This window comes from Lactuca serriola, chromosome 1, assembly GCF_051521515.1.
Source record: "Lactuca serriola cultivar US96UC23 chromosome 1, Lser_US96UC23_V15, whole genome shotgun sequence".
Lineage (NCBI taxonomy): Eukaryota > Viridiplantae > Streptophyta > Magnoliopsida > Asterales > Asteraceae > Lactuca > Lactuca serriola.
The window spans coordinates 105,193,181-105,265,269 of record NC_136408.1 but is presented as its reverse complement, the minus strand read 5'-3'; the positions used below and the strand labels follow the sequence as shown (position 1 = coordinate 105,265,269).

General features: G+C 35.6%; 3 protein-coding genes and 1 pseudogene across 4 annotated transcripts; all 4 read right to left on the bottom strand.

The window, feature by feature from the left end:
* Positions 1-7,135: 7,135 nt before the first annotated feature.
* On the bottom strand, positions 7,136-8,955 carry LOC145070384 (F-box/FBD/LRR-repeat protein At1g13570-like). Its single transcript, XM_079017321.1, has 2 exons — positions 8,844-8,955; positions 7,136-8,175 (listed from the first exon to the last, which is right to left on the bottom strand). Exons 1-2 carry the CDS (start codon positions 8,848-8,850, stop codon positions 7,280-7,282), a joined length of 903 nt encoding a protein of 300 aa, XP_078873447.1. The 5' UTR covers positions 8,851-8,955; the 3' UTR covers positions 7,136-7,279.
* An 18,443-nt stretch (positions 8,956-27,398) lies between these two features.
* On the bottom strand, positions 27,399-29,625 carry LOC145059892 (F-box/FBD/LRR-repeat protein At1g13570-like). Its single transcript, XM_079007658.1, has 4 exons — positions 29,622-29,625; positions 28,055-28,890; positions 27,788-27,955; positions 27,399-27,692 (listed from the first exon to the last, which is right to left on the bottom strand). Exons 1-4 carry the CDS (start codon positions 29,623-29,625, stop codon positions 27,399-27,401), a joined length of 1,302 nt encoding a protein of 433 aa, XP_078863784.1.
* Positions 29,626-32,020: 2,395 nt separating this feature from the next.
* LOC145059885 (F-box/FBD/LRR-repeat protein At1g13570-like) lies at positions 32,021-34,136 on the bottom strand (annotated as a pseudogene).
* Positions 34,137-43,105: 8,969 nt separating this feature from the next.
* On the bottom strand, positions 43,106-56,502 carry EMB2746 (RNA-metabolising metallo-beta-lactamase family protein). 2 transcript variants are annotated; one of them, XM_079034306.1, is made up of 18 exons: positions 56,299-56,502; positions 54,929-55,099; positions 54,308-54,539; positions 54,096-54,219; positions 53,918-53,974; positions 52,752-52,943; positions 52,582-52,659; positions 51,337-51,519; positions 50,398-50,478; positions 50,179-50,244; positions 49,276-49,368; positions 48,239-48,364; positions 48,037-48,150; positions 47,208-47,303; positions 47,028-47,125; positions 45,182-45,627; positions 44,047-44,420; positions 43,106-43,410 (listed from the first exon to the last, which is right to left on the bottom strand). In XM_079034306.1, exons 2-18 carry the CDS (start codon positions 55,041-55,043, stop codon positions 43,306-43,308), a joined length of 2,580 nt encoding a protein of 859 aa, XP_078890432.1. In that variant the 5' UTR covers positions 55,044-55,099; positions 56,299-56,502; the 3' UTR covers positions 43,106-43,305. The 2 variants fall into 2 exon arrangements, with proteins under 2 accessions (XP_078890432.1, XP_078890438.1); XM_079034312.1 differs by having other exon boundaries at positions 54,929-55,087.
* Between the last annotated feature and the right edge of the window lie 15,587 nt (positions 56,503-72,089).

Below are 72,089 nucleotides of genomic sequence, written 5' to 3'. Positions count from 1 at the left end.
ACTATTTGTGAAACTCATTATAAAGTGCTATATTTTATTTTTCACAGATGATTTTCCGTATCATTATTGTTAAAAGCATGAACGTTAGAACTTTAAAAACGTCCTTGATAACACTCCCCCTAGATACAAGAGTGAAGGACTAATAACATTAAATTTAGAACTTTAGACACGTCCTTGATAACACTCCCCCTAGATACAAGAGTGAAGGACCAATAAAACAGAATTTCCCATTTTATTATATTTTAATTCATTAATCTTAAGATTGGAGACACGTCCTTGTGACACTCCCCCTAGTTACGAGAGTGTAGGACTACCCCTGTAACCAGAATCTCTTGGAGGGAGAACGTGACTTGAGTGTATATTGTATGATTATGGAACTCGCAATTTAGATTATGAAAACTTTTCTACTTACTTATTAGTTTTATATACGTGTTAAAATTAATGTACTTCCCAAGGATAACCAGGCTTTTAGAATGCTTATCTTAACACTACAAGTATGGTAGATACTAGTACACTACATTCCGAACCGATAACCAACCACCAACTTTTAAGGAAAATAAGGATTTTTCCTAGGATAACATAACTGTTCTTAACCAAACTGTGTAACAAACAGATAACTAAACTTTACTTATAAGAAAATATGGGATTTTCTTGAATAACAACTTTTTCAGAAAACTAAAGGAAACTTGTTCATTTTCAAAAACAAGTCGCTTATGAACTCACCAGCTTTATGCTGATATTTTTAAAACTGCTTGTATTCTCAAGTCAACATTAGACAAGTATCCCACGTTCTTTGGCAGAAGACGGAGCATATAGAAGTCACGTCTTTACTTTTGTTCAAACTAATGTATCTATAAGACATGTATTACTTTGCTTTTAAACAAATGTAATTATTCCTATGTAATGTAATGTTTTGTGTTTACTACGCTTACTATGTACATTGGTTGTGATACTTTACATGACGTCCTTCGCCCCGGAACGTTTCCGCCATCGATTTTGGGGTGTGACATAATGGGCCTAATGAACCCTAATTGATCAAAGGACCTAGCTTTTGGGCCTATTGGGCTAAGATAGGGTTGGAAACCTTAATTAGGGTTTGGAAAACCCTAACATTTGATTTATGGGCCTTGTACTTATTGGGACCCACATGTGAGCCATTGGAATTGTGAATTGCACTCAATCCCACCATAAGACTTATTTAGTAGAGTGAGGGACTTAATGGATTAAGCCCTTAATGGGTTAAGTGAGAAATACTTAACCCTAATTGTCATTTTATGTGAAACCCTAATTTCACTTGGGCTTTGTGTTGGGCCTTTCCATTGGGCTCTGGTGATTGGACTATTAATGGGCTTTCCAAGAATAAGTAAATGGTCTAAATAATTATATGGGTTTTAAGATAAATCCATGTGAGAGTCTTGGGCCCAATTTGGAAAATTCGAAATTGGGCCATTGGCGGGCCATAATTAGGCCTTTCTGTTTACGTGATATTGGGCCATGGGAATACCAAGAGTTTGGACTAGAATAAACAAATGGGCCTTAAGGAAAGACCATGTAGAGGTCTGGGCCGATTTAGAAAATTGGACCATATGTTGGGCTTTGGCCCATTTCTTGACTTTTGGGCCTTTGGAGTGTGAGTTGGACTTTGGGCTTGGAACCCAATTATTAATTGGGTATTGTTTAATGATGACAGTTCAGGAATCTATCAACCAGCAACTGGAGTTTTATCTGTGGGACTTCAGCAGTGCCAGGTGAGTTATCCTCACTATACTAAGGGGTCTAAGGCACCAAGGCCGGCCGATTCAATTGATATCCTCGTAGTTGTTATGATAAGTATTTGTTAGATATGCATTCTAGTTGGATATGCTAGTTTGGTAGGCCTGTAGGACTACCTGTGATATTATTGATTATTGGTATGTGAATTTATCTGTTACATCTCGACATCTAGATGTGAGCTGTGGGCCTGGTAGGCAATCTAGACTCACACTGTGGGCCCAGGGGTATTCTAGTCTCTAAAGTTATGGACCCGTTACGTGCTGTGACAATAGTCAATTTCGGGTCAAGTCAAAGTCAAACATAGTCAACAAGTCAAACCGGACGACTCAATTAGCCCTTACGTATTAGGGTTTACGTTGTGTATTTACTAAACAATCTGCTATTTTAATGAGAAAACATCATTTGAAAAATCTGTGTGATTGAATTTTTCCTAAGCCTTAAATGCGGTAAACAATGAACCAAATCGATAAAACACTAATGCACACTCATCGGGAGTGTGTAAGACACTAAAACATCGTTTGATGGGGTTTACGGACCTTGCATTGCGAAGCCGGACACTCAAAAAGGCCACAAATGAAACCTCTCTCAATCGTTTTCACTCTATCTCTTTCTATTTTGAAATCTCTCCTAAATCTCTCTCAGTGGTTTCCGTAACTTTTTGAAGTCATTCGGGTCATTCTGACCCTTAACCGGGTCAAAAATCGCTTAAAACGAAGTTAGAACAGGTAAAATACCCTAAAAGACCCGAAACCCTCTATATAGGGCCGAAGCCTCTTAGGGCCGAAGGTCCTCTTAGGGACCGAAACCAAGAGGACCGAACCAAAGCTGCTGAACCGAAACCAAGAGGACCGAACACCAAGCTGCTGAACCGAGAGTCCTCTCGGGCCCGAACCTCGCACAAGACCGAACTCGAAGGTCCTCTCGGGACCGAACCTCCGCTTCGCTTCAGGCTGCTTTCGCTCCATTTCGCCTTCGCTCCATCTTCCCTTTCGGACCGAACCTGCACTTCGCTTCTTGCTGCTTTCGCTTCATTTCGCTTTCGCGCCTAGCCTCAGGAGGACCGAACCTCGGCCAGGACCGAGAGGCCTCGCTAAAAAACTAAGTTTTTCCCGGTTTTCGACTACGACTTCATTTTAGCTTCGTTTTCATCGTTTTAATGCGGGATTTTCACCCAAAACTTTATTTTAACATATAAGGCCCCCTAATTAATGATTAATCACGTTTTTGGGGATAAAATCCTATCCAAGAAGAGTGGGTGAAGTACAAAGGTTGAGTGTTGACTTTTCTTTTTATTATGACACAAGCAACCACCATACCCACTCCATGACTAACCCACACTCCTCCCCACCATACCTTGTCACTTCCTTGTCCTTTTTACCTCTCTCACAAGTTATTCCCACGTTTTTAGAGCTGGACATTCATTCTCTCTCCTCATTCTCACTCACTTGCTTTCATTTCACCAAAAATTAAACACTTTTCTCTCTCAATCCTCTCACCAAGATTTCGAGATTCAAGGGCCTTCTTCTAAGTTTTCTCCCACTTTTGGTAAGTATATTCATCCTCCACATAATTATTTCACTTCCTCTTACTCCAAATCATAGATTTCATACACAAATTCCATCACATTAGTGTTAGATCTTCAAACCTTCAAGGCATCTTCTTAGTGTTCTTGAGTGGAATACTAAATTTCTCCATCATCCATCCACTTAAATCACTCAAGGTGAGTTCATACCCCTACATTTTCATATTTACTTAAGTTTTAAGGGGGGTAATACAAGTTAAAACACCAAGAACACAACTAAATGTTTCTAACAACGTTCATCAAAAAAGTTGGACTCCATTCACGGACTGTTTTGGTCAACTAAAACATTTTAGTTTTCAAAAATGTACGAGGTGCAAGTAGTTCAAGTTCTTAGCTTTAAAATGGCTACTTGCACATCTCCATACGATTTACGGTGATTTTTACAAAACTGTCAATCACTTCAAGAACCAATCTGGACCAGTCTGTGTTTATGAACGTTTTCACCTAAGTTGGAGTTCACTAAAAATCATTGGAAAATTTATGAACAAAATAGACTCATTTTACAAACTCCCAGACTTTACGAATTCTGATTTGGATCTATTATGAATTTTCTATAAATTTGCTAAAACAGTAATGGAATCTGTTAACAACAGAAAAATACTAACAATTTCATTTCACCTTGTAACATGTCGAGCAAGGTGTACATCTTTATGTGAATATATGTTATTGCAAATAAATGAAACTTTTTCTTGATATATAGACATAAATCAGTTAATAAATGGATTTTGATACATATATAAGAGATACAAATTGTATAATCAAAGTACATCCATATCACACAAACACTCGAATAAACTATGTTAAATATAGTTTACGTACATTACCACTACTACCCTTGTTTTTATAAACTATAATAGGTATAGTTTATGATACATTACACAACACACTCATACAAAAAGGGTACATTTATACAAAAAGGGATTTTCATCACATTACATGTAAGTTCGTTAATGACTTTGTGAGACATTCGCTTCACATTTACCAATAAGTCCTGCATTGCCAGAGTCTCCTGGAAGGAGAGCGTGATAGTTGTATATAGATCTATATTGGGTTTGACAAACCCACACATTAACTGCATGCAACAGTTAGAACGGCAGGTCTGGGGTGACAAATGTCATAAACATTTCTGACGCTTGAAGAACGTCGTTTCAGACCAACAAGGTCATAGCATGGTTATAATGAACTCACAGAAAGTATTAACATACATAAGAATTTACGGGAATTTCATTGAATCCAAATGCGTTTATGTCGATTTAATACTTACATCATTTTCTATAAGTAAGAAAGGTTACTTATACATTTCGGTTTTCGGATATAAGACTACATTACACATTTTAAGGAAAATATCGGATTTTTCTGAAACAAACATGACATTTACAAAAGAAAGACTTTTATCAAGTTGAAAACAAAAGCTTATGAACTCACCAACCTTTTTGTTGACACTTTTTCAAACAACTTGTATTCTCAGGAAATCACTAAACAGGTATCAAAGTGCATTTTGAGGATGGGACGTTAAGACGTCAACATTTCATGTTTTGTTAACATATTGTAATTGATTTGAAAACATGTAACTCATACAATGATGTAACTCTTTCAATTATATATATGTTGGTTGTATTTGCTTAAATTACTATTGCAATTGTGGTTATGATATTATACATGAAGTCCTCCACCCCCGGACGTTTCCGCCATCCTTGGTTTGGGGGTGTGACACGTGCTGTTAGTTGTACATGTGTTATTGGATTGTATGTGTATCGGTATTTTGGGGGTAACTCATTAAGCTTTGTGCTTACGGTTTCAGTTTATCGTTTCAGGTGTTTCAGATGACTTGGCAAGGCGAAAATGTGACCGTACACATCCTCATGTCTTGGACTTATGGTTTCTGGGATACTCTCATATTAAACTATTTTGAAAACATGTTGTAATAACTAATGGCTTTTGGATGTTTAAAAAAGTTTTAAATTGGCTTGATTTTTATGGGTGTTACAAATATCTACCCATTTAAATAAAAATGTTGGGTTGGGTTGATATCTTCAACCCAATTAATAAATGGGTTGAACATGTCGACCCATTGCCAGCTCTAGGTGGTAAATAGTCATATAAGGCGATATACCTTGAAAACTCAAACAATTATAACATTGTATTTTTTTCCATATTAAAACATTATATTTTGAAAATCATCTAAACTATTACAATGCTCATTGAAGGTGGAGATTAGGACGAGAACGGAGACACTAGAAGGCAAATCCAATAAACATGTTCGTGTTTAATAACAACAAAGAATGGTGATCAGTGTTTGACAAGAATCTTTCAACTTTGAGTTTAACCATAATGATAATTGTCTTCAGTATTAACTAATAGGAATTGTGGAATACCTAATACAATCTATATTGAGTGAAATACAAATTACTTCCATACAAAGTCCGTAGAGCATATGCTACTTAACATAAGGATTAACAAAACTTCTTGTCAAAATAACGACTTTCCAGTATTTTTATACACACTACTGTAGCTTCTAATCTAAATAAACAGAACTAAACTTTACTATTTCTATTTCAACAGATGTAATTTGACACAAACACACAAACACAGCTTCAGCTTCCCTTTGTTCTTCAACATAGCGACTGTTTGCTATGGTCACTGCAGATCCGCATAACAGAAATCCCAGATCATCAGTTTCTTCTTCATGAACACAACTATTCACAAGTATATTAAAACTCACCACAAGAAATAAAAAATCAAGTAACAATTAGACGAATCTTTTGAATTAAATCATAAGATACCAGGGCGTTACAAATTCCTGGTTTCCTAATGGTTGAAATCTATAGTCCAAGGGGCTCTTGTTACTTACTATAACTTTCAATATGGTGGTCCTTTTTTTATTTAATCTTATGTTTAAACAAATATAAGCAACAAACTTTGTTGGATTGTAATAGGTGTTTGTTTTATTTCAAGGACTTAAAAAGTAAAAACATGAAAAACCAAGGACCAAGGATCTTTGTGAAAATAAGGGTAGGAAAGCAATAGGATAAATAAGAGGGTGTTTAAACTTTAATGGAGAGAAGATTCTTACATGATTATGCTTCCGGATCAAAGAAAAACAATTTTGCTTTTGTTGATGCTCGAGGGAACTGCATAACCTCTTTAGCAATGTCATATCTTTTTTGAACATCAGAAGCTCTACTTGGTTTAATGGTAAACTTCTGGAGAGAAAGGGAATGAGCAAGAAGAAGCTTTATAAAAAGTAGTTCCGGTTTTGATCCTTTTAAACATGTCATCTCAACAATTTTCAACTGATCCAATGTAGAGTCCAAGCAGTTTGGGGATTCTAAATGATCAGAAGCTGGTCCCACATCTACTCGGGGATCCTGAAACAACATAAAAATGCAACCACAGTTTAGCTCCCAACTCTTGTATTATACATACTTTTAACACTTTTCACTTTACCATATCAAAGTGCCTAACAAACAGTTTTTCAAGATTAGGTGAGTTTCGAAGAAAACAAAGAACAGCATGAAGTTGATTCAAATCACCAAGTTCAATATCCAGCAACCACAGATGCTTTAAACTACTAATCGCACCTGGAAGCAATTTTGGAATCTTTTCTGCAATCAAAAACTGTGAGATGAAAGTAAGATTTTAACTTAGGGAAAATAGCACAAAAGAAACTATGTTTTCACTTTCTTTTTCTTTTTTTTTTTTTTGATTTTGAAAGTGCATTGTTTTTTGTTTTAAATCGAACATCACATTTTCCAATTTTATTCAATGGCACAAAAGACACTATGTTTTCACGTTTTTCGATTTCGACACTGCATTTTCATTTTCGTTTTTCGATTTTTTGACGATTTTGAGATCACATTTTCTAACCCAACATGGCAAACCTGGTACCCCGGGTGCCTCTTGTGCCATTTCTCATTAACTTACTCAATAAACTCCAGTTAAGGAAGAGCGAAGGTTAAGCATAAAAGGTTTTCCTTTATATCGTACCTTAAGAAAATAACTGTTGATATAAAAGTATTCAACTTTGGACAAGTTACTCAACATTGTGGCCAAATTCATTTCTTCAACACGTACAAAATCTTCTATGGGTTTCTCAAATGCAATCGAAACCAAAAGAAGGCACGGACTATCCAATAACCGGAGCAACATGGCATCATGACAAGCATAGACAATCAATTCATGCAGTCTTGTAGCCTTAATGTTGAAATTGTAGACATTCGTGCATTTAAGCAGGGACAACTTCTTAAGTTGTGGTAGGTTGAACTTAGTTCCACACAAGCGAGCCCCAAAATCAATATCCTCCAGACGAAGTTTTTCAAGATTGAGAAATCCTTCAAACTCAAGTGGTGGCTTAAAGCAACACTTGTGTAGTTCTAACTTTGTCAATTCTAGACAACAAAACAAATAAGAAGGAAGTTCATAACGGCGATTCGAATTGTTAAGGAGGAGTTCATTGACACCGTTTCTTGATAAGAATAGCACCCATTGATCAACTTCTTCAAAGTTATCAAGAAACATATTTGGTACATGGATATGAAACTTCAAGATAGGACCCTTGTGAAAGAACAAGACTTTGTTTACAATCCTTATAAACCCATTATGACCAAAAGCTCCATTTTTTGCAAATTTTTTGGAGAATTGCTGATCAAAAACCAGTTCTTTCATTGTGGTCCATCTGTACCTCCAATTTTTTGATAAAATGCTTGTCCTTACAGCCTCTTCAAGCGGGACCCGCTCTAAGATTGAGTCTATCAAGTGTTCAGGCAAGTTACTGATCCTATCTTCTTTAGCACAAGTTACAATCCCAGCTCTATAATTCTCTGTCATTAGATTCAGAAAAGAAAAAATTGGGATTATGTTATTTCAAAGAAATGGAAGGCAACAAAAAATTCAACAACTTCACATTTCTAATACTCATCTTAAATTTTCTTTTTAGGTGTGGTAACATAATTCATGATATAGAAGCTGTATTGTTTGCAATTCTTATGATTTAATGGTTGTACGAGTGTCCAACCTAGAGCAATATCAGCTATTTGCCAATCCAAAAGGAATATAGTAATGGAATATGCCAAACAAGCTGACCTCGGACACCTGTGTGTGAAAAAGTGTGACTCATGGCACAAAACCATACAGGGGTTAACCACTCTATCGGTTTATTGCATTTGACAGGGATACAATTTCTATAGTTGCATCAATGGCTTCCCCTGGCAAAACCCAACTTAAAACAACTTACATCACCACATAATATACCCTTCATACTTGCAAAAATTAGATTATAGCCTTCAGATTCAAACTAATGTAACAAATATTCGGAAAATCGGTTTCCTGATTACTGTTTTCCAGTGGATACGTGATGATTGACAACGACTACCCAAAACAGGGTTTACATTTCCTAATGGAATGAGCAAGAGAAATCCTAAACGAAATCTCTTTCGCACAGGACTTTCGATGAATTAAAAACATGTAAGTTTATGAAGTAGAAACTTACCCATCATACCAATGGAGAAAATGTCGAAGTATTGGCGTCTTAGGGTTTACATTTCTGGTTTGGCTTGGGTATCATATTTAAGACCAGAGGGTGCGTGTCCCCTCATTTTTTCCGCGTCACCTTTTCTCGGGCTTTCCTTTCCCTTTCATCAAAAGTAGGGGTATTCAAAAATACCGATATCCGAAATTATCCGAAATTTCGGATATCCGCAGTTACGGATATCCAGTATTTCAGATTCGGATACGGATAGTCATATTCTGAATTTTCGATAACCGATATCCGAAATATTTAATTTTACAATTATTTTTTTTATCTCAAAAAGGAATATTCGGGAAGAGTTGGGCATTTGTGTATTTGTTTATTAACTTTAATCGGACATGTAACACTGCTAATTACGTTTTTTTTTTTTTTTTTTTTTTTTGAATTTTTGGGTGCTAAGTTTATTTTATGTTTTTTCCAGTGAAATGTATCTATAATTCCATGTCATGTTTCTGCCAAGTTGAGTACATTAGATTTTAATGATAAACACATGAATATTCACAAATGTAATTAAATAGTCTCAACCTTTTAACCTTTAAAAGTATCTAATGCAATGAAGTAATGTTACTCTGTCTATCTTTAAATGTGTAAAACATACTGATTATATATTTTTTGTTTGATTTGTTTAACCGTTTTGTGCTAACGTAAATAGATATCATAAGCAATAAATTAATATATTTCACTTCCTGAGTTAATTAGTATGATCAAGAGAAATTCTTTTTTTATTTACGAACCTTAAATGAACTAAATGAAGTGAAAAATATTTGATTTATAGCTACAAAGTAACTGAAACATGTTTCATTTTGTAATCCAAGATATTTTTGAAGGGTCAACATTTTCGGATATCCGATTTAATATCCAAATCCGTATCCGAAATTTCGGATATCTGGATTTCGGATATCTGAAATTTCGGATACAGATTCGGATGTAAATAAGTACTATCTGAAATTTCCGGATATCCGAAATTTTGGATATCCGGTTTTGAACACCCTAATCAAAAGGCCTTTCCCTCATCAAAAGAGAGTGCGGAAACTTCTTTTACATTTTTTTTCTTTTTTAATAAAATTAATTAATTTTGATGTTTAATAATTTTTTAAATGAATAATAAACATAAAATTTAAATAAAAATAAAAACCAATTCATTAATTAAAAATAACATTAAAAGATACATTAAAATAAGCAATATTAAAAATTAAAAAAAATAAAAAATAATAAAATAATAAAAAAAAATAAAAAACAACAACTAGTAAAAGACAAATATTAAAAAACCACAACTTAAAAAACAGAACTAATATCCAAATTTTAAAAAAGCCAAAATTCGTCACTCGGAATCAACGTCCTCGACATCGACCTCATCGTTCTAATCTACGTCATTCTCGTCATCGGAATCGTCGCTCTCGACGAACATATCTGAATCATCATCTAATTCGTCAAACAAATCATTGTGACAATACTTTGTCGGGGTGAATATAAACATGTAAACGTCGTCAAATCGGATGATGAAGATGATGACATTGTGTGTTAGTGTTTTTTGGAAAGAATATGAAGAAATGGGTTAAAAATAATGTTGGGGTTGGGTGGTATTTATAGTGGGGGAAAAGAAAAAAGTATATATATATATATATATATATATATATATATATATATATATATATATATATATATATATATATATATATATATTTAAAAGACTCTTAAAAATGCTACTTGTCATTATTTTAAGCCCTCAATCTGCCTAGTGTCATTTTCTACGTCCTCACTTTTATTTTTTCCCACTCCAAGATATTCCTTAGAATCGGTTTTTATTTTTTGTTTACTATTTACTACTAGGGAAAATAACATATATGCCCTATTATGTTTCTAGGGTTTACCTATTTAGCCAACTAACTTATTTTGTGGCTTTATAAGGGAATGAATTATCTGTTACCTACAAATATAATCTCTTTCACATATTGTAGTCGGTTTACATTGCCACATAAGCGTAGCCTAACACGTAAGCGACGATATGGCAAGAATTCAAAGCGTCCCAACAACCGAAACGACGTCGTATTGAATGTGAATCGTAGGGAGCACGCTTCGACTATTCAAGCGCCTCCAAATAAATTGAAGACTTTGTTGCCCTAAAATGGCACATCTGCAAACTTCATTACCCCAATCTCGTCTTTGACTTCACTCCAAAATTGGAAAATGCCTTCGCTCGAACCTGCAGAACACAGTTGGTCTCCAAATCTACCGTCGTCACATGGAGGAGAATCATTTCAATGGTGTAACCAACGAAGACATGGCCATAAATCTACCACAAACCCAGTTGGAGTTGTCTTTCATACGGGAGGACTTCCAAGGCCAGTTGTGTGAGCTCCAACAGGGTGTTAATCGAGACTTGGATGCCATGAACCGTGAGGACGATGACGTTCGCGCTGGTCAGCTGGATATCTCTAATACCGTTGTTGATCTTAAGAATCATTTCGTTTCTCTGCAAGGCTTGTATGTGAAGATGGTCTTGGAGCACAACAAACGTAATAAAGTGAAGTATTTTCTTGGGATTGTTGGTGTTGCTACTGTGGGTGTGTTCATGTACATGTTGTTTAACTAAAAAAAAGTTGTATAGGTCAAAACATTTATGTCTTCGGTTTGTGTTTTGGTGCGTTATTTAAGTTTTTTAATGTCGATATTAGTAATAGATTTTGTGTCTGGTGATGCTTGTTGCTAGTGCTGGTAATTGTTTGTGCTGCTGGGGCATAGAGGTGGTGGTGGTGTTGCCTAGGCTGGTGATAGTCATCGTTTTTTAAGAAGTTTTTTTGACAATGATCTTTGTAATAGGTTATGGAATAAGAAAAAATGATGTAAACAAACTCATGGCTAAAATGTTGGTTTATATATTATTATTAAAAAAAACTTTCTTACACATGTTTCTGTATCTGTGCATGAATGAATGAAACATTTGGGGATTATATATGTTTCGGTAACTTGTTCCCAATCATGTGGAAATTCATCGCTGGGATGGACCACAAGCTATATGAGACATTTCATCGAACATGTTATGGGCGTCAATGAAGACAACCTTAGAACCTGCAGGGAAATTGGTTCTTAGGTTGTTAATTATGGTTGTCAATGAACCAAAATGTACACATACACACACATACAGAGAGAGAAAAATATAGGGAGACGGAGTAACAGGGGTGTTTTACCACTTTTGAGCTGTGAGAGAGAGAGAGAGAGAGAGAGAGAGAGAGAGAAGTAGCGGTGTCTAAAATTCCATTTTCAATATTCTGAGATATAAGATGGAAAATTTTACGATATCATATAAGAATATTTTAACTATTTTTTGTTCTGTTTCAACAAGAAGTTTTTCATGGGTTGCTATCTCAATTAAATTGAAAGTTATCATACATCCAAACACAAAATAAGAGCAAAAATTAACCACGATAGGTGACTATCTTAACATCTTTCTTTGGAAATACGAAAGTTAGGTATTAGAATTCAAGTTTAACATGAAGATCAATGTTTAAAATCTTGGCAACAAAAGGGAAAGCGAAAAAGCAGAGTGCCTCAGATCTAGAAAATGGGAGAACCTGAATCGATCAACCAAATAGGTGGTGGTGCATGGTTGTCGGAGATATGGTGGGGTTATTTCAGCGATAAAGAAGTAGTGTGCAGGGGTGGATGTTGTTGCAGACCATGAGGGCATCATAAGAGGGAGAAATGAGACGTGGGTGGAGTGCGACGAATTAGAGGGATTCAAAGCGGATAAGACTTTGGAGTTAGGTCTACAAAATTTTGATAATGGAGATCGTTAAAAATTGGGGATGGGAGGGAATAAGATTCGGAGAAGGGGGAACCTATTTTAAAAAAATTGAAATTTTTATAAATTGGAGGGAAGAGGAAATCCTGATTTTTTTAGAATAAATCAAATAAATTCAAATTTTTTAATTGATAAATACTATTGTTATTTTTATATTTTTATTAGTATTTTGAAAATTAATGTTATTTATTAACTTTATAATATTTTATTTTGTTACAAAAAATTAATCCATACCAACTCTATGGTTGAATAACTATGAAATTTGAATTTGTTGTCAGTTCCATAAAAACATAGCTATGAAATTTGATTTTATAGCCAATTTCGAAGTTAGATAGCTACATATTTTGATTGTGTAGCCAATTTTGGATAAATATGAAATTTAACTTTGTAGCTAAGTCTGTAGCTGGATAGCTACGAAATTTAATTTTGTAGTCATTTCCGTATTTATTCCAAATTTCATTTTGTATCAAATTTCATAGTAAATTAGCTACGGAATTTGATTTCGTACCACCCACCCTACCTTACCATATCCCAAATTCCAGTATCCATGCACTTTTACCCACACCCACCCTACCTACGTATACATCCACCACTACATTAGGTTAGTTAAAAGTATTCATTAAAAATATAAAATAGTGATATCTATCATGGACTGAAATTCAGTCTTAGGAAAGTTTCCCATCCAGAGGACAAATTGGTGCAGTAGTATCAATGACTGAAATTCAGTCCCTAATAAGTTCTATACACAATCAAAACCGACAGAAGTCTACCAAGGACTGAAATTCAGTCCCATATACCTTTCTCTCCAAAATCGAAGTTAGCATTAGACTATTCGAAACTGAAATTCAGTCCCCAATGCGTTTCAAACCAAACGTAGATCAAGGCAAACATATTAGGGACTGGATTTTAGTCTCGAATAAGTTTTGTCAGTCTCTAATGATTCACATAATAAAATCAGTCCTAGATAGTATTTGAGACTAATTCATCAGTCTTAGATACATGGTATCCAAGACTGATTAATCAATCACTGACATTTTAGTCACAGAAGCCTCTTTTTCTTGTAGTGATTGGGACTTAATTTGAAGAGATTTTGGAGGCTTAGGGGTTGAATGGTAACATAAGGACTTCAATTGAAAACAATTTGTAGAAGGACGAGCTGCTTGGTAAATTACGGATCTGATTGTAAGGAATTTTAGAAGGTGGGGTTTAAATGGTAAATTATGGGCTAAGATTGAAAGAAAAAGGGAAGTGAGGGACTATTATTCTCATTATGGCAAAACATTTAAAATGGAGGCGGGTATATAATCCTCCCGAAACCCTAACCCTAGGAGGATGAAACAGTTGTCACCTCCCCCTTATGTCTCCCTCACCGGCCGCCACCCTACCCCCCTTGCTTCTCCGACCACCGAGCCATCGTTGTGCCACTCCACAGAAGACGTGAACCACCATTACCCTCCAGCCACAGCCTTGGTGAGGCGATCGCCACCACAATCGCATATTCTCTCCACCATCGCCCGTTTCTGTTGAAGACGATGTCGTCGGTGGTTCGTGTGTGTCCCATCTATGCGTTTGTCGACTTGTTGATGGGTAGAAGATCAAGAGGAGCCTTCGCCACCATAGTGAGGTGGTGTCTATCATCGCAAAATCACCGCCACTGCCGCCTCTCTGTGGTTCTTCCGTCACTAAACGCCACCTGAAGGGTAGATGTGTTCCTTTTCCGGGCAAAAGAAGTGTGTGGGTGGGTTTCCTGTTGTAGTGTGTGGTTTTTTTGGCCGGAAAATCAAGAAAAAGGCCACTACCACCACCGTAAGGTGGTGGCTGCCACTCTCTACCACCGTCGGCCACCACAAGGGTGGTTGTGTGTGTGTGTGTGTTTAGCTTAGTATGTGTGTGTTATCGGGATTTTGCTTTGTATGTTGTAATCTGTAACAGAATAATAATAAGAAAACTCAAAACCACCACCGTGAGGTGGAGGCTGCCGCCACCAACCGTCGCGTTGGGTGGCGATGTGCTTTTTCTTGCATGTAGTTGCTTATTGGATACTTGGACAAAAATGGACTAGAAACCCTAACCACCACCGTGAGGTGGTGGCCGCCGCCGTGAGCCGTCGTTGACCACCACTACCCGAGGTGGTAGTGGGTGGTGTCCGACTAGCAAAACCCTAACGGGCCTAGTGAAACTCTGATGGGCCTAATAAACCCAAATTGATCAAAAGACCAAGCTATTGGGCCTATTGGGCTATGATTTGGTTGGAAACCCTAATTAGGGTTTAGAAAACCCTAATACTGGATATATGGGTTTTGGACTGTCGGGACATGCATTTTGGATGACTGGATTGGGATTGTGTATTAAGCCCGGCCACACTACATGATTGACCCAATAGATTGATGGACTTAATGGATTAAGTCCTTAATGGGTTAAGTGAGAAACACTTAACCCTAATCATCATTTTATGTGAAACCCTTAATTTCACTTGGGCTTTGTGTTGGGCCTTTCTATTGGGATTTGGTGTTTGGGCCAATAATCGGCCATCCAAGAACAATCATATGGACTAAGAATATAGGAGTGGGCTTTAGGTTAAAGGCCTATATGTGTGTTTGGGCCCAATTTGGAAAATTGGGCCATAGTTGGGCCATAATTTGTCCTTCATGATTATAAGATATTGGGCCATTAGAAATGCCAAATGTTTGGACTGGACTAAATGGTTGGGCATTAGAATAAGACCATGTAAAGGTTTGGGCCCAATTTGGAAAATTGGGCCATATGTTGGGCCTTGATTCATAGTTTAACTTTTGGGCCTTTGGATTGGGCTTTGACTTGAATCAAGCTAAGATAAGGGTAAAGCAATCTTTACCCCAAGCATGGACTTATGATTTTTGTATTGGAACCCAATTATTAATTGGGTGTTGTTTAGATATTGAGAGTTAGGGAAGCTGTCATCCAGCAGCCAAAGTTTCATCTGTGGGACTTCAACAGATTGAGGTGAGTTACCTTCCAGTAGAAGTGGGTCTAAGGCCACAATGTCGGCCCACTAGTAGAGTTGTTTGATAGATGATTGTCTTTCTGATAATCATCTAGGTTTGCTACTACCTGATATGTTTATGTGCTAGCATGATATGATGTTATGTAATAGTAGGTAGTAGGGGCCTAGGGGGAATAGTCCCCGAGTACGGTGGTAAGGACCAAGGGGTAGGTCGGGCACCCTAGATATGCCTGACAGTATGTTTTTGTTATGTTGTTATGTGGTAGTGGTAAAGGTGAAATAGTCCCCGTAGCCAGTTGAGATAGACCGGAGGGTTGGTCAAACACCCCAGAATTGCTTTACATGGATAGGTCAGGCACCCCAGAATTGTCTGGCAGGGTAGGTCAAGCACCCCAGAATTGCTTGACATGGGTAGGTCGGGCACCCCAGAATTGCCTAGCAGCGTAGGTCGGGTACCCCATAATTGCCTAGCAGTATGTTTGTTATATGGTATGTGGTATGATGTGGGAACTCACTAAGCTTCGTGCTTACGGTTTATAGTTTTGGTTTCAGGTATTCATTTTCAAGAGAAAGGATTCAGCTTGATCGTAGCGCATCACACTATGTTTTCTGCACATCAGATCTTTGGGATTACACTCTGATATTATTTTATGATAACACGTTTGATTATTGACACTTTGGTTTGACATGAGATGTTTTTGTGGATATTTTTATGGTTTATGAATTGTTAAACTAAAAACGAAATTTTTGGCATTGAATTTTGGGATGTTACAAGTTGGTATCAGAGCCTTGGTTTGAGGGATTTGGGCACACTATCGGGTGTGTCTGAACTCAAACTAAGGGCTTGGTATGAAAATTTTCAAAAGTAAAATCTTTTTATAAAAAGAGTTTGAAAAGGATTTGAAAAGGGAAAAGAATTTGAAAAGAACAAGGTGTGTGATGCGTGCAATCAACCGAACTCAAGTAAGTTTTCCCCAAGATACTCATTGTTATGTTATGATATGATATGATTATGAGAACTGTATGCTAGGTTAAGGCTAAGGATCTAGGAAGGATGCCTTACATGCCTATTGTATGTGTATGAGGACTGAATGCTAGATTAGGGCTAAGGATCTAGGAGGATGCCTTATATGCCTGTTGTATGTGCTTGATGAGATGCATGATAGTACTGATAACTCAGTGATAGGATAGACTATTTAGGTTATGCCTTAGTGTATGAGCCTTAGAATTTCATGCCAGTATAGATTCCTGATAAGAGGATAGAATGATTTAATCGGAATATGTTAGTTAGACTTTCCATTGTCTGAATGTTGTTTGCTTTGTGCTTTGTGGGACTCTTAGTAATGTGAGCTAGGTATTATGTGAATATGCTAAGTCACATGTGGCACAGGCTGGATAATCTCAGAGTGATAAATTTGAGCCTATTGCACATCTCTCATTTGAGTCTAACCATTCTAGGGATGAGTCTTTTACTCGAAGGATTATCTGATCTCTATTGCATGTGGCTATATTTATATGGTAGCTAGTTGACATTACTAGGAATCTTTCAGGAGATGAGGACTGGGTGGGTTTGGGAACCTAGGAAAGCCTAGGATATGTTTCAGTGGGTTAGTAGTGAGGATTAGTGAGACTGGGGTGTATCGGTTTGAAGAAGTGACTTGGAGGATTCAGGAGGATTGATGAGGAAAGTATGGATAGGTGTGGAAGGTAGTATTGGGCCCATACTACTGAAAGCACAGGATCAATACTCGAATCGATGAGAGTCTTGGAGAATCTAAGAAGCTTCGGGTAGGAGTTTGTGACTCGGTTTGGAGATAGACAATGTTCCAGCTGTTGCAGCTCAGACATTGGCAAGTGAACTAGTGAGCGTGACAGGGTATCAGACCCTGAAGCATATGACTTCCAAGAGTTTGCAGATGTGAGATTGATTTGGAGTCGTTGGGAAGAGAGGGTCGTGCTAGGTGTGTATAGTAGAGGGTCCCAGGAGGATACCCAAGACTTCTAATCATCGGGTGAAACGCCAGCAGGCCGGATTTAGTGCAGCACGTACGGGAAAGTACACAAGGGAGTTTGACATTCCAAGGGTTTAGGCTGCTACAAGTGTAGCGGGGTTGGTCATTTTAGCAGAAGGAGTTAGGCCCTGCAGTTTCAGACATGAGAAGTCAGAACTCTAGCAGGCGATGTTGTGGGTATGTAACCTAGCCTTCTTGCAGTTTTACCTGCACATTGTTGTGGGAATTGTGTTATGGTTTGGGATATTATAGCTGGATGAGTAAGTGTATCCATGTTTTGTTTCTTTTCTCCTGGTGTATTAGATCATCAAATATTGTCATATGCCAATTGCAGACTGTGAATTACTAGTGTTTAGTGTAAGATTGCTTCCCTTTTGTTGGTTCGGGGCGTTCAATGTTCTCTCGGTTCATAGTACAGATTTGTTGCGGGGCAGTTAGGGACTCATCTGAAGCCCAAAGCATGTGAATCCTTAGAGTCCTTCAGGAAAGAGGGTCCTATTGTTAGTTCCTGTCATCAAGGAGGAAGTAAAGGAGCAAAAAAGGCGCCTGCTCTAGCTATTTTGCAAATCTCTGATGGTCGAGATATCTCAGGATGAAGTGATCAGGAATCCTCCAGATGACCGCGAGTGTGTACTATCTGCTACTTTCAGGTGGATGTTGGGAAATTGTACCACATTGGAATTTTGACTAAGTTTGGATAAGGTAGATCTCGGGTCGGTTCTCTGCTATTTTCTAGGTTATCAAGGATCATATGTGCCATCCTGCATGCTGAAAAGTCCTTGATAAACCCACAGAGGGACGCATCTTGCGGAGTGGGTTCCGCATGTACCGTTATCATTCTGGATCTTTTTCGAGATCCATTCAGGAGTATTATTCAGAGGATATTAGGTCAGTATTAGAACGATAGTTTTCCAGTGAAGTCAAAGTTCAGTGGTTCTATCATTGTTCGGGTATGGTCAACATTTTTCTATGGAAGAACCTTGGAGTTCAAGGCACTACCGTTGGTAGGACAGGAGCGGTAGCATGAAGATGGTAGTGTCAATTGCGGGTGTTGGATGCATAAGTGGTTGGCCATTGGATGTTCAAGATAATTGTATTTTGCATATGTTGTGTTCGGTTAGAGTTCAGTGGTGCTGCAAGATTGGAAGTGGAAATGAGGATTCGTCAGCCAGAGTGAAGATTAAGGCCTTCATTAGGCAGCATGGGAGATGGATTGAAGTGTCGGACTGGACCAGATTTCAAGAGTACTCTTCAAGTCTTCAAAGAATGGTTAATCTTGAGGTTTGACTGGTAATTGATCGTTAGCATTGGTAAGCACAGGTTGCCACCAGTGGATTATTAGGAAGCAAGAAGGACTAGGAATCCTTCAATTCTAACGTGTCATGAAGACTTAGCTGAAGCTAAATGGGGTAGAATCGGTCAGGTACTTAGCAGTCGTAATAGGTGTGAAACTAGGATGAATTTCACATCCTCGTTAGGAAGGAGGGCGGCTGAGTGGCTGTCTAGGTTGAGGATTGGGTGAGTTGGGAGTATAGAAAATGTTCCAACTTTTGGTTTGTGTTTTCCTTGGCAACAGATAGCATGATTCGGGAACCAGGTTATAGCTTCAGTTAGGACTTAAGTTCAATTGACTATTAGGTCGAGTGCGTGCTCGAACCGGTTTAGGAAGTGTTTTAAGTCTGTGGGTGTAGTCATAGCATTCACGAGGTTGTCAGATAGTGATAGAAATGTTGTAAGTTTGCGGGTGTAGCCGTAGCATTCACAAGGTGTCCAGATAGTGTTGGAAGTGTTGTAAGTCTGTGGGTGTAGCCATAACATTCGCCAAGTTGTCAGATAGTGTTAGAGTGTTGTAAGCCTGCGAGGGTTGACATAGCTTTCACTAGGTTGACAGGTAGTAGGGTAGTGATGTTAGTTCACGAGGAGAACAATAGTACCCACCAGTTTGGGTGCAGCAGTGAGGATATGGAAATCCATAGATTGGATTTTGGAATTAGCCAGATGGATTAGATCTGGTGGAGCCAGTGATAAGACTGTAGGGACGCAAATAAAGTTATGAGATCAAGGAAGCATTGGACTGCTTAAGGTCATTTGTGATATAAGGCTACCATTGGTCAGGTAGCAATCACTTTTAGCCTTGGATTTCGCTGACGTCAGGATTCGACGCACTTTCGTAACCGCGAAACGTGAAAGGTGATGTGAATCCCAATCGAACCTTTTCGTAAGGTCTATCCTTCATGCCACTTAGCCAACTTGACAAAATCCTGATGATCCAAAGTATCGGAAACCCAACTTTCCCTCTTCCTGAAGCGAACCCCTTTTGTGCTGACATGCTATTTGTCCCAAAAATATCATACCAAATTGATCCACTAAAACACGAACACACAAGCCTGGCTCAATCAGCCTCGGGCTGGAATACCAAACATATCAGGTCAAAGCAATCATAGGGTCCGGTCATCCTTAGGACGGAATACCCTAGATTGGAATACCTCTATGAACATAACTTGAGTCTACTCATAACTTGAGATCTAAGGATCTATCCTTGCATCTCATCCACCATCCTCAAATTCGTCACAACCGAGTGCAACTCCCCCGAATCTTCAACAATACATCCCAAGGAGGGTTCAGATCTGAAGTTGCAACTTCAGATCCAACTCATACTCAACAATAGCTTCATAACCAAGACAAAAAGCCCTAAAATTCATCCAAAGAGATCTAGAAAGAAATGAGGCCAAGATCATGAATTGATACCTCAAATGAAGCTAACTAAGATATATTTTGTAGATCCACACGTGTTCCTTGCTGCTAGCTACTTGACCATCAAGCTCCCTTCACAAGTTCCACCTTCCAAAGCTCGAAAACACACTCAAATGAAGCTCTCACATGAAATAGGGTTTGTTGGACTCTCTAGAGGCTGTAAGGGACCAAGGGAGGCTAATGATTCCTTAAATAGGGTGCAAAACCTAGGAAATTAGGGTTTCACCCTCCAGCTCCAACTCGTCGAGTCACTCTTCCGACTCGGCGAGCTGGTCACTTAAACACGTGGCCCCAAACCCGCTACTACTCGACGAGTCAGGGCATCCAACTCGTCGAGTAGACCTTGAAACTTGAAAGTTAAAGCCATAATATTAATACCTGATAATCGAGGCGTTACAAAGGGCCATGGAAATATTCAATGTTTCTGTAATGGAAGATTTTTTGAAGTCCACAATTGCTACATTTCACACCACAAAGATCATCGTGGCGGATTTTTCCATGTTCCAGTTCATTGGTTCCATCCCTGACTCGATGTACAGATGTGTTTCGGGTGCAAGAAAAATCATTACTGAATACAAGAAGTTACATGTTTCGGGTCCAAGAGTCAGTACTATTGAGATGCAGAAATATTTGGATGATGCAGACAAACCCAAGAAAGGAGGCAAGCAGGGAGATACGAAGAAAACTGTTCAAGAAGGCCCTTCATCTCAAGCTGCCACCCCAAATAAGCGAAGGTCAAAGGGTGGAGCTCCTTCGACTCCAAAGAGGCAAAAGCTTAAGAAGATGTCTTTAAAGCCGAAAGCTCCTTCAACGAGCGATTCTGACTATGTGCCTTCAGATAAACAACCAGAACCCGAGTCAAGCGAAAGTGAAAACTCTCAATCTGAGGGCTCGCTCCAAGGTGATTCACCTCCACCATCACCAAAGCATCAGGTACATGCTACTGAAAATATTCCTTCTCCACCTCCTTCTGCTACTCACTCTACCATACCTATTTCAATCGCTCCATGCCCTCCTCCAACTTCATCTCAACCATCCACTTCTATACCATTACCACCACCACTTGTCACCAAAACCACCACAACAACCACAACTCCTACAAACGAACCACCAGTTCATGTCAATGCACCTGATGCGGGGGCACAAACTTCTGGTTTTGAAATCCCTATTACTTCCAAACCACTCTCACCTACTCAATTTGCCGAGTCTGACACCATTCTTAGTGGCGACGACATTAAGTTTTACACATTCCATTACAGCCCCTTCTTCGTTCAATCTGACAGTGACGATGATGCTCCTATCACGAAGAGGCATCTCAAGGCCTTAAATGAGAATATTGATAACATGATCACCTCTTCGTCCTCCTCTCCAAATACTGCCTACACCGAAACTGCAATCAAAGCCTTGATGGCCACATTTGTTAAGGAACATGACTCCTCGATTGCAAAGGCGACCAAAGCCATTGATGCCTCCACTTCTTCCTGTCAACAAGCAACCACAACTATTGAAGAGTCCACAAAGTCATGCAAACAAGCGACCGAAAATGTCGAAAAACTAATTTCAAATGCTCAGGTATTATTGGATTCTCTTCAGGCCGTTGCCGAAAAGAATGCCAACATGGTGGATGCCACTATTGAGAAGCTCACCACCTCACTCTAGGCTGAAAAGGAAAATTTTAAAAATGTCCGAAAGAGCATTCAAGCTGACAACACAGAGCTCCAGTCCTCCATCAACTCTCGACTTGACAAGCTCCAGGCTGACTTAGCCTTGGAAAGCAAGGTTATGGATGACCTGACCCTTCGCACCACTCAGCTCAAGACCAAGACCTTAAAGCTCAACCAGGCGAACAAAGAAATTGATGAAATCAAGTCTGAGAAGGCGGTTATGAAAACATGTGTAGATGATATCAGTGCCCTCCTCACCAATCTCCTGGAACCTCATGATTCGGTTTTACCAATCAGTTTCCGTCGACACTTAGCAGAGAAACTCCACCCAACACTTGAAATCTTAAATCGTCTAGAGGGTGTTTTAGAGGCGGATGTTCCTCCAAAACAAGGGGAGAAGTTACTCAAGAAAAATCAGCTCAACCTCCTCCTACTCAACCTCTAACAACCGAAACAGTTCAAACTCCTCCCAAACCGAAAATCACCAATAAACTAAAGGGTAATGAAGCTTCGGGTTCAAGTGTGAAAGACAAAGGGAAGAAGATTATAGGAGAAAGCGAAGAAGAAGAAGAAATCGAAGAAGAGGCATTGAAACGAATGCATTGCGACCGAGAGCTTGATAAAAACCTTCGAATCGCAAGAGAAGAAAAAGAAAGGGAACGAAAAGCAAAAGAAACCCACAACGCATTGGAAAGTAGAAAAACTTTGTTTCCTCTGTGGACCTTGGAGAAGCTGATAAAAGAAGCAATAGAATCTCCTAGTACCCATTGGCTTGAACCGGTCATTTCCTTTGACCTGGAGAATTCTAAAGACTCACAGTTTGACATGTCGATCACCCGAAGGGAATTTGTCTTTCATTGTTTTGAGCCAATTGCTTCCATTCCCTCTCCTGACCCAAAGGTTGATAGAGAACTAATTGATTATTATCTTGCTTTCTTGCAACCTCAATACCTGACCTGGAGTGCACAGAAGATTACTACGGTCAAGGTGTTGAAGCACGTCGCTGCAGGGAACTTCATCAATGTGAAGTTTCGGGCCGCACACAGTTTTGAAAATTCAATTCATGAGATTTCTCTTGCTGACCTACCAAATCTTAATCCTCATGATTGGATTCTGCTGACGAACTTCTTGATAACTGATGAACAAAAGTATGAACCCATTCTTGCTCACATACAGTGAATGTTGGTCTCATACATACACGAAGTCACCAAGCTGGATCACGAGATTACCTCTGCCTTAAGGAAAAAAGCCAACAGTCAAGCCAATCGGGAAGGCAAGCGATGTAAACAAGATCGACCCAAAGTTTCATACGGTGATGTTTACTCGAGCAGAGAACCAAAAATGCTTGTTCGCTCTGGCTGATAAACACCTGTTCTCCACTTCCTGTTTGGAACATATTTTGGATATTATACACAGGTGCAAACATAATGAGGATGCAGATAACAAGAAATTCTCTGACATGCTTCGGTGGTACATCAATTTTCGTCATACTCTACTTGCTATCATCCCGAAGCTGTTCAAGATAGTGAAGAAGACCACACTAGCACATCAATAGATCTCTCACCTCAATTGACGCAAAGGGGGAGATTGTTGGGCTTAAAATGTTGCATCATTAGGCTGTCTAGTTCGGTCCATTATGTATACGGTATTGGGCCTGTCCAGCCGTTAGTTATTTATTAGGGTTATAGTATAAGTAGTGCATGCATGCACTGTATTATGTACGCTTTTGGTGATTATCATTCTAGCTATCGTATTGTAACCCTAGCACACCTCTACAGTAGCAATTCTTCATAGAGTTCTTCTGAATTAGACAATCTTTTGATTCATCTTATGTTCTTGTTTAATTTACATTCTTGGTTTTTCTTGTTAAGAATCTAATCGATCTTAAAGTATTTTAGTCTTATCACTATATGGCAAGGTTACGGTTCTTAGCTACCCTGACCCGACATTTTATCAACATCAATGTCGCGTAACACTCTTTAGCAACCTAGGTCTGCATGATCGCGGCTACAGTTACGTTGCATCGCACCAATCGGCTTGCACTTCTTTCAAAAAAGGAGTATCAAGTCAGCTCAAGTAGTACTTGGCTCATCGCACAACCCCACGACTCTTGTGGGCGAGGTTCGGTCGTTCTCTATATTATTTAACGTATTGGTGCTTTGTTTAGTCCGATCTGATTGTTAGCAATCCAATCATACTGGAGTAGGGGGACTTGACGACGCACAGTTTATTTGACTTAGTCCATTTGAACGTCATGGGCCGCATACCAATAACATCGGACTAGGGAGACTTGATGACGCATAGTTTATATGACTGAGTCTTGTCCAATGTCATTTGCCGCGTACCAATAACATCGGACTGGGGGACTTGATGATATTTGGTCCATTAGCATGGCCTAGACTGCTCTAGAGCGCTAACCTGGCCTAGAGCGCTCCTGCCAGCCTTGCCTGGCGTTCCCTTGTCATCCTTGCCTGGTGCTCCCTTGCCAGCCATGCTAGGGACTCTCCTACCGGCCCGACCTGACGCTCCCTCGCCTGGCGCTCCCCCGTCAACCTTTCTTGGTGCGCGCCAATTGGCCTTGCCCGGGGCACGCCCGCTAGTCCTGCCCCGCACCTCTGGGCGGCCTTGCCCAGCTCCTTGCTAGTTGGGCCTGAATTAGGCTAGCCCATGGCCTGACCTAATTCCCGTTGACCTAATTGTCCACTATAAATAGAATAGTGTCTCCTCTATAGAAGAGGACTCTTGCCTTTGGCTCAGCCGCCACCAGATCTCTCCCCATGGCTCAGCTGCCACACTATACTCCTGAGCCACCACTGTCAGCCACCATACACCACCACCAGCACCAAGATGGTTCTCTCTAGCTAAGGAGAACCATCTCAGATCTACCAACTGATCTAACTTGATCGTCGGAGTCCGCTCCCGGGGCACAGTCCCTAGGGCTACTCTAACGACTTTGCTCTGTGATGTTCAAATCTTCGCCACATCAGAAGACCAGAAGAGGCATTCCAGATCTATGTCTCTTCACCACACTTGCTACAAGTGCGGCCCTTCTTTCCCCCAGCTCTCGAATCAACGGGCTTATCCCGCTTATCCACCGGCTGTGTCTGCACTGGTCTCCTATCTCTCCCCTGAGATTCCAAATCCTCTCAAGCCTGCATCTCCAACTCAATCTCCCTCCTCCTGGCATTTTCTTGCAACTCAGCAAATGTCTGATATGACGACTTCACCAGGAACTCCCGAATGTCCCTCCTCAGAATGCTCAAATACCGGCTCATGCGTGCCTGCACAGTAGACACATGCTAAGGGCAGAATAATGCCCTCTCATGAAACATCCTCGTAATCTCTACCACTGACTCTTCCTTCTGTCTGAGAGACAGAAACTCCTAGGCTAATTGTTCCCTCTCCATCGGGGGAACATACTCATCTCTGAACAACTGCGTAAACCTATCCCATGTCGCTGCAGCATGCTCTACAGGAGTAAAGTTGGCTGTCGCGAATTTCCACCAGTCCTTCGCTCCCAAGCGAAGCTGGTTCAGAACAAACCAAACCACCAGGTGCTATGGGCATGAACACGTGTAGAAACACCCCTCAATGTCAGAGATCCATCTCAAAGTAGCAATAGGATCCTAAGTCCCACCAAACTTTGGTGGCTTCGTGTTGTTGAACTCTCGGTACAACGAGTGACCTCCCTGTGGCCTGGCAACGACTACGACTACAATGGTTGCGGTAGTAGCAGCCTCAGTAACAGGAGCATAACGCTCATCAAATGTCTCAATCATTGTGGTCATAATAGACCCAAACATCTACGGTATTGCCTCTCAAATGGCTGCGGCCACCTCCTCATGAATCATCTTGCGGATCTCCTCATCAATGTTACCACTAGTTCCACTGCCCCGGGGTTATGGCGAGTAACCACCATATTGCTTCTGAGACACAACAAAAAAATCATCAAAGACTCGCTCGAGCATACTCACACTCGATTCCCACTCCTACATGCTCCTTAGTACCCAAATGATTCTTACTTGGGCTGCATACAGATCCGGTGTTTTTAGTAGTATGGGCCTAATACTACCTTCCACACCAACCTGTGGTCACCCCAAGTCCTCATCCTAGGATACCAATTCACAAGTACTCTAACTCTCACAAGTAACAGACTACCCTCTCAGTAGATATCTCATATGCTCATCTAGGTATATTTCTAGTGTATCACTCGACTGAAATTCTCTGTAAGTGATTCCTGCTAGGCACTCTTACTCATCACATACTCAATACACATAGCATATAGCAAGAACTCCTAGGCTAAAGCATCACAAATCAGGCATATCTACCCCTAAGCATGAATTACTTAGCCTATTCTCTAGCATGCATCATTAATGTCTCATAAATATCTCATTACACAAATAAGTAAGATTAGTTTGGAAAATCATCGTTCGGGCTTTGGCTGATTGTACACACTGCTCCAACTCGTTTTCTCTTAAAATTCTTTCTCATTTTAGAAAAACTAATTTCTTTTGAAAATGTCTCTCAAATCCCCAGTTTGAGTTCAGACATACCCGAAGGTACACCCGAATCCCTCAAACCAAGGCTTTGATACCAAGTCGGCGCCTTCCCGCGATCCTCGGAAGTACCTAAAACACATATCACATAACACTGTAAGCACAAGGCTTAGTGAGTTCCCCAAAATACCACACATAAATCAGTAGCCTCTCATGGATATGATCGGATAGGGCCCTCCGGACAATGTGTCTCAGTGGGACCCTCCAGTCCCACAACTCGGGTTGACCCTCTGGTCCTACCTCAACAACTCAGAATAATACATAATATAAATCACCTAATGCATGATATCGCAATACTCTATATAATCACATAAGAAAATATATTTATGAATTGTTTTCAAAATATAAAATTCATCGTGAACAATTGTAAGACATTACTAGTATTTCTAAATTATGGTAGGTTTTTGTTACTAAAGTTAATCATAGTCTTAATCATACTACCATTAGGACCTGCACGATCATATTGTTGAACACTAGACCCTAGTGCAGTAGCGGATACAGAAACTCCATGAAGAATTGATTTCGGTTGTAGGTATCTGTCTACATTTTCGTAAATCGATGTTGAATTGTTGTTCATCTACTTTTAAATTGTACTTATCATGTGCTTTAAAAATAAATGCAAAAAAGGGCAATTTATACATATTTTGTTAATGTAAATGCAAAAAAGTCCATCATAATTGATACTTCTATCAGTAATGCCACCCCCAAAAAATTGCAATGTGGTTGAACATTCATACGTACATGATTATGGCTTGGGATTCAAGTAGAACATCTTTGCTTTTGATGAGGCTCGAGGGAACTGCATTACAACTGTAGTAATGTCAAATCTTTTTTGAGCATCAGTTTTCTGACTTGGTGTAATGGTCAACTTGTCGAGAGAAGGGGAATGAGCAAGAAGAAGCTTTATAAAAAGCAGTTCCGGTTTTGATCCTTCTAAACATGTTATCTCTACAGTTTGCAATTGGTTCAATGTACAATCGAAACAATTTGGGGATTCCAAATGATTTGAAGCTGGACCCACATCAATTACTCGAGGAACCTAAAAATACACAAAATGCAACCATAGTTTAGCATCTAATTCTTGTATCATATAACCCAAAAAGTTGTAGTTTTATAATTATTTCTTTAATTTACCATTGTCATGAATAACCTCAAGGTTTCAAGATTGGGTGAGTTCCGAAGCAAACAAAGAGCACCGTGAAGTCGATGCAAATCAGCAAGTTGATAATGGGACAACCGCAGATACTTTAAACTATAAATTGCATGTGGAAGCAACTTTGGAATTTTTTCGGCGATAAAAAACTGTCAGATGAAAGTTAGTGTTTAAATCACCCAATAAACATGAGAATTACAATAGACGAGAAATGTAGGACCTCTTAAGAAAGAGCATAAAAAGTTAACCTTAAGAAAATGACTGTCGATACAAAATTGTCTAACACTGGGCAAGTTATTCAACATTAATGTGGCCAAAGTGATTTTTTCAACTCGTACAAAATCTTGTATGGGTTTCCGTAAAGCAATTATAGCCTGAAAAAGGCATGGACTGTCCAATAACCGAAGCAACATGGCATCAGGACAATCAAGGACAATCAAAGTCTGCAGTTTTGTAGCGTTAATGTTGAAATTGTAAACATTTGTGCATGTAACCAAGGCCAACCTCTTAAGCCGTGGTAGGTTGATCTTAGTTCCACACAATCTACCCCCAAAATCAGAATGGTGCAGAAGAAGTTCTTCAAGGTTGAGAAATCCTTCAAACGCACGTGGTGGATTGAAGAAACAGTTTACCATTTTCAAACTTCTCAATTCTAGACAAGAAAACACACAAGAAGGAAGTTCATAACTACGATTTGAATTAGCAAGAATGAGTTCCCTGACACCTCTTCTTGATAAGAGTAGCATCCATTGGTCGACTTCTTTGAAGGTATCAAGAAAAATATTTGGTATATGGAGAAGAAATTTCGAAATTGGACCCGTGTGAAGGATCAAGAATTTGTTTATGATCCTTATAAACCCATTACGACCAAAAGCTCCATTTTTTGCAAACTTTTTAGAGAACTGCAGATCAAAAACCAGCACCCTCATTGTGGTCCATCTGTACCTCCACTTTTTTGATATAATGCTTGTCCTTACAGCCTCTTCAATCGGGAGCCGCTCTAAAATCGAGTCTTTCAAGTGTTCTGGCAAGTGACTGATCCTATCTTCCTCACCACAACTGACATCCCTCCTTTTAATTCTCTCTGTTATTAGATTCAGAAAAAAAAAAAAAACAAAACAAAAAACAAAAAACACAAAAACAAAAACAAAAACAAAAAACAAAAGGCTCCAAGTTATATCAAATATAAAATGGAATCCAATAAGAAACATGGAGCAACTTGACATTTCTAATACTCTTCTTATTTTCAATGAAGTTTTTGGGTGTGGTAGCATAGCTCATGAGAAAGAAACTTTCTCGTTGACAATACTTATGATTTAATGGTTGTAAGCATTTTTTAAGAAAATGTGAATAACATATTACATGGATGATCGAAGGGAAATCTTTATAGAAACCGATGCTATGGGAATTATATGGGTACGTGCATGTGAAAAAGTGTCATTCATGCCACGAAACCTAACTTGGAACAGTTTCTTTCTGTCCAATTTTGGTCTATCATCTCAATTGCTTCCCATGGCAAAACCTAACTTGAAACATACATGACCACATAATATAGATTCTACTTTCTGCCTTTCAAATTTAAAAACTATTCAAGTGCCTTTAGAATGCGTTGTAATAAATCGCATGGAAATCGGTCTCCTGATTTCTGTTTTCTAGTGGATACGTAATGATTGACAACGACTACCCAAAAACAGAGTTTATGTCCGATTGGAATGAACAAAATAAATCCTAAACAACAGAATTTAAACAAAATCTCTTTCCCACACGACTTTCAAAGAATAAAAAAAGATGGAGGTTAATGAAGAAGAAACTTACCCATCAATCAGACGAACAGTAGTTAATCCGCCGGTGTAAGATGTCAAAGAGTCGGGAATTAGGGTTTACTATCCACCAGTATATTATAGTGAGTAAGCTGTAAAAAGTATGTTAACATTGATGAGGGAAAACAAAACGGATGATATATAGAGGATAAATTCCAGAGTTAATTACATGAATGATCCTGTGCTTCCGGGTAATTTATGTAGTACTTGAAATCTAATTCTTTTTTTTTTTGTTCTTTTTAATTTGGACATGTATTTTTTTTTTTTTGGTCCTTTAACAAGATAAAACACTATTTATATATTTGTTTAAATGATGTTATAACCGGTGGAATCCATGGTTGACAAAGTAATATAACATATAACATATAAAATATAAAAATAATAATCATTAATCATAGATTTGCATATATTAACATAAAAACTACAGTTAAACATGGTAATACAATGGTATTATTGGTAGACTTTCAAAAATACAATGCCTTAATTGAAAAAGAAATAGAAATGCTAATCATTTGTAAATAAATTATGTTGTTATTGTTAGCGAGTAACAAAAGAAAAAAAGAAAATATTAACATGTATTACCCTTTAAAGCATTGCAATATTTTATAGACGGCGCTTATTTCATGTTTAATTAAAACTTTTGGTACTTGACACTAAAACTTTTAACAAAAGAAGTTAAAGTACATGGACAATTACCATTCACCCCAAATATTGGGATTGTAAAATTGATTCAAAAGGGAAAGCCTTTTGAATGAAAGGTGAGCTAGTTAACTTACTATGTGTGCAATAAAAATCACAAAAATCTAAAATGATTACATAGCAATGTACTTTTATTGATTAGTTTAGGCTTAGATAGCAAATAGAATAAGAAAAGAATGTGATTGAATACTTGTACTTTTAAAAACTAATGATCTATTAATTCATAAACTAAAGATAAAAACAAACATGGAGAATCTATAAAATTATTGGATGAAAAAAATAAATAACTAATTTAGTGGTTACTTTTAGTTTCATGTATATTAAAACGGATCTACTAAAAAACTGAGTAAAAATTATATTACTTCCTGACTTGACTTGCTTGAACTTTTAATTCTAACATTGGATTTTCTGAGTTGTATTATTTTGACTTTTTGAGTATTATCTTTTTTCTTTCAATTAAAACTGTTATATGATTTTCAAATAAAGCAATCTAAATTTGTTGTAATCCAAATGAAATTGTCACGATAACCAAATGGTATAAATTATTGAATTAACATTATGATACTCTACTTATTTAGGTAGGTATTTTAAAAATAACTTTAAAACATTTTTTATTTTATTTGATATTTTGATTTAGGTTTTCGATTTAACAATAATTAGTTTATTATGTTGGCAATTTAATACATTAGGATATTAGATTGACAATTCAAAAAGTTTGCAACTGATATGATAATAAAAATTCTATTTAATAATATATATAAATTAATAAATTAAATATATTATATTGAAATTTGAAAGGTTAAGGGTTTCAATGCTCGAGATGAAAGAAAAAATACATTTTTCATAGTATAATATGATGATATAATACTTTTGGGTGATTCATCTTGTACACTTACATACGAATGAGATATCCCTATTTAGACTTTATTAGTATTTTGTAAATTGATGTGAGTTTTGCCTTACTGCAAAAATTGAGTTAATATGAAAGAACCCCGCATCTTTGAAGAATGCTGACACAAAAACATCCTCCTTTTGGTTTCTAGCATTACTTCTGATTAACTTCATGTCTGTTAAGCACTCAAATGAGTTTGTGTTTGTTGATTAAGAGGCAGTTGATTCATTGTGTTAAGAGGTGGTTAATTCACACCACTCAGTTTTCCATCTGTTTTAGATTGGTTTAAACAATGAATATAACTGTCCTGATCTTAATCCCATACATATTGTGTTTCGGGAGCCAACAAAGCCACAAAGAAGACATATCCAACCATATTTTGTAGTTTGACATTGTATTGTTTGGAAATGATTGCATATAGATGCTATAATCTCAAACAGAATACCACATGATGCTTGTTGGTGATTTCACAATTTCACCTTTTTAATAGAGAGCATTTTTTATAATTTTTATAATTATTCAGCAAGTTAATTCAAATATTTTCTCAAACAAGAACATTTCATTTAGCAGGAAAAAATTACAAAACGTTAAAATGGTCATTTTTATCATTCTACATTAATCTCGTATTTTACTTCGATGAAGTCTTGATTTCGGTTGTAGGTATCTGTCTACATTTTCGCAAATTGATTTTGAATTGTTGTTCATCTACTTTAAAATTGTACTTAATCACGTGACGTAAAAATAAATACAAAAAATCATTAATGCCATCCCAAAATAATTGCAATGTGGTTGAACATTATCACCTACATGATTATGGCTTGGGATTCAAGTAGAACATTTTTGCTTTTGTTGAGGCTCGAGGGAACTGCATAATATCCATCGCAATGTCAAGTCTTTTTTGAACATCAGAAGCTTTACTTGGTGTAATTGTAAACTTCTGGAGAGAAGGGGAATGAGCCAGAATAAGTTTTATAAAAAGCAGTTCCGGTTTCGATCCTTCTAAATATGTTATCTCAACAGTTTGCAACTGTTCCAATGTACAATCCAAGCAGTTTGGGGATTCCAAATGATTTGAAGCTGCTCCCACATCAACCCAAGTCTCCTAAAAAACAAAAAATGTAATTAACCACAGTTTATCATCAACTCTTGTATCGAATAAGCGAAAATCTTTTACTTTTAATGTTCTTTACTTTACCATTGCCATGAATATACACAATGTTTCAAGATTTGGTGAGTTCCGAAGCAAACAAAGAGCACCGTGAAGTTGATGCAAATCAGCAAGTTGATAACGGAACAACCGCAACTGCTTTAAATTATAAATTGTATGTGGAAGCAATTTTGGAATTTTTTCTGCAATAAAAAACTGTGAGATGAAAGTTAGTTTTTAACTTACCCAATAAACAAAAGAATTACAATAGACTGCAAATGTAGGATCTCTTAAGAAAAAGAATAAAAAGTTTACCTTAAGAAAATGACTGTCGATATTAAACTGTATAACTCTTGGAAAGTTACTCAACATTTTGGCCAAAGTCATTTTTTCAACTCCTACAAAATCTTGTATGGGTTTCCTGAAAGCAATCCAAACCTGAAAAAGGCATCGGTTGTCTAATAACTGAAGCAACATGGCATCAGGACAAGCAATGACAATTAAATTCTGCAGTTTTGTAGCCTTAATGTTGAAATTGTAAACATTTGTACACATATTCAAGGTCAACGTCTTAAGCCGTGGTAGGTTGATCTTAGTTCCACACAATCTAGCCCCAAAATCAATACGCTTCAGAATAAGTTCTTCAAGATTGAGAAATCCTTCAAACTCACGTGGTGGATTGAAGAAACATTTTGTCACTTTCAAACGTCTCAATTCTAGACAAGAAAATACACAAGAAGGAAGTTCATAACGTTGATTTGCATTAACAATGATGAGTTCCATGAGACTGTTTCTTGATAGGAGTAGCATGAATTGATCGATTTCTTGGAAGCTATCAAGAAACATATTTGGTATATAAAGAGCAAATTTCAAGATCAGACCCTTGTGAAGGATCAAGAGTTTGTTTATGATCCTTATAAACCCATTACGACTAAAAGCTCCATTTTTTGCAAACTTTTTAGAGAACTTCGGATCAAAAACCAGTGCCCTCATTGTGGTCCATCTGTACCTCCATTTTTTTGATATAATGCTTGTCCTTACAGCATCTTGAACTGGGACCCGCTCTAAGATGGAGTCTATCAAGTGTTCTGGCAATTGACTGATCACATCTTCCTCAGCACAACTGACATTCCTCCTTTTAATTCTCTCTGTTATTAGATTCAGAAAAAAAAAATGGCTCCAAGTTATATCAAATATAAAATGGAATCCAATAAGAAAGATGGAGAAACTTGATGTTTCTAATACACTTCGTATTATCCATGAAGCTTTTGGGTGTGGTAGCATAGCTCATGAGAAAGAAGCTGTCTAATTGATGATACTTATGATTTAATGGTTATAAGCATTTTTTAAGAAAAAGTGACTCACGAATTACGTTTTGTAACCCTAAAAGATAATGATCAAAGTGTCTTTTAACAACATAATGATTTAAAAGAGGGTCATGGAATATCGAACGGAAAACTCTGGGAAAACGACGTGAATTCTGAAGATGTGTGCATGGAAAAAGTGTCACTCATGCCACGAAACCTAACTTAAAACAATTTATATTGGGTTCAATTTTGATCTATCCTCAAGCTTCTATTTGCATCAATGGTTTCCCCACGAAAAACCAAACTTAAGACAACTTACATCACCACATAATGATTGACGACTACCTAAAAACAGAGTTTATGTTTCCAATTGGAATGAACAAAAGAATTCAAACAAAATCTTTTTCCCAGACGAGTTTCAAAGAATAAAAAACATGGTGGTTAATGAAGTAGAAACTTACCCATTATCAGACAAACCAGTAGTTTATCCGTTGGGGCACAATGTTGAAGAACTGGGATTCGGGAATTAGGGCTTACTATCCACCAGACCCTCAAAAAGATATATATTAAAGTGATCCCGATTTAATAGAAAGAACGAAAAGAAGGGAAAACAGACATTTATATTAATAGTTTTTTAATTTTTAATATGTTTTTTTTTTTTGGTTTAAGGTAATTTAATGGGCAAATTGCAAAAAATCACTTTATTATGATAAAATTTCAAATTTGACACTGATTTTTTTTTTGTAATTATGTCATTATATTACAATTTTGTTGCAATAACAACCAAATGATTTGTTATATACCTGTTCTCCTGGTAACTATTCTTCCTGAATTGCAATAAAATCACTATGTTTACCAAAAATTGCAATTATGATATTGTTTTCTTTTCTCAATTATGTCACTATATTTACAATTTTGTTGCAATATCAATCAAATGACCGTTACCATTAATCTAGCATATAACCAAATGACACTATTTTACAATTTTGTTGCAATATGTATTTATGTATCGTGTATATGTATATCTATTAATGTATCATGTATACTGAAAATGCATAAATTACCAAGTTAAAGTAAAAGGGTCTTTTTGGCATTAGCTTTTTATCTTGCATGGTCATAACATAAAAGGAAAAAAATAGTTTTTCTTTAAAAAAAAATGGCCAGAGTACAAAGTTTTTCTGTTGGGCTAGTGAAGCCATAAATGACAAAGTTCAAGGGCCAATATTGTAACTTTATAATTAATTGGTTCATGTGTGAAGACTTGGAGTACTTTCTAATGAAAAGTGTGCTACCGGTGAAATTGGAAATTGGTACGTAGCTTCAAAGTCAAAAATATGCAGTAGGCATGTGATGCATTAAATGCATGAGACACACAAGTCATAATTTGCAGCAACATATACGTATATGTGTGAAGTGAAGAAGAAGGTTCGACTCAAAAAGACTATAAATATTCACTTTCTCTTCATTTGTTAGACACACAATAACCACAACATCATAGAGAATAGATACACAGATGAATTAGTGAGGTATTAATTTTTGTGCAGAGCCTTAATTCGGCAGTCAAAAATTACGAGTGATATCTTATACTGAGTAATCAAATTACAAGTGCAGTTTTTTAGCCTTGTATGATTGTAATTTTCTTTGATGTTAAATAAAATCCCATCTCTCTCGTTCGCCCGTTGACGTAGGTCAGATTAGACCGAACCACGTTAAATATTGTGTTTAGTTTCATTTGCAATTTTCAGTAGTTTTTATTCCGCAAGTGTTACCGAAATCGTTAATCGTTTTGTTCGAAGTGTTTAACTTGTTTTGTTGCATTCCTAACAAACTGGTATCAGAGCTATGGCTGAAGATGGGAAAGTTAAGATCGAAAAATTTGATGGTCAAGATTTCGGATTCTGGAAAATGCAAATCGAAGATTATCTCTACCAGAAGAAGTTACACCAACCTTTGTCCAAAGACAAACCAGAAGCAATGACGCAGGAGTTGTGGGACTTATTAGATCGGCAGGCACTCGGAGTGATAAGGTTGTCATTGGCAAAGAATGTCGCTTATAATATTGCCAATGTGAAGACAACCTACAATCTGATAAATGCGTTGTCTAATATGTATGAAAAACCTTCGGCAGCAAATAAGGTTCTTGATTCGGCAGCTTGTAAATCTAAAGATAAAGGAGGATAGCTCAGTGACAGACCACGTGAACGAATTCAACTCAATAATATCAATATTGATATATGTTGATATTGGATTTGAGGATGAACTCATGGCATTGCTACTATTATCATCATTTCCCGAAAGTTGGTCCAACATAGTGACCGCCGTTAGCAGTTCAGCCGGAGGTGCCAAGCTATCATTCGAAGGTATTCGTGATTTAATCCTTGGTGAGGATGTGCTCAGAAGGAGTGCCGGAGAAGCTTCCAGTAGTCTTCTAAGTACTGAAGATAGAGGAAGAAAGACCAATAGAGGAGGTGGTGCTAGAGGAAGATCGAAGTCAAGAAAGAGAGGTCAGTCGAAGAACAGGAAAGATATTACCTGTTGGAACTGTAATAAGAAAGTGTCACACCCCAAAATCGATGGCGGAAACGTTCCAGGGCGGAGGACGTCATGTATAGCATCACAACCAATGAATAACAGCAATCATAGCAACACAACCATTACAGTGAATACTTAGGTAAAAAAACGTTTACATCTGTTTTGAAACTTAGTTTGAATTACAACCAATAGTTTTGCATTGTAAAAACTTAAAAACTCGTAATGCTTCAGTTCCTCGAAAATCCAACAAGTACCTGTCTACGGATTTCCTGAGAATATAAGCAGTTTGAAAAATATTAGCATAAAGCTGGTGAGTTCATAAGCAGTAATTTGTAATGAAAACTTGTTGATGAGCGAGCCAAAATGATTATGTAGTTTCAAGAAAATTTGATATTTTCTTTAGTGAAAAACATAGTGTGATCGATTTCGTATACAACCATGAATGTTCGTTTCTGAAAATCGTAGAGATATGCAAAATACTACTTCATGTGACTAGCTAAAGCTAATCATGAAGTATACGTATTTAAATGTAAAACCGTAGCATAAATGATTCGGTTTTGAAAACCCTGGCTCGGCCAATATGCATAGTGTATTTAGTTCTATTTGGTATAAATAGAACTACTGAAGAAAACCAGGTTGGTAAACTATCGGTGATTTATATATAATGTGAGTCGTATAACCATGCTTGATATGACTAGTGACCTTTCCAACGTTCTTCAGGCGTTGATGTTAAATGACATTTGTACATCTCAGGCGTGCCCGCCTAACTGTAGCTAGTAGTCCAGATGTGGGATTGTCAGTCCCGAATAGATCTATTCACAAATCTCACGCTCTCCCTCCAAGAGACTCTGGTTATACAGTGGTAGGATTTATCCTTGTACACCTAAGGGTACAGTAGTGAATTAGCGCCTCACAGTATCGTACAATCTAGTTAGAAGTGATGCAGTAGCGTTCTACCGTAGTGAGAATCCGAATGTATACCGCGTATAGTGATAAGTTACAGTTATGAAAATCATGATTAAACAGTGATATAAACTGTAAACGGTTTCTGTTCCAGTGCATATGTTTAGTAGAGAAGTTCTTATGCTTGATAAGTTTTTTAGAGAGATCCCAAACTATACCGATTATAGTTTGCATGTATAATGTAGTGAATAGCGTATCCGTAAAAACTATGCAATATTTGTGAAAACGTCCCTTATGCTCGACATAGTACGAAAGGGAAATAAAGTATGAAATCTTGCATAAGTTTTATGTGTATTTCAGAAAACATTTATGTTTAGCTTGTATTCCCCCCTGAAAACCTTTAAAAAATACGGAAAAATGTAGGGGTATGAACTCACAGTTGTTGCGTGGAGTTGTTGACTGAAAAGAAGGTTCCCGAGTTGTTTCACCTGACACTTAACGAAATCCTATTATCAAATAAATACGTATATGTATCTAAATTAGCAATTTCGATAAATAAAGTGTCATAAGAACACTTGAATTCGGTTGAGGAATGTTACCGAGACTTGCTTGAATCGAAGAAATGGGTTTGCAGCCAAAAGTACCACCAAAAAGATGTTTACGGTTTCTGAAGATTGGCGATTTTACGGTTTCTGAAGATTGCCGAGTTTACGGTTTCTAAAGACTTGGCGAGTTTACGGCCGTAAACTCAAGAACAGAGTTTACGGTCTTTGAAGGTTGGACCGTAAACTCGGAGGAATGATGTTTGGATGTTGATTTCGAGAAGCTGAGTGTTTCCAGATGTTCCAAAGGGCTCCAAACGTGGTTTTCTCGATGTTTTTCGGAGTTTAAATGTGATTTTATGAGTTTACGGTTGATGAATCTCAGAGAGAGGAGGAGAGAATGCGGCTAGAAACGTCCCAATGAAGTCGGAGGCATCGTATTTATAGGGGTGAGGTGAGGGGTCCACTCGTCCTGGACTGTAAACATAGTTTACGGTCGTAAACCCACTTCGACCAGAAATGTTTGATTTTTTTCCAGATTTTCGGGTTTCCACGCGATTTTTGGTTCCGATTCGTAAATAATTTAATTAAATATAACTAGATTATTTTAATAAACCAAAGAGTTTGACGGAAAAGTTAACAATTTGAATTTTTATTAACAGAATCGCGTAACGGAAACGGGATAAGTTTCGGGTTGTCACAGAAAGGTCATTTCAGAAATCAGTGCCCAAAGCCTTCGGCAGACAAAGGCAAGAAGGAAGTAAATATGGCAGCAGATTCTGAGGATAATGCACTCATTTGTTGTGTCGAAAACTCAATTGAATCTTGGATCATGTATTCTGGTTCGTCGTTTCATGCTAGTCATTCCAAAGAAGTAGTGCATAATTTCAAGCAGTATAAAGGGAAAGTTAGATTAGCAGATAACAAGAGCCTGGATATTACTGGAGTTGTGGATGTGGTCCTCAAGACAACTTTGGGTACGAAGTGGACTTTGAAGAATGTCAATTTCATTCCAGACTTGAAAAGGATGTTAATATATGTGGGGCAGCTTGATGATGAAGGTCACCATGTTACATTTGGTGATCATCAGTGGAAAGTGACAAAGGGAAACTTAGTTGTTGCTAGAGGTCAGAAGCGGGGTACACTTTATATGGTGGAAGTTTCTGATGCCGAAGCACATGTTGTTGAAGAAGTTGGGGCATCCACTCTATGGCACCAAAGACTTGGTCATATGAGCGATAAAGGAATGAAGATGCTAGCCTCCAAAGGAAGACTATCAGATCTGAAGACTGTGACAGTGGACTTCTGTGAGATGTGTATTCTGTGTAAACAAAAGAAAGTTACTTTCACAAAGATCGGTCATCCGCCCAAGTGCAGAAAGTTAGAGTTAGTTCATTCAGATGTTTATGGTCCCACTTCAATTTCTTCAGTGGGAGGGTCTCGATATTACGTTACTTTCATTGACGACTGCACAAGGAAAGTTTGGGTTTATTTCTTGATGCATAAGTCTGAAGTTTTCAGCATATTCAAGAAATGGAAAGCTATTGTAGAGAATGAAAAAAAAACTTGAAAATCAAGTGTTTCAGATCAGACAATGAGGGCAAATACAGTAGCAAAGAATTTGTTGATTATTGTGCTGATCAAGGAATCAGAATACAGAAGACGGTTCCGGAGACACCTCAGCAAAATGGAGTAGCAGAAAGGATGAACCGAACATTGAACGAGAGGGCTAAAAGCATGAGACTACATGCAGGTTTACCCAAGATGTTCTGGGTAGATTCGGTCAACGCAGCTACATATTGAATCAACAGAGGACCCTCAGTCCCCATAGGGTTCAAGATTCCAGAAGAGGAATGGCAAGGTCGGGAGATTTCGCTCAAACACTTGAAGGTATTTGGTTGTGTCTCGTATGTAAAAGTTAAAGACTCAGAGAGAGATAAGCTAGAGGCAAAGGAAAAGAAGTGCAGCTTTATAGGTAACGGGTTAGATAACATGGGGTACCGCTTCTGGGATAATAAGAATAAGAAAGTTATCAAAAGTTGGGATGTGGTGTTCAACGAGAATGCTCTATACAAGGATGAACTTGCAAAGAGCTCCAATGGTGACAAGCAACCGGAAAAGAAGGATCAAGTAGAGTTAGAAGATATCTCAGATGATGACGTTGTAAAACCTATTAGTACTCCAGAGATAGGTGAAAGTTCAGGAAGCAGTGGGAGCTCCGATGTATCTGGAGATAGTGGGAGCACAATGGATAGTAGTTTATAGGATGAGGTTTTAGATGATGAGGAAACTGAAACTCCTATTATCCGTAGATCCACTAGAGTACGAAGACCTCCAGTCAGGTATTCTCCTTTAGCTAATTACTTGTTGTTGACTGAGAATGGTGAACCTGAGTCTTATCTAGAGGCCTTAAGGATGAAAGATTCCATACAATGGAAGAAGGATATGGAAGACAAGTTGAGCTCACTTGATAAGAACCATATTTGGTCCTTGGTCGAGCTCCCGACACGGAAGAAAGCACTGCAGAACAAATGGGTGTTTCGGGTCAAAGATGAGATTGATGGCACCAAACGATACAAGGCAAGGTTGGTAGTAAAAGGCTTTCAACAAAAGAGAGGAGTTGATTACATTGAGATCTTCTCTCCAGTTGTAAAGATGACTACAATCAGAATGGTCTTAGGTATTGTAGCCTCTGAAGATCTCCATCTAGAGTAGCTAGATGTGAAGACAGCTTTTCTCCATGGTGACCTGAAAGAAGACATCTACATGACACAACTAGAGGGTTTTCTCATAGTTGGTAAGGAAAATTTGGTGTGTAAACTGAAGAAAAGTCTGTATGGATTGAAGCAAGCTCCAAGACAGTGGTACTTGAAGTTTGATAGCTTCATGCAAAGGAGTGGGTACAACAGATGTGAGATGGATCATTATTGTTACTTGAAGAAATTCAACTCCTCCTACATCATCTTGTTATTATACGTTGATGACATGTTGATCACTGGGTCCGAAATGCAGGAGATCAACAAGCTTAAGAAGCAGTTGTCCAGAGAGTTTGAGATGAAGGACCTAGGGGCTGCTAAGCAGATATTGGGCATGAGCATAGCCAGAAACAGAGTTATCGGTACACTAAAACTTTCACAAGCTAAGTACATCAAGAAAGTTTTAGAAAAGTTCAGCATGGCAGATTCTAAAGCCAGAAGTACACCTTTTGGAAGTCAGTTGAGACTCTTAAAGAGGCAATCCCCAAAGACGGAAGAAGACAGGGAACAGATGACTAAAGTTCCCTACGTATCTGCAGTTTGTAGCTTGATGTTTGCTATGGTATGCACCAGACCAGACATTGCTCATGTAGTGGGAGTTGTGAGCAGGTTCATGTCAAATCCAGGAAAAGAGTATTGGGAGGGAGTAAAGTGGTTGTTATGCTACTTGAAAGGAACATCTGAGGTTGCCCTATGTTTCAGAAGAAAGGGTGTGATCTTAAAAGGGTTCGCCGATGCTGATTTGGGTGGATGTGTGGATTCAGGAAAGAGCACAACAGGTTATGTGTTCACGATTGGAGGTACATCAATCAGTTGGATGTCTACGTTACAAAAGAGTATTGCTCTCTCAACCACAGAAACAAAGTATATGGCTATTGCAGAAGCAGCCAAAGAGCTTATATGGTTGAAGAACTTTCTATTAGAACTTGGAATGCATCAGGAGGATTGTGTATTGCATTGTGACAACCAGAGTGCAATTTACTTGGCAAAGAATCCAGTGTTTCATAGTAGAACGAAACACATTCAGATGAGGTACCATTTTATTCGAGAATTCATTAATGATGGAACTCTAAATCTGAAGAAAATCCTTGGAACGAAGAATCCAGCAGATATGTTCACCAAGGTGGTTACCACTGAAAAGTTGAAGCTTTGTATGGCTGCAACTGGCCTTTCAAAAGTTTGAGAAAAGGCATGGCAGAGAACAAGAGAGAGAGAGAGAGAGAGAGAGAGAGAGATTAAGGAATGTTGCAAAGTTTTTGAATGACAGAGAAATAATAAGTCATTTAAGTCTCCAAGTGGGAGGTTGTTGAGTTAGTGAAGCCATAAATGACAAAGTTCAAAGGCCAATATTGTAACTTTACAATTAATTGGTTCATGTGTGAAGACTTGGAGTACTTTCTAATGAAAAGTGTGCTACTGGTGAAATTGGAAATTGGTACGTAGCTTCAAAGTAAAAAATATGCAGTAGGCATGTGATGCATTAAATGCATGAGACACACAAGTCATAATTTGCAGCAACATATACGTATATGTGTGTGAATTGAAGAAGAAGGTTACGGCTCAGAAAGACTATAAATATTCATTTTCTCTTCATTTGTTAGACACACAATAACCACAACATCATAAAGAATAGATACACAAATGAATTAGTGAGGTATTAATTTTTGTGCAGAGCCTTAATTTGGCAGTCAAAAATTACGAGTGGTATCTTACACTGAGTAATCAGATTACAAGTGCAGTTTTTTAGCCTTGTATGATTGTAATTTTCTTTGATGTTAAATAAAATCTCATCTCTCTCGTTCGCCCGTGGACGTAGGTCAGATTAGACCGAACCACGTTAAATATTGTGTTCAATTTCATTTGCAATTTTTTTAGTAGTTTTTATTCCGTGAGTGTTACCGAAATCGTTAATCGTTTTGTTCAAAGTGCTTAACTTGTTTTGTTGCATTCCCAACATTTTCTTGAAATTATTTTTTTTTTCTTTCAGAAATCAGTTACCCAACTAAAATCCTCAAATTAATAAGTTAAAGTTTCAAAAAAAGTGGCCAAAGTTTCTTACCTGAAATATTTTAGGTATATAGGATTCCACCTCTTACAATCCCGCAACAACCCCCATCTCACATGTCAGAATATTACATAATTCTTGAATATCATAACTCAAGATCTCTTTTATGTGTTTGAGTCTATAAATATATATTATACATAATACTCAGTTATGTGGCTAAAATCATTAAGCTTACCATTGTGTTCATAATAGCTCTATATTATAAACATTAACATCTATCTCGATTATACATTTTTAGTCTATTGTTACTAAAACATTCATTGTAACTGATACCGATTTTGATTGAACTATAAGACCTTATGACCCCTATTGTTATGCAATGCAGATAGACAAAACAAATTGCACTGTGTTTGGTATGCATTGTACTGGAACAAGGACTAATGTCGACGAGACACGAATTGTAATCTTTTGTCGAACAAGATGGGACAGTGACTTGGTCATGATCTCTTGTTTATGCAAAAAATGTGAATACCCTCTTCATCCACATCAACAAAAATAACCCTGGAAAGCTTGTCCTTGTAGCCTACATAACTAACATCTATATATAACATTCAAATCTATTAAGACAACATGCATAAAGATTCCAAAAGTTGGAGAAGATTGACATTTGACACAGGTATGTATGTAGTCACGGAATACTCAAAACCCTAGAGGGATACACCTCTTTTTATGTTTTTTTTTTCATATTGGATTTTAGAAGAATACAATTTCTTAAGTTTAGTGGCAAAACCTAGCTTTTAAATATAAACTCAAATCTAATGAAATTACATGACCACATAATATATATATATATATTCCACTAGCAAAACCCTAGCTAACAGATTTAATTTCTTAAATCATTGTTTGTTTATCATAGTAGCATCAGAAGAAGTGGAGAAGATGTTATCCATGTCTTCATAATATTGCCAGCTTCTCTTGCTTTCAGATTCTTTCTTGCTTTCCTGTTAAAATAAAAATAAGGATTTTTTCCTTAGTTTGGGCATAATGTTAAATAATCAAGACTTTTCTGTTAAAAAAATTATAATTAGGACTTTATCAAGAAAATTTCCAAAATAGAAGTGTGTTGCAATTTTTAACATGTTAAAAATCAAAAAAAAAAATTTGAGATGAAAAAAAAAAAACGAATATGTACAAAAAATTTAGATTTTTCATTCTTTATCCTTGTTTAGCAAAAATCAAACCAATAAATAAAATCCAAAATGGTAATAAAAAAGAATGGGATTTTCATCTCTAGAAAGCTCAAATCACTCGTGAGTATGCAAAAAGACATAAATGCCCTCAACATCAAACCAATAAATAAAATCTAAAATGTTAATAAAAACGAATGGGATTTTCATCTCTAGAAAGCTCAAATCACACGTGGGTATGCAAAAAGACATAAATGCCCTCATCATCGAAAATAGCCCTAGAAAGCTCATTCTTGACAGAATTGACTGGAGAAGCTTTCTAGGGCTGCTAATTTCATTGACAAGGGCATTAATGTCTTTTAACAATATCTTAGTCCTAGTCCAACGCATGTTAAATAACAAAGGATTATTAAAAATAATAATGTAAAGTTGATATGGAGAATAAAAAACCTCGTATTTTTGAAGCAATGAAGCCCATAAAGATTTACATTGCCCAGGGCTTCGATTATACCCCTGAGTGGAAAGATTCCCGGATATTTCTTCCCAAAGTGCCATTCTTCCCTTCACAACTTGGAATCTACTATTCAACTCACCACGAAACTTTATAAGCTTTTTAACCTCTTCTGGTTTCCATCTGTTTCTTTTCAGAGGCTTCTTGCTTGTATTACTAGAATCAGAATCATCCTTGCTATCACTTTCCGATTGCTCAACGGAATCGGAATCCGTGTACGGTTTCCAGAATTCATCGGAATCGGAAACCGCGATTCCCGTCGAGTCGGAAACAGATGTGGTGGTTTCTTCCTCGGATAACAATCCTTCATCTCCTGAAAATAATTTCATATGTTTTTACTCCATATCACACATAGGATAAAATAATTAATTAATTAATCAGCTGTAATAAATGTCTTTGCAAACATATGCTTGAAGTTGTTGCAAAAGAAATAATAGATTTTAAAAAAAAAGGTATATTAACAATTGAGTTAAATGCAAAAATAGCTACGTACTTTTAATGATTTGTTTGTAATTTCAACTTTTTATTACAAAAGAATTGTACTTTATAACTTGGGTTAATCTCATAAAAGACCTTATATTTTGTGTTTTTTCGGATTAAACCTCAAATTTATTTTTCGCCTGAAAAAGACCTTGTATTTTTCAATTTTTCCGGGAAAACCCTCAACTTTGTATTTTTTTTCACCAAAAAAAAAACCCTCAACCTTCTAAATGCTTCCAAATAAACCCTCAACTTTTTTAGTTTTTCTCGAAAAAACCCTCACATTCTACAATTCTTTTTTGGAAAAAAAAATGACTAAAAGGGCAAGATCTAAAAAAATGAAAAAATAAACTTGAGGTTTAATCCAGAAAAAAACACAAAATATAACGTCTTTTATCACAGTATCCTACTTCAATTTCTTTCTCTTACATCATTCTAATTTCATTTTTTTATTACAAAAAAAAAAAATTGTACTTTAAAACAATAATGTTGTAATAGAAAGAAACAAAAGTAGGATGCTATAGAGAAAGTTGTTATTTCTTGTATATAACCCTATAAATAATATTCAAAACTAATTATTTTGAATCATAATACCTTTAATTTCATTATCAAGATCTTTCTTTTCTTCTTGAAACTTACTTGACTTTCTCTTTTTTAAACTCCCATCAACCGATTTCCCCAAAGGCATTTCAAAACCATTGTTGACTTTCACATTCACATTCACACCAGATAACTTTTCACTAATTTCATCAGCAATAACAGCAATAGGATTTTCAATAGCATGTGTGATGACTTCAGGCCTTTTTCCACTATATTTTCTTACCATTTTCCTTAAAACTTCAGAAACAGTTCTTTCCATATGAGGTAAGGGGCTTTTTATTGGACAGCTGGATAGGGCTGCATGTGCAGCACTATGAAGAGCATCTAGAAGCTTCCCATTGTCATTCCATAAGCAACGTGTAGTTATTCTTATTTTTCCTTTAATTGTTTCTTTCAATAATGCAGTATTTTCGGTTGATTGAGGACGCATGATTTCAATGCTGAAATACAGAAATGGAACAGTTAATGTGTGGCTATATGACCATTTTGCCCTTGCATTCGAACAAAAAAAAACTATTCGTTGGTTTAAATACTACTAATGGAGTTTGGAGGTAAAAAGAAGGGAAAAATAGGTGAAGGTATAGTTGGTGGCTAAATGACCATCTTACCCTTACATTAGAACAAAAAACATAACAATATTCATCAGTTTGAACAATATTAATGGAGTTTGGAGGAAAAAAGAAGGGAAAAATAGGTAAAGGCATAGTTGGTGGCTAAATGACCATTTTACCCTTATGTTCAAACCAAAAAACATAACAATATTCATTGGTTTAAACAATATTAATGGAGTTTGGAGAAAAAAAAAAAAGAAGGGCAAAATAGGTAAAGGTGTAGTTGTCAACTCGTGACTTTAAAATATAATTTTTCTATTCGTGACTCAACTTGTGAGAGCCATGATACTAAAAGAAATTATATATAAATATATATTACACATATAAAGACTAAACTGTCTTAATGTGACTAAATGGCCATTTTACCCTTACATTCGAACAAAAAACATAACAGTATCCATCGGGTTAAACAATATTAATGGGATTTGGAGGGAAGAAGGACAAAACAAGTAATGGCATAGTTGTCAACTCGTGCCTCATAAGAGCCATGATATTAAAAAGAGTAAATTACATGAATGGTCCCTATGGTTTGGGGTAATTTGTGCTCTTGGTCCATAACTTATTTTTTAACTTGAAAAGTCCCTACTGTTTGTTTTTGTTACGCGTTTGGTCCTGTATTACCTAAAAAGACTATTTATTTATATAGGAAAAAATGGTGGGGTAGGTAAGGTGAGGTGAGGGGTAGGGTTGGGGTGTGTTTATTTAAATTAATTAAAAAATTAATGGCAAAATAGTCTTTTTAGGTAAGGCAGGGACCAAACACGTAACAAAAACAAACAATAGGGACCTTCCGAGTTAAAAAAATAAGTTAGGGACAAAACAAACAAATTACCCTAAACCATAGGGGCCATTCGTGTAATTTACTCTATTAAAAAAACTATATATAAATATATATTACACACATAAAGACATAATACTTGTTGAACATTAATACATATTTACGTCTCTTTAAATTACCCTAAATTTATAATATAAATGCATATTAGGATTAGACTGGATGGGACTAGACAAGATTTCTAGGGTTATTTTCAATATTAAGATGAGGAGGGCATTTATGTCTTTTACACAAATAAGAGATTGAGAGCAAATTGTCCCACCTTTAGGCAGGACAAAAAACTTTGCAACATGCCAAACACAGTACAATCTGCTCTGCTTTGCCATGTCATGTCATGTCACATGCCATGTCATCATGTGTAACAAATGGTGGTTGAGAGTTGAGAGATTTTAACCTGACAATTATTATTCCATCTGTTGCAATTTTCATCCTTTCATCTACACAAAGATCAGCAGATGTACCAAATGCTTTGTCACCATCACTGTACATCAACTGCAGTTGTAGGATTCTATCAGTGTGTGTGTGTGTGAGAGAGAGAGAAAGAGAAAGAGAGGAGAGAGAAAGAGAAGGAAACCTGTAAATTTTCTTTTCCTAGGGCTATGAAACCATTAGACAAAACTCTTCTGTTCCTCAAATGAGAAACCCCAAGCATTTCTCCATTCTTTATGACCTGTTTGTTGATAACATAAAATTAACATAATTACAACTAGAAATCATCGACTCAGACAAGGTTTTGCTTATGAAATTACAGGGACTGTTTTTGAAAAGAAAAAAAAAACACACAGGGACCATTTTCGTAATTCATTTTCTATGTAGGGACCAAAGCTCACTTTTGTAAATTTGTTATTAGGAAAGAGCATTTATGTAATTTTTAAACATATGCATCATTCTTGTAAATATAATTCTGCACAAGGACCTATTATGTAAATTACAAGGACCGTTCTTGTAATTTATTTTCAATGTACGGACCAAACATGTGAAATCTGCAAACATGCCAAGATACGATATGTAGAGAGATGAAAAATGTCGGTGTTCAAATTTGATGGGGTGAAAAGTGACATTTCATAAAGTAGGGGTGGAAAACAGCATTCGACAAAGTAACGGGTGGAAAGTGAGGACGTACAAAAGTTTAGGGATCAAATATGTCAAAATAAGAAAGTTTTGTGGCTAAAGTCTAAAAAAGAAAGTTTGTGGCTAAAGTTTAAGATTATCAGTGGCAAAAATGTAAAACTCTAGAACAATGTATTGTGACCAAAATTTAATTTAAAATCTTCAGTGGCAAAATTGTAAAAGCCTAAAGCTTTACTCTTCATAAGGACTTTTGTTTTAATATATATACTAGTATAATAATAGAGACAAAGGTGGAAAAGACGTAAATGCCCTCCTTAATAGTAGATACTTACAGCAGTGTGATGAATCCCAGTGGATTTTCCAAGCAATTCATGTTCTTTGAGGAATAAGAGTTCCCCATGAATAGGTAAAAAATGTTGTGGTTTCACAATCCTCAGCACTTCTTCCTACAAAATTCAAATTCTAATTCTAATTAATATGTTTTTATTTATTTATTTAGTTAATCAAGAAAAGAAAAAAATAAAAATATATTACCAATTCTTCACGATAGGCATGACCAGATGTGTGTAGTTGTTCATTTTTACCCATGACTATTGTGGGCCCAATTTCAGATAATCGATTCATCATTTTCATCACTCTAGATTCATTACCAGGAATCACCTATAATAATATAAATAAAACAAGGAGATGATGTCAAAAAAAAAAAAAAAAAAACTATTTAAATTATCACAATGTATATATATTTTTTTGTAGTATGATGATTCAGATGATAAATATAGATCCATTACCAGGAATCACTTATATTTTATGTTTTTTCTGGATTAAACCTAATCTTTATATTTTTTTCATGAAAAAGACCTTGTATTTTTTTATTTTTTCCGAAAAAGCCCTCAACTTTGTCTTTTTTTCCGGAAAAAACCCTCGACATTCTAATCGTTTCCAAATAAATCCTCAACTTTTGTAGTTTTTTCTGTGGTTAATCTCAAAAAAGACCTTATATTTTGTGTTTTTCCGGATTAAACCTCGAATTTATTTTTTGCCTGAAAAAGACCTTGTATTTATTTCATTTTTCCCGATCTGGCCCTTTTAGTCATTTTTTGCCAAACAATTTGTAAAATGTGAGGGGTTTTTTGAGAAAAACTAGACAAGTTGAGGGTTTATTTGGAAGCATTTAGAATGTTCAGGGTTTTTTTTGGAAAAAAAATACAAAGTTGAGGGATTTTTCGGAAAAATTGAAAAGATACAAGGTCTTTTTCAGGCAAAATATAAATTTGAGGATTAATCCGGAAAAAACACAAAATATAAGGTCTTTTTTGAGATTAACCCTTTTTCCTGAAAAAAAAACCCCTACATTTTACAACTTTTTTTTATAGAAAAAGACTAAAAGGGCCAGATCAGAAAAAAAGAAAAAATGCAAGGTCTTTTACATGAAAAAAAATAAAGTATTTTATGTGATTAATCCAAAAAACTAAATAAATTATCACAATATATATATATATATATATATATATATATATATATATATATATATATTTTTACTATGATGATTAGGATGATAAATAATAAATAACCTTGGCAGAATACAAAATTAAGTCTTCTTTGCTCAATTTGAAAAAATGACTGCTTCCAAATGATGCAAGGTTAAGTGCAGCACGAGGTTCTGCCTGCATAATAAGCAAATAGCCAAATATAAGTCTATTTTCACTTTTATAATTTGATAGATATTTAATTTTCTCCAATTACAGCATTGTACTTTGAAAAATCTACCATGTTATTTTTATGATGTATAAATATTTAAAAAAAACTAGTGGGATGGCCCCACAGAGTGGCAAATTGATTTAATTTTATATTTTTGACATCATTTATGAAATAGAATAACTATTTTGTAATTTTTCGATTAAACATTGACTATCTCTGAAAATTTCTGAAATGTAGGGACCAATTCTATAACTTTAAGAAACAGGACAATTTGCGTAACTACACTATTCCATAGGGACCATTTCTGGGAATTCCATATTAGACGGGGACCATTTTTCTAGTTTTATGATACATAGGGACCATTCTGTAATATTCCATTTAAGCAGGGACCATTCCTACAAATATTTGATAATACAGGAAGCATTTTTCTAGTTTTATGATACACAGGGACCATTCTGTAATTTTCCATATAAACATTGTAATTAACCTAAAGTGGCCACAATAGTATATAACTATAGGAACTAAACATGTAACTATTCCATTTCAAAACTACAGGGACTAAACATGGCATTTCTGTAAATTGGATTAATTAGGTGCATGTTAGCACAATGGCAAGAAGTATGTTAGCATAAAGGCATGCCTAATCGGCAGCAATTGTATATATATAAAGAAATGAAAGTAGGATGAGATTTAAATAAATAAATGAACGTATGTTGCTATTTCTTGCATTTAACCTAATTATTGAAATAAATTTACTTTCTAAAATTGCAACTTACTTGAGAGCCAGTAGTAACAATTAGCAAGTCTTTTGGAGCATAACCATCAATGTCCTCAACTTTCACCTAATGAATAGTGATCAATATTTAAAAAAAAAATGTGTTAATATTAAAAAATAATAATACACTGTTGTAATAGAAACAAAAAAAAAAAAGGGTGACTTTATACACCAAATGAAAACCATGAAAACATGATAAGTTTAGGTTCAAGTTGTTTACAAGAGTTGAAGGATCAATTGGTGCCTTTCCATCTTTCCATGCAGCATCAAGATAGGTCCTCAAAGACATCCCAACAAATACCTGAAACAAAAGAGGGGTATTTTAGACATTTGACTAAAAGATACTTTATTTTGGGAAAAAGGGTATTTTAGACATTTGACTAGAAGATACTTTATCTTGTGGAAAAAAGTATTTTCAACAATTGACTAGAATATGTTATTTTGTGGAAAGGGGTGTTTTAGACATTTGAATAGAAAATATTTTATCCAAAGAAAGGTCTCTAGTGATTAACTTCCCATTTGACTAGAAGATACTTTATCTTTGTAGAAAAGGGCATTTTAGACATTTGACTAGAAGATACTTTATCTTGTCGAAAAGGGTGTTTTAGAACACATTCAACTGGAAGATACTTTATCTTGTGGATTGTGGAAACAAGTATTTTCAACATTCGACTAGAATATACATTATTTGTGGAAAAGGGTATTTTAGACATTTGACAAGAAGATACTTTATTTTAGGAAAAATGATATTTTAGACATTTTGATTTCCCAACCATTGTACTTGGTTTTTTTGTAGTAAACAAACCACATATCATAAATAAAAAAAATGCAAGAAACACACCGTATTTTGTAACATTGAGCAGTTTTGGAATAATATTGTAAATCGACATGAAAAGGGTATTTTAGACATTTGACTAGAAAACACAAAATCCAATGAAAGTTTTCTAGTGATTGAACTCCAAAACCATTCGACTTGTTTCTTTCTAGTCAACAAACCATACATCATAAAAAAAATTCAAAAAACACACTGTATTTTGTAACAATGAGCAGTTTTGGAAAACAATTGGAAATATAAATAAAAATATTCCAAGAATTTTTTTTTTTTTTTTTTTTTTGCATTTTCCATAAGATGATGACTCATGAGGATGAAAAAACATACCAACTTTCTTCCAGTTGCATCAGCTGCAGCTTTAACACTTCCAAGTCTATGAATATTTGATGAAAATTGAGTGGTTATTACTCTTCCTTTTGCAGCTGAAATATTCCTTAGTAGTGAATTTGCTACAACGGTTTCACTAAGTGTCCTTCCAGGTGAGAGTACATTTGTTGAATCACTCATCATCTGACAAACATACAAAAGGGTATTTTAGTCATTTCACTAGAAATCGTGTGCTGTATCAGATATTGCAATTTGTAACATAAGGCATTATGGACATAAGGACAGAGGAAGTAAATTGTAACATAAGGCATTATGGACAAAAGGTTCATATGTAGAAGAACCTATTCAACATGACTTGTAGACATAAGGGTAAAATGGTCATTGACTCTCGTAACATCGTAAATTTTTGTTCAAACTACTATCATGAATTCATGATTACTAGCTTTCACAAATTCCACTATCTGTTTCTAAGGGCATATTGACTCAATTACCAACTTGGGATGAAAAGTTAACTTATTTTGTGAAAAAAGGGTATTTTAGGCATTTCGCTAAAAACTGTGTGTGGTATCAGATGTTGCGATTTGTATAGGACAAAGGAAGTAAATTGTAACATAAGACATTGACAAAAGGTTCATATGTAGAAGAAATTATCGAACATCACTTGTAGACATAAGGGTAAAATGGTCATTGACACTCGTAACATCATAAGCATTTGTTCAAACTATTATCAAGATTCCTATCTTTCACAAATTCCACTATATGTTTCTAAGGGCATAAATAATGTGAGTCTAGAATAAGTGTTGTATGAAAAAAGATCGTTCCCTTTTTGGACTTAATTAGAGTAAATGACCGTTTTACCCTTCTATCTAGAAGTGATCTTTTTGTTTTATCTGAGAACTGTTATAAACTGAACATAATATTTAATCTATACATTATTAATTTAACTTAAACCAAATATAATATTTACTAACATTGCCTCTTTTTAAAGTTAAAAGAAGATATAGGACTTAATAAGTGTTGTATGAACAAATATCGTTCCCTTTTTGGACTTACTGAGAGTAAATGACCATTTTACCCTTCTATCTAGAAATGATCTTGAAATAAAAAAGACTGTTTTATCTGAGAACTGTTATAAACTGAAACCAAATACAATATTTAACCTATACATTATTAATACCTTAAACCAAATATAATTATTCAACAACTTGCCCTTTTTTAAAGTTAAAAGAAAATATAGGAACTTACCAAAGTTACCCCTTCTTTTGAGAGCTGTTCTAAACCTTCACGATCAAAAACTTGTCCATCCAATGGTGACTCATCAATCTGTTGAATATAAAGTTGTAATTAAGGGATTAACTGATTAAGAACAATACAATGCATACACATTAGAAACTAAGTGTAAAATGTAAAATTACCTTCCAGTCCCCGGTGTGAAGAATAACACCATCAGAACATCTAAGAACTAATCCAGAACAATCAGGAATCGAATGAGTAACCCTAATTGGCTCTATCTCAAAAGGTCCAGCCATAAATTTCTTCTTTGTTTTAAATGTTTTAAGCCTTGAAGGCACAAATATGCCTGATTCCTTCAATCTCTTCTTAATAAGCTGCTCAAAAAAAAAAAAAAAAATCTCAATTATCTAAAACATAGTAAAAATCTCAAATGTTTTAAGCCCTCAACTTTGTATTGCAGCAAAAAAACTTTAGATTTTGGGCGGTTTTAAGACCTTATATTTTGTGTTTTTTTTCGGATTAAACCTCAAACTTTTTTTTTGCATGAAAAATACCTTGTATTTTTTATTTTTTTTGAAAAAGCCCTCAACTTTGTATTTTTTTCTGGAAAAAAACCCTCAACCTTCTAAATGCTTCCGAATAAACCCTCAACTTTTTTAGTGTTTCTCGAAAAAACCCTCATATTTTACAATTTTTTTGAGGGTTTTATGAAGAAAAGTCCCATTATTTTGGGAAAACTTTTGATAAAGTCCTAAAAGTTTTTTCATGAACAGAAAAGTCCCGATTATTTAATATTTTACCGCAATTAATGAGAAAATCCTTTTTTTATTTTAATAGGAAATGATAGATTATGTGCTTTTCCCAAAATAATAAGACTTTTCTGTTAAAAAAAAAAAAACGTTTAGGACTTTATCAAAAAATTTCCCAAAATAATGGGACTTTTCTGTATAAAACCCTTTTTTTGGAGAAAAATGACTACAATGGCTAAAACGGAAAAAATGAAAAAATACAAGGTCTTTTTCAGGCAAAAAAGATTAAGGTCTAATCGAGAAAAAACATAAAATATAAGGTCTTTTTTTAAATTAACCCTTTTAGAGTTTCATCACTAATACTTTATATTTTTTCCAATCAAACCATAAAAGTTGATGTCACTTTTCCAAATTAACCATTTCAGCCTGTTAGGAAAACGTCTAAACTTATATCGTTTGATTGGAAAAAATATATAAAGTATTAGTGGTTGATAAACTACAAAACTGCTAAAAATATAATGGCTTTTTATTTTATTTTTTTGTAATTTGCTAAAATACATATATAAAACTAGAAAAATAAGAGAAAGGGAGATTTGGACCTCCATTGTAAAGGTTGATGAAAATATTGGAGTACGTGAATCCAAAGCAGGTATAACCTGGTTAAAAAGTGAGAACTAAATGTTAGAAAATATAATCAAATGATAATAAAAAAAAATTATTAAATGGTAAGCAATAAAAGAAATGATTTTTAATAAGAAGTGGAAATAGAAACTTTACCCAAGGCAACGCACCAATGTGATCTTCATGCCCATGTGTTATAACAACTGCTTCAATTTTATGAGACCATTTTTTTATAAATGTTGTATCAGGTATAATTTTTTGAACACCAAGATCCTCATAGCTGAATAAAAAAAACAATCCATTAACATTCTCAAACAACACTTATAAGGATTAAGGAAAAAGGAAAAAGGAAAGAGAATCTTTCTTACTCTGGGAACATGACACCAGCATCAATAAGAATATACCGATCAAAATTCCCAACAAGCATACAATTCATTCCAATTTCTCCTAAACCACCAATTGGAAGAACACGAAGAGGTGGACCATTTTGCCCTTCATAAAACTTCTCCATTTTTCTCTTCACAGAATCTTCCATGCTCTTTCCAGCTCCTTCAAATCTTCCAGATCTCTTATACCCAACTTTAGATCCATGACTAGTACCTATTCAACATTCAAATTTGCTTAATTCAACAAATAGGTATCCAAGAAAGTATCATACTATCATCATCAATTCATCATGAACAAAATCAAGAAAAATGATGAGATTTTGACCCCGTTTGATAGACATCTTTCCAAGTCCAAACAGATCTTTCTGGCTAAATGAACTGAAAAGACTGTTTGATTTGCATAAAAAAAATGGTATTTTCCAGTAAGATATGTCTTTCCCAGAAAGCCCTGAAACCGTATCTTTTTGGCTAAATGGTCATTTTTCATCATTCAACACAATCAGTCAGATGTACAATCAAACAGTATGGTTTCTTTCCCAGACAGAAAACTTTTCCAGACAACACTTTCCCAGACAGCAACTATCAAACGGGCCCTTTATTTACCTGTAAATGAAGGAGGTGGCATAGAGCAAGAAACTGGAAGCTTGGAAGTATTCGGTTGCCACCATAGCCTGTGATGATGACAATGTGATATACCACTGAAAGAAGCCATTTCCATCTTTGAACTTCACTTAGACTTAGTGTAGCATGAGTGTCTGATGTCTGTAAATAAAACTTCATACATTGGAAGTGATTTAGAATATCTTCAGAAGTAGAATTATGTTGCTTTATTTAAATCAAAATGTGTTATATAAATTACTAATTATACATCGAGTCATAAAGTGAATATGATTATATGAAAAAACCAAAATGTAACATATACAAAACCATAGCTTCTAAAATTCAAGTTCTTGTGTTTTTTTTAATTGTATTGTTTTGACTTTCTTCCTTCCACTTCAAGTTGCTATGTTCATGCCTAGTTTTTAAAGTGGGCATGATAAGTAGTAAGGTATGCAATATTTACTGAAAGTTATAAATTTCATCAGGAAAAATATCAATAATCCTTTCATGTTTAGATAAAAATGAATTTTGATACTTAAAACTACACAACAAACAAAGACTATCAATGGGTAGTAAAGATATTAAACAATAAACATGTGGAAATTGAACACACATGAACAATGCAATTCAACTTCAAACCAAGCAGGAGTAAAAACAATAAACATATACTCAAGTTAAAACCTTTGAAAGTAATTATAGTAAACAGTAAGCAATTAAAAACAATAAAAGTTTGTAATGTAAAAGCAACTAAAATTTACAGAGTTACAGTGAACTAATTGTACTGAAAATCCAAAGTTAGATAAAAAAAAAAAAAAAACCCAGCTACTAAGCTGTATATAAAGTAAACTCTTAAACAAGAAACAACCAATTCGTATCATTGAAGAACATACGATAGTAGATGAACTCAATCTCTCAGCGATATTAAGAGCATCAGTGTTAGAGCATCCCAATTCCAGCTTTTTCAAACAAAAAACCTCTTGAAAAATAAAAAAACTACTGAGAGCTTTTTGAGTAAGCTTGTTAATATACAAGCTCTAGCTTTTTCATTTCTAGTATGGAACCATATATTTTTAACCAATTAAAACTATACAACATCTAAAATCAACTAACAAAAAGCAAAATGAAAAAGCTCGCCTATTATGAGACTTCTGTATTTTGAGTTTTTTTATGAAAAAAATTCAATTAAAAAGCTCCCATGTATGCTCTTAAAGGCTGTCGAACATTTTTGGTTCCAGAAATATTGAATTGCAAAAGAGAAGAGAATGTGTGTGTGTGTGTGTGTGAGAGAGAGAGAGAGAGAGAGAGAACAAATGTAGCCAACATCAGAAATTTGAAACCAAAATCGATAATTATAGTGTAGAATTTATGCATACCTTCTTAGTGTAACTGTATGAGAGAATCAGTAGAAATACTAATATTAGAGAATCGATAACCAAAATCACCCACAAACCAAAATCGAAAACCGGAGGCAGAGAGGAAGTCGGCTACTCGGCTACTCCAGAGACCACAAATCGTCTTCCTCGGCTCCTCAATCCGAAATATTCAGAAACTTTCATTTACCGTTGCAGGAATATCTCCAATTGATTGGGGATTTCAGATAAGGCGCGGTTGCTTTGGGCCTGAGAAGCTGAGGGCTATCGATATGGGCTTCGTATTGGACTTTTGGATTTGTAATATAGTGTAACTTTGGGCCGGATTTATTAGAAATAATAATTGAACTTTGTGGACTTTGGTGGTCATTTGGATTGCTTGAATGGATAATGGATACATCTAGGGGCGGACAACTATGGGAGTATAGGATAGAATATAGATCATGTTATTTCTCAAACTTCCTTTAGTTGTATATACTTTTTGAAGAAAAAAAATGATAAAAAAAATAAAGGAAAAAACTATGCTATGGTGCTATACTTGGAAAAAGAATATGGGTTACCCCTATCTTATAAATCCAAACACAAAAACACAATGTAGTTTGATTGTCTAAAGTGTTTAAAGTAGCTCAAATTTAAAACCAAAGTTTTTTAATGAAATAAGAGGTAGGTCATTTAGTTGTTGTTCAAAATGGGGAGGAGGAAAATAAAAGGCAAAAACAATTCGCCCCTGCCCCTGCATTGTTCATTGTTGATGTTGTTGACTTTTTGTTGTCATCAATTTGCAATCGAAAAATTTCACCTAGCAATTGGGTTGGATTCAGGTTGGCAGGCCATAATATATTGACCCAACCCAGCCTACATAACTCATTTAAGTATATGAGTTTGCTAGTCAGTGAGTCAATTTCGGGTCAAGGAGTCAATGAGTCGTTTTACCATAACTTTTACTATGTTAAATTTATACGAAATATATGCGTCTCTAAATTAATTAATGGTTAGCATTTTACATTGATGGGAATGAAATGAACAACTAAATACAATCTAACATAATAAGTTAATAAGCAACATATTTGAAAAAAAAAAACAAGTTTCCAACGAATTATCCTACTATACTCTATTAATTCATAAATAAAATTTTAATTATATATATATATATATATATATATATATATGGGTTGGCGGGTTGACCCACGAACCTAAACAAGTAATCCAACTCAACCCATGAAATAAACATGTTAGTGGGTTTTGGGGGGTTGCGGGTCAGAAATCTCAATTCAAACCCGTTTATTTTCGTGTCGAGTTACGGTTTTGGTCGAAAATTGTCACCCCTAGTTTCACCCACCTTGCACAATGAAACAAGTAGGTAACACAAATAACTCAATCCTATTATTTATTATTAGGTTATTTCAAATTTTCATTATTTGACATCGTGTTGAAAACTAGAAATTAGCAATTATGTTTATTTAACTATGGACTTAGGGTTAATAGTTAGTGATTATTTGTTGTTGAAAATTGAAATCAAGTTTATAGTTGAAATACTTCCATTGTAGGGTTCCATTAGCAATTTTTTTTCAAAAGACAATTAGATGTTGAAGATGACAATAGTAGAGGATCCTCCAAAAGAAATAACCGACACTTAAATTTCTCTATAACTAGCTCCTAATTCTTAGGTAACTCCATATTCGCTCCAACTAGAAGACCGAGATAGGTAAATAGGAGATAGGGTCACCTTTGTAGACAGGTCATTACGATTATTGAAGCCCTCCCAGAAGATAAACAACCCATTATCAATTAGAACCATTTATCCACAAAATTCATTTGCTTCATAATGGAAATTAGGAAGTTTCAATTTAATGAATTAAATACTTTATCGAAATCCACTTTAAAGATAAGGACCTTTTTCTTTACCTTCAGCCTCTAGTGTTCGGTTTATGTCACAACTGGCAAAATTAGGTTAAGATGTGAATTCCTGTATAATATAATCTCCTTATGTAACCTTACAACATCTCATCTAGCGAAATTCAAAACTTCAATGTCATTAAGATTCTACTCTCATACATTGACATTTAGGTCGAAACAATCCCTTATAAGCCCGAAACTCAATCCAATAAGCCAAATTCCACTCAACTTTGGTCCTTAACCCAAGCATTCTCAGTTCAAATCCTCTTAATGGACCAAGACCTTCCTGTTCGGCCCTAACGAGCCGGCGACCCTTGTAACATCCTGACTCCCAGGTACTTCATTTATTTATTCATTTATTTTATTTATTTAATGAGTGCCTCAATGAGTTGGGTGTTTGACTCGTCGAGTATAGTTGGGTTAAGCACGTGGGTTTAAAGACCGACTCGACGAGTCAAAGAGTCGACTCGCCGAGTTGCCGTTGTGAGATGAAACCCTAAATCTTCGGGGTTAGGACCTATTTAAAGGAACTTATGTCCTCATTTCCGCCACCCAACTCTCCTATGTGAAACCATAATCGGCCATTGAGCTAAGAAAGAGTGTTTGAGCTAATATTTGAGTTATTTGGTCAATCATTGGAAGAGAAGAAGTGAGATTCAAGCAAGGAATGAGGAATGGTTGTGAGATACAGTATTCATTCACTTGGAGCTCCTGTTGGAAGGTAAAATCCATCACCTTGCTCATCATGTTGTTTAGAACTTGTAAATGAGGAACTTTTGGGGCTTATTCCATATTTCCTTGAGATTTGGCATGACTTGTGCTTGCCAAGCATTGAGACATCAGATCTGGACTTTGTAAGGTCCATAGAGTCCAAAGGTATCCATGAAAGAGTTATTGTGCTTAAACACCTTAGTTAGAGCTTGTATTGGCATTATGGAGCAAATATGCCATGCATGAACGTAAAGATCGAAGCTTTACGTAACATTCAAATCTTGGGAGGCTAGATCTAGAGTTTGGAGGGGTAGATCTGCCTTAAAACGTCTGAATGAGGATTTGATTTAAGGGACTCAACGAGTCAAAGAGCTGACTCGACAAATCGGCTAGGGTTTTTCCCCGATGAGTCTGGACATGGGTAACTCGGCGAGTTGACAGGACAACTTGCCGAGTTAAGTTGGGTTTTCGCAATGATCTGAAGGAAAAAGAGGGACTCGGCGAGTCACATAGATGCACTCGGTGAGTCAGGTCAACATGGACAGTTGACTCGAGTGTTGACTTCTGTTGACTTTAGGGTATGGTCAAGGCAAAGAGTATGGGGACCATGGAGGGGTAAAATGGTCTTTTACCCATTTCATGAGTTTGAGAGAGAGAGAATAACCTAGTTTATTTCGATTCATGATTAAAGTGTTAATTAGAGATCATTATCTTATGTGTTAGGCGGAGGCTAGTTCGAGATTCGTGTACGAGATTATTATTTGCTTGTTACGAGGTGAGTCTTCTCACTATACTTTACCTAGAGTGGTAATCTTTGTGTGACCAGAGGGTCTTATATGTTATATTGAGTATTGTGATAGTGACATTTTTATGTGGATTGTGTTGACACTTGAGACAATTATGTTTTTGAGATATATTATGAGTTTTTGTGTGTTTTAAAAATGAAAAATTTTGTTTGAAAATTTATGTAGTTACAAGTTGATATTAGAGCCTTGGTTTGAGGGATTCAGATATATCTTCAGGTGTGTCCGGACTCAAACTAAGGATTTGAGCAAGATTTTCAAAATAGATAAATTTTTCTAAAATAAGAAAGAGTTTGAAGAGAAAACGAGTTGGGGCAGTGTGTACAATCAACCAGAGCCCGAACGGTGATTTCCTAAAATACCCTTACTTAATTGTGTTATGAGATATTTATGAGATATTAGTGATACATGCTAGAGGATAGGCTAAGTTATTCATATTTAGGGCTAGAGTTGTCTGATTTGTGATGCCTTAACCTAGGAGTCGTTGTTATGTATCTTGAGTATGTGCCGAGTAAGAGTATCTAACATGAAGCACTTAGAGAGAGAGTACTGAGTCGAGAGATAATCTAGGAGAGATACCTAGATGATTATATGAGAGATCTACTAAGTGGGTAGTCTGTTATTCGTGAGAGATAAAGTACTTTGTTGGATTAGTGTCTAAGTCCATAACTATTTTGGTATGTGCTTGACCCGATGGTGCATGGTCCTTTTGGGTTGCCTTCACCAAAGCAACTTGATAGGATGAATTATGGAGAGAAAATATTAAATATGATTTATTAATATATTATGGGAATAATATATTAAAGGAGAAATCATATTGTTTAATTAATATTAGTCAATAATTAATTGGTAATTAGTTTTGTGACTAAAAGAGATTAATTAAACTTAAGGGACTGGAATTATAATTATAAGATAATTGCAATTGGGCCATGGATTGCCTTATATTATAAGGATGTACGAATTCTATGGAGAAACCCATTAGAAATCGTCCAAGGCCTTTAAGGAAAGGAGTCCATGGGTTGCTTAGGGCTTAAGCATCCAAATTAGGGTTTCCTTGTTAGATAACCCTAATAGCCTCACTATATATAGAACCCTTAAGGCTCAAAAAACATGGGGAACTTCTCTTCTAGGGTTAGAACATGTTTTGGGCAGCCTCCATCCTCTCTCCTCTTCATCCTCTTGCTCTTGGTGTTTGTGAACCATTAGAGGAGTGACATTTGTGACTTTAAGCTTTCTAAAGTCATTACAAGGAGGAATTGTGATTGTTATTGCTACATAACAATCAAGGTAATAACTTAAACCCATTCTTATGTTAATATGATTACTTGTATGCTAGAATTAGGGTTTATAGTCTTGGATAACTTGCATGTACAATAGAGAAACCTAAATCCAAGCATTAGGGTTTGTATGAGCACATAGGATGTTCTTATGTATAAAAATCATCATACTTGTGAACTGGGATCCTAGGAGGAGGACTTAGGGTGACTACAGGTTGGTGTGGAATGTAGTATTGGGCCCGTACTACTGAAAGCACCGAATCTGTATACAACCCAAGTAAGAATCCTTAGGATGCTAAGGAACAAGTAGGGATGAGTGATCGAGTGTGAGTATGCTTGAGCGAGTCTCTGATGATTTTTGTGTTGTGTTAGTCTAAGGCACAATAAGGCCTGTTTATACTTATGTTTTGTATCTGTTATGACATCCCAATTTTTAATGAATTAATGGAAAAAATTTCTTCGAAATTAATTTTTATAGGACAAATTTCACATTTATAAATAAACTATGTTTTAAATAATCATAAACAAAAAGTTTTAAAATGGTCGTAAAAAATAGGGATCTCATAGTTATGCCCATAGCTCGTTCTTGATTTCACTGTGACCAGATTAAAAATTTTCATAGTAATCCATTAGTGGCTCACTATCTTCATCGCATTATGTAAAAAAAAACTAGAAATTTCCAAACACAAGTGTAATATATGAACCTTGTCTAGGTTTTCTTAAATTGCAAGAAGGTTTTCTATCAATTTGTGGTCCATGATTAATGAAATGTTGCAAGCAATTGAAGCAGTTGATACTTGAGGAAATTTGAATCAAATGATGAAAGTAATGAACTCATAACATTGAAATGTACTCTATAGGCTAATTGAATGAGAACATGCTTGTATTAAATGAAAGTGTGCTTGTATTGATCCATGAAAAAGCGAATTATGGATTTTATAGTTATCAACTGAACGCATCCTAGGTAAAAGAATGATTAGAAGAAGGAGGAATATAGGAAGAAGATACATGCGATAACCGTCAATATGTAATTAAGATGGTAAATTTTAAAGATGAAAAGAAATCAAGAGCTCTTCTTGAATGAATAGTTTTTTACAACCCGCGCTTAATAATAATAATATTTGGAGGTCAGGAGGTCATAATTTTTATGTCCAAAGTAGGCTTCTCAGTAAAAAAAATATGTTAAAAAGACTCAACTTTGAACTTTCATAGCTCTTTTATACTAATTCTGTTTGAGGTGAGTTCTTTTCATTGTGTTATATATAATAAGGGCTATCTATAAACATATCACACTTAGTATTTCGATATCGGAAAATCGGATTTAGCAAGCTCAAAAGTAGGATGTTTGTGTTGTTTGAAAATTTTCCAAATAAAAGTCGATAACATATAACATTACACATAGTAATAGATGTAGCTTTCCCAATATAGATAACATTTGGAACATAATTTTTTTCACAATAGTGTTCTAACTATACAACTAAAGATGTTGGAAAATGTACCCTTTCCATGTGTTGGTGATTTGTATTGCCAATGTGTACTTATGTGTAATAGATTAAATTGTTAACCAAATACAATCTTGACAGTCGTTGAACAAGTAATGGTGGTGTGCAGTACACACTTGTTTAAGTTCTTCAAGATTGAAAAGTACATTGTTACTAGTAGTTGTGTATTTCTTCTTGGAGGAGGTGCCATTTCTTGGGCATCCAAGAAACAGACTTGTATTACAAACTCAACCATGAAGTCTAAATTTGTATCTTTGTCTTTTGATGGTAAAGAAGCTAAGTGGCTAGGGAATTTGATATATGAAATCTCATTATGGCCTAAACCGATATCTTCCATTTATATTATATGTGATAGTGTTGTAACCTTGGTTAAGGCTTATAGTCAAGTGTGGGAAGTCTAGACTTTTGGGTGTTAGACATAGCATGAATCATGAGCTCATCATGACCGGTATGATGTCTATGGAGTTTGTAAGAACTCAGTTGAATTTAGCCAATCATTTAACCAAACGGTTAGCTAGAGATCTTGCACACAAGGCGGCTGTAGGGATGGGTTTAAAGTCGACCTGGAATCTTTCATATTAAGATACCCAATTCCTATTTAATTTAATATTAGATGATGCATTCAATGTAGAAAGCTTGATATTTGAATATGGAACAAATTATTATAATTATCCCAAGGTATGTGTTTAGTACTACAAGTAAAGGAGGTTGAAATGACATTTCTTAATAGTTCATTTGAAAATTTGAATTTGCATGTGCAAGAATAGAAGGACTACCTATATAAGCATGAAGTTTAGCTTCTTCAAGAAGTTGGGACTTTGATTTGATATGCTTATTAAAGGATAGGACACAAGCTAGTAAAATATAATGTCAAGTTAGAACGTATGAGAATGTAAACTATTGTGTTTATTATCTTTGTGTATTCACTATGAATAGAAAGGGTTCAATCCTTAGTGACACCCTGATATTCAAATAGTTGGAATGAACAATATACTAATGTGAAATTCAATCGTCACGACATTTCATTTATGCATAAGTTTGTTTTTGTTATGTTTTGTTTTAAGATATTCAAGATACACTTAAATGGGGAGTTTTTTTTTGGTGATTTGTATTGCCAAAGTGTATTTAAGTGTAATGGATTAATTTGTTGACCAAATACAATTTTGACAAACATTGAACAAGTAAGGGCGATGCAGAGTGCACACTTGTTTGAGTTTTTTCAAGATTGAAAGTACACTGCTATTTAGGGGCGAAGCCCCTGAACTGACGAGGGTCCGAGGGAAGCACCCCTGGGAGCAGGGTCCGAGGGTCAAAGCCACTAAACGGAATATGCTTTCCGTTAGAATTCCGTAGCTAATTACCTACGAATTTTTCTTATTTTCGATTTTTCGGACACCAAACGTCGTTTTTCGCTCCATTTTTTCATACATCTACTATACATGATTATCTATATTTTCACAAACTTATAGCTATTAATATCATTCATAACGCAGTGTGCACATACGAGATCCATTGCTTGTTTAGTGTTTTAACATTATAATGCTTATTAATATGTTCACATACATCTCACAAACACGTATACCTACATGATGATGATGATGATCGTCATCATCATCATCATTATCGTCATCACCATCATCATCATCATCATCATCACCATCACCATCACCACCATCATCACCACTATCATCATCACCATCATCATCATCATCATCACCATCATCATCACCATCACCACCACCATCATCATCAATATCACCACCACCACCACCATTACCTATTTCATTGTTTAACGTTGTAATGCTTACATATACATATACATACAAATACACATACATATACATAGACATACATATACATAAGCACACACATACACACATACTTTTACAAATATACATATTTCCCATAATTATCATATTTTTTTTCATTATTTAATTTATACAGTAAACATATATTATTTTTAATTGTTTGTTTGTGTGTTAAACACGTTTTTAATTATTTGTGAATATTATTATTATTATTATTAGGACTATTAGTATAATTTTTAATTGATTGTGTTTTAAATATGTAAAAACAAAACGATCATAAAAAAAAGTTTTAAGACTTGACTATTGATAATAATAATAATAATAATAATAATAATAATAATAATAATAATAATAATCATAAAAAGAAATTAAGTGTATAAAACTAATAGGAGACTAACTCAACAAGGATGTGGCATGCCCGGTCGGATGGTAAGTGTGTTGGTTAGTTATGCCCGAGATTCGAGTTTGATTCTTACCCCACCTTGTTTTTCTTTATTTTTCCAGAAACAAAATAAAAGTAACTGGAGACTAAACTATTAAGGATGTGGCATACCCGGCTGTTTGGTAAGAATGTTGGTTAGATACGCGTGAGACTAGAGTTTGATTCCTACTGCAACATTTTTTCATTTTTTTATCGGTCGTAGCTACGCCGTAGGTGTCTTTTAAATAAAAAACGCTCCTTGCCTTTTCTGTCTTCCCCCTCTCACAGCTATCTGTTAATACAAGGACAAAAAAAATGTGAACTTCTCTCTCTCTGGTGGCCGACGAGCTCTTCCTCCTGGTGGCGGCGCTCCTTCCTCCAACTCCTTTCCGTCGTCCACGACACTGCCATTGTCGGTGCTTCTTCCATGCTGCATTATCCCATCGCCGACGACAACAAAGGTAAACCCTAGTTTTTTTCCTTTTTTGTTTGTTTTTAAAAATTACTTTGTTTTAGGTTAATTTTGTTGAATGTGAGTCGGTAAGGTTGATTTTTTTTTGTTGAATGTGAGGTTTTAGGTTGATTTTTTTTGTTGAATGTGATGTTTTAGGTTGATTTTGGTGTTTAAGATTTGTTAAAATTCCTCCTGCACTTTTTTGAACGTGTGGTTATAGATTTGTTAAATATTAAATATAGGTTGAATTTGAGGTTTTAGATTTGTTAAATATGATATATATATATATATATATATATATATATATGTTATATAAAAAAATGTTAAGTTAATTTGTTAAATTTGTTAAAAATGTTAGTTAAATGTTTATATATGGATTTTTAGTTAATTTAAAATGCATATTATGAGATTGATCATTTGTTGAAATGTTAGGTTAATAGTATGTTATGAATTTTTTATGGATTTTTGTAACTTGAAATGTGTAGTATGTTATGTATCGTTAGTTATACATATTAGATTAAATGGGATGTTACACTATTATATTGAAATGTTAGAGTTCTAACATTTTAAAATCGAAATGTAGTTTTAGATCAAAATGTTGTCTAATAGAGAATGGATGTACACGAAGAGACTCGATAGTCGTCGTTTGTGAAATGCAAAAATATTTATTACCACCCGAGAGAATTAGTTTTTAACCATCTTATTGCCCGAGGATTCATGAATGGTTATTCACTATGGTATTTACATGGCGAAAATATCCAACACTAGAGATTGGTCAATGTTCAAACCCAATATCAGCTCAACACGTGGTTCAAAGTTCATATCCTAAAACGGGTCAACACATGAATAACGATTTTGGTGATTATCGTAGATACGAGGAGATGGTCATCGAAAGCATGCATCAACCTGAGGCTTCTTATTATCAACAAACACCACACCACCCAAATCTTGAAGCCCAAAATTTTTATAAAATGACCTGTCTGAAACTATGATGGGACGGGTGTACAAAAACTTCCACACTCCCCGCCACCACTAGATTATTGGACTAGAAATCACAATCTAATGTTTTCAGACACGTCATTTTGTAGCTACTATGATGGGACGCATAACTACCGCCCCGAACGATGGGACCCCCCAACTTTTGTACCTACTATGATGGGATGCATAACTACCGCCCCGAATGCGTACCGGAGACTGTGTGGCATCGTTTGTGTGATGTAACGGATATGATACATTATTATTTTTTTGTTAAGTTTTTTATTTCTTGTTATATTATTGTACTTATATATATTTTTTCTTTTCAAAGCATTGGTCCATAGAGATGTGGCAAAAGAATTCAAAAATCACTCAGTAGAACCGCAACACCGCAGATTCTAGTGGGTCAACAACAAGACACACTGCGGGTAGCATAGGATTTGACCAACATCGTAGGAAATTAGTAAGTATCACAATAATAAATTTTATTATTCTTATTTTGTTATAACACTAACTACATTAATTGTACATTGACTTTTATGTAGGAAAAATTGATGGGTAAACCACCCACACAGTATGATGTTTTCGTGAAGACGCATGGCACTGCCGAGTCGAAGAAAATATATTTTGAGGGAAATCATGAAAATCTTGAATATTGCTTGCAGACGGCCAAAGAAGCACAAGTAAGTTATCTTTATCATTTATGTATATTGATTGTCTCATTTTTGTATATGACAATCGTGTTGTTTTTTTGTAATTTGTAGGATGCGTATCTGCAGGGGTTGGTCAACAAATTTGGTGAAGATCCTGTAGACCGTAAGGATGATGTAGATGTATGGGAGGAAAGCCAACTTAGAAGAAAAGGAAAGAAGAAGGGTGCTATCTATGGGATAGGAGCATCAGATATACATTTTTTGGTTTTAGGGACTCCATCTTCCCAATCCACCCAGTCCACCCAGTCGGATAGCACGCAACAAGAGGTGTGTTGATAATACTGATTAAATTAATAATAAACAAAAGTATGTTGCTATTATGGTTAAAAGTTATGTAGTTTGTTGATAATATTGATTAAACTGTTAATAAACAAAAGTACGTTGCTATTATGGTTGAAAGTTATGTAGTCTGTTGATAATATTGATTAAACGGATAATAAACAAAAGTAAGTTGCTATACTGGTTAAAAGTTAGGTAGTTTGTTGATAATATTGATTAAAGTGATAGTAAACAAAAGTACGTTGTTGTAATGGTTAAGAGTTAGATAGTTTGTTGATAATATTGATTAAAATAATAATAAACAAAAGTACGTTGCTGTAATGGTTAAAAGTTAGGTAGTTTGTTGATAATATTGATCAAACTGATAATAAACAAAAGTAGGTTGCTATAATGGTTAAAAGTTAGGTAGTTTGTTGATAATATTGATTAAACTGATAATAAACAAATGTACATTGCTATAATGGTTAAAAGTTAAGTAGTTTGTTGATAATGTTGATTAAATTGATAATAAACAAAAGTATGTTGCTATTATGGTTAAAAGTTAGCTAGTTTGGTGAGAATATTGATTAAATTGATAATAAACAAAAGTATGTTGCTATTTTGGTTAAAGGTTATGTAGTTTGTTGATAATATTGATTAAATTGATAATAAATAAATAGATGTTGCTATTATGGTTTTAAAAGTTAAGTGTATTGCTATAATTATAAACTAAACTGCATTGTTACAATAAACTAAAATACATTGCTATTATTGTTTAAGTATTGAATTGTGTTACCAGTTTTTAGGATGATGGGTTGTATGCACAAGTTTCTATCATGGAACAACAACAACAACAAATGAAAGAACAAATGGAGATGGTTATAAGGATGATAAATATTTCTGGAAATCAACCCCCTGGTCCCCCCCCCCCCCCCCCCCCGGTAATCCACCCGAGGACAATTGATAAGTATTTTGTAACAATTGATAAGTATTTTGGAACAATTGAATTTGTAAACACTTGTATTTTTTACTTGTTTTGTTATGCTTAATTTGTATGGTACTTGAGACATTTGTATGGTATTTAAGACAATGGAATTGAATGTGTCAAAGTTGGTATTAAGGACATTGTTTGGTGTATTTTGGAGAAATTGAATTGATATGGTATTTGACAAAAAATGGAAAATTTTAAATTTTTAAATTTTTTTTTTATAAAATGAAATTAGCTACGGACTAGCTATGGAAATTCGTCGCTAAATAGGTCCCTAGGTATTCCGTAGGAAGAAAGTCAATTTTAGTTAAACTTGAGTTTTGTCGTTAATTCGTAGGAAATCCATAGCTAAACAGTTTCGTAGCTATTTCGTAGGAAAATACTTGCATGGGTAATCCGTAGCCATGTGATTCTGTAGCTATTCCGTAGGAACATACACCCGTCGGCAATCCGTAGGTATTCCGTTGCAATTATTGTCCGTAGCTATTCCGTAGGTATTATACGTATGGAAAAATCCGTAGCTATTCTGTAGCTAGTCCGTAGCAATTCCATAGGTAAAAATTTCCCACGGGCATTTATGCTAGAGGGCATTTTCCGTAGCAAATCCGTAGGTATCGCCTTATATCTACCGAATAGCTACGGATTATGTCGTAGCTGTTGCCCTAGTTTTCTAGTAGTGGTATGTAACCACGATGAACAAAAGATATCATAGACAACATGATTAAAAAAAGAACTCGAATAAACGGATATAACTGTAGAAGGATATCCAGATTTTCTTTACGACTTAAAAATTTGAAATAGACACCTACTGTGACAACCCGAAATTTCCATTCGGTCAAACCCTAAAAGTCAACCACTTCGTATCATAAGTCAATGTCATTATTTCTTATTTTTAAGAAATATAAAGTTCGTTTGATTATTTAATATTATTTTTAAACGAACGGGTGAAAGAAAGTGCCGTCTCGGGTTTTGAATTTTAAAAATCGCAAACACCTCGCGTCTTAGAAATTCCCGACCAAACTTTAGGTTTGGGTTAAAAAATCACCCAAAAACCGTGAACTCATACCTATGTATGAGTTTACTCCCCAAGACTAGTCATTATTGAGTTTACTCCCCAAACACCAAAAGAGTAAACTCCAAAATATCCTCTCAAGTATCATCCAAGTTTTTATTCAAAATCTTCAATCTAGTAAGTGTTTCTAGCCCTTTCAAGTTAGTATATCACTTAATCTAGTGATTGTACATCCTTTAATCCATTCATTTATGTTTTTTGACTAGTTTTTCCAAAACACCAAGAACACACACTACTGTTCTTGGACTTAAAGTTCATTTCAAGCTTCCACAATGTAAGTACTTCTATCCTAGAGTCATTTAAAGCTAGCTATACATGTTTATACCAAGGAAAAGTCCCAAGAACACCAAGAACAAGGTGTTCATGGTTTTGGGAGGCTCCCAAAACCGTAAACACCAAATATAGTGCCTTAGGGTGCTTTAGGGTGTCTAGATGCTTCACAATGCCTTAGGGACTTGTCTAGATCCATCCTTGATGAGTGTATCACACAAAAAACACCAAAATCATATATTTTTATGTGTTTACGGATTGGGGATCTCCCAAAACCATAAACACATCAAATGTTGTGTAAATGTCCCATAAATGGCCCATGGTTGTTCCTTATGCCTAGAATCTAACCTAGACTAGTGCCATGTTTGAGCTAAGGACTTGAAAACTGCCAAATACCAAACTTAGGAGTTTAAGGTAGTAAACTCATGAGTTTAAGGTAGTAAACTCATGGAGAAATGGTCCTTAGACCGTAAACTCCATTTAGGAGTGTTTTGATGCCACACAACACTTCCTAAGGCTAAATCATGAAGTAGGAATGCTTGGAATAGCTTAGAAGACTTCAATTCACCAAATGGTCAAAAGGTTAGGAGTTTACGACCGTAACTCAATAGTTTACGACCGTAAACTCAAGGGGTGTTGGTCCTTACGGAGTAAACTCATTTTAAGAGTGTTCCTTGAACCCCAATCATACTAGCCTTTCCCTACAACACTTAGATGCACTCCTTAGCACTTATAACACTTATACAAAGTGTTTGTCATGCCTTAGAGTGTCTTGACTTTGTTTATTAGTTCTTTAAAGACTAATTGTTTATATACATATATCCTTATATGTTATTAGGATCTTTGTGCGTGTCTAAGTCTTCACTTGACACCAAGCACTTATCTGACACTTCCTTCCGATCCACTTGCTACATGTGAGTTCATACCCCTTAATCAATGTTCTAACTGTTTTTAAATGTTTTATGGGGGGGATACAAGTAGAATTATGCTAATTATTATATCAATCACATGTGATTAATAAGCAGCATTCAAATGATTGGCTACTCATTAGCTGTTTTACCAAACCGTTTCCTTCAAATGTTTTTCATAAACACTTTATGTGTTTAAAACTCCTTATTACACTGTACATTTTACTCTGTATGTTTCATTTCAAACTTATTTACAATTGTGTTTCAAACAAATGTTTCTTTATACTAAACTGTTTTATCAAACCCATGCTTTCAAACCGTTTTATAGATTGACATCAAGTCGATCTTTTCTTAGATAATAATTATGTTCAAAGGTTTTACAAAACTTATTTTATGCTTTTATATTATAAATTGCATGCCTATATATGTATAGTTATATAAGAAATGTTGAAAGGACTTAGGAATGCTATCCACCCTATTTCCTTTTCCTCGATTTGGATGTGGTCTGGTGGGATATCGGGTATCCGTCCGAAGGTCGTTTAAATATTAGTTATATATCATGTGTACATATATAGTCATAAAGGTCCTTCCAGTTCGTCCAATGTCCTTGGGTAGCAAGGGTATACATCCATACATCCATGTCCATACGTACCAGTTAGATTACTAGTAAACTACCATATGGGTAGTTTAGGAAGATACTAGAACTATTACTAGAATGCGATATCATACAATGAGTTAGTTCATTCATGAGTCAATACTTTCTAGAACATTACAGTACATTACTATACTTTCTAGATAGAGAGAGCATACATTACAGCTAGAACATTAAAGTACATTACTATACTTGCTAGATAGAGAGAGCATACATTACAGCTAGAACATTACAGTACATTACTATACTTGCTAGATAGAGAGAGCATACATTACAGCTAGAACATTACAATACATTACTATACTATTACATAGATATGTTTACATGAGTACGCTTACATATACATAGAACAGACGTCACTAGGTGCTATAGCATGGAACCAGTTCAGGATCTAACTATACCGATGAATCACAACGCAATTGTGATAGTTATATCGAGTATACATGATCATAGTAATGTGGATGCTCACGGCTTGCACACATGCAGGGGTCGTGGGTAGGTCCCAAAATTCCTTTGACAGGGGAGCGTATAGCCTGGGATCTAGCCATCACATTATACCTTATCCCTCAAATAAGTCAATTGAGTACCGATGTAGTTATTTATAATAAATGCTACAGTACTTAGAAGAATTACCCTAGACTTTAGGTAATTGGTACGGTTGTAGTTCGACACTACACCATAGTATTATTTCATTTTCCCATTACATTCACTTCGTGAACATTCACACGACGCACGGTAATGTAGAAACTATCTTTTTGGTTAATGATAGTCAGACTTGGGAAAATACACACTCTTACAAGAGACACACACAAACACTAGATGCCTTAGTAGAAGGCTACATATAGATTAGTTAAGTCTTGGTAGAAGACTCCCTGTTATAGTAGTAGGAATCATAGGGATTTCTAGAGTTTTTCAAACGTTTACAGTTGTTTTACATACATTTTCAATACTTACAATTCACATACATTTTCAATACTTACAATTCATATACATACAAATTCTTACATACAAATTAAGACACTAAAATATTTTTGATCTCACCAGCTTCAAAGCTGATACTCGCTTTCAAAATTACTTGTATCCTCA

Coding starts and splice junctions, on each gene's coding strand:
- EMB2746 (XM_079034306.1), bottom strand. CDS start 55,043: ATGGAAATGGCTTCTTTCAGTGGTATATCACATTGTCATCATCACAGG. Junction 54,540..54,928: donor GCCACCTCCTTCATTTACAG/GTAAATAAAGGG, acceptor AATGTTGAATAG/GTACTAGTCATGGATCTAAA. Junction 52,660..52,751: donor TTCACACCGGGGACTGGAAG/GTAATTTTACAT, acceptor TATATTCAACAG/ATTGATGAGTCACCATTGGA.
- LOC145059892 (XM_079007658.1), bottom strand. Junction 27,956..28,054: donor TCGACAGTCATTTTCTTAAG/GTTAACTTTTTA, acceptor TTCATCTGACAG/TTTTTTATCGCCGAAAAAAT. Junction 27,693..27,787: donor TGAGGTTATTCATGACAATG/GTAAATTAAAGA, acceptor GTGTATTTTTAG/GTTCCTCGAGTAATTGATGT.